Raw genomic sequence first — 72,089 nt, forward strand, 5'->3', positions numbered from 1 at the left:
TAACATGTTTAGTATAGCTTGCGGCGGGGTCCGGGAGCGGCGGTTAAGGGGGTAATACCTTTATTTAGTTGCGGCGGTGTAGGGGGGGCAGATTAGGGGTGTTTAGACTCAGGGTACATGTTAGGGTGTTAGGTGCAGACAGCTCCCATAGGAATCAATGGGATATCGAGCAGCAGCGAACATGAACTTTCGCTATGGTCAGACTCCCATTGATTCCTATGGGATCCGCCGCCTCCAGGGCGGCGGTTTGAAAACCAGGTACGCTGGGCCGGAAAAGTGCTGAGCGTACCTGCTAGTTTTTTGATAACTAGCAAAAGTAGTCAGATTGTGCCGAACATCTGGAGTGACGTAAGAATCGATCTGTGTCGGACTGAGTCCGGCGGATCGAAGCTTACGTCACTAAATTCTACTTTTGCCGGTATCTAGGGCTTGATAACTTAGGCAAATCAGCCTCGCCACAAATACGCTGGGGAATTCAGTTTTACAATTCAGTTTTACAAACTTTGCCTCCTATGGCAAACTTTGCCTCCTTTGACTCCTAAGTTTGTGCTTAGATTCTATGTTGACATTTTGAAGCCCGATTCCTCTCAGAGTACAGTGAATGTCAGAGGGTTGTGAAGGGAGTATCACCTATTAAATGCAATGGTTTTCCTCACGGGAGATCTATTTCATAGGTTCTCTGTTATCGATCGTAGAGATTCATCTCCTACCTCCCTTATTCAGATCGACAATATACTCTCCTATTCCATTACCTCTACTGATAACTGTTTCAGTACTGGTTTGGCTATCTGCTATATGTGGATGGGTGTCTTTTGGTATGTTTTCATTACTTAAGACACTCTCAGCTATGGTTTGGCACTTTATGTATTAATATAAAGTTCTAAATATATGTAAAACAAGAAAAGAAAGTTTTTTGTTAGTGCTGCAGTGCGATAGAATGCTCAATTTCATATATCAAGCTTATTTGTATGGAAGGGGGAATCAAGCAATCACAGTCTATATTCCAGCTTTTATAAGCAAATGTTCACAGTCAGCCTTAACATGGAGGCAAGAGAGCAATAGACAAAAGGCAAAATAGCAAATAGATTACAAGCGGCAGTCAAAAACAGAGGATGCCGGTCTAAAACGGGATGCTCATACTCACTCCTTCCCGGGTCGCTATTTGGTTCAGCTTACCCTCCGTGGTAATGCCCGTTTATTAGCCAGTAGACCTCTGAAAGATTTGTACTGCCTTTAGTGTCGCCCTCCGATCCTCCACTCCACAATCGCGGAACACGCTGTAGCCAAGTGTGATGCTCCTGCTGTGAAGACTTGTTTTCCACACGTGCAGCCGTTGAAGCGTGACGTTGCGCTCCCCCTTCCCCGTCCCGGGTCAATGATGTCACTGTGTGCGCCGGTTCCAAGGAAGAAGTACCCCAACTCCTCGATAATATGCAAAAAATAAAGAAATGAATCCAGGCGTCTCCATGTCCGTTAAAACATCGAAGTTTATTCACAAGCTTCAAAAAGTAGGTATTGAAGACAGAGCTCCATCAGGTAAAAGGAATTAACACTAAGTCTTACATGTTTCAGCCTCCACGGCCGTAATCATAGACATACTCCCTTGGTATATGGGAGGTTTTCTTATAGGGCTTTCATCCGCCCATTAAAATCAACACTCCTTAACCCTTTAATTACCAGCTGTTAGTAATTATACAACAAAGATAAATTTTATAGCTATGACAATTTGTTAAATTCTATTGGCTAAACATATTATTCTATTTTATTTATTTACATTGTTACATTTCATCAGATAAGGACCATAGAAAAAGGAATTTTCAGATTAAATGCATATTAGGAATACATTAAAGTGGATTTGGCAACAAATAATTAATTCATTACTGAGTGCATGTACCATTGTACTTTATCAGATATAGAACCATATCAAACATTCCTTGCCAGGCCCTAGTCAATTTTTGATGTATTTGTTTGTCTTTACATTTCTTCACATAGCATTAAATTCTAGATATTGAAGAAATGAAGATAAAATGAAGAAAAATCAAGAAAAGATCAATGAAAAATAAAATATAAAAGAAGCAAATAACAATACAACATCAAACTAATCTAACATATGCACCAAGCTTAATGTTAGTCTCTTGATTTTTTTATATATGCTTCTTTATATATTAATATTTTGCCTCATCATTTGACCTCATTCTAACTACATTCTGTAAAGATTAACAGGACTATAGATCTGATCCACAAGCTTACTCCCAGTAGTTAATCACATCAAATTGTGAGTTAAATCCTCCTGGGACCAAAGTTTTCAGCTTGTGGATCCAGTAGATCTCCTGTTTCTCCAAAATCTTTAATTTACTACCACCTCTGCGAGGCACACTTATACTCTCAATAGCATTCCATCTAAAGTGCTGTACTTGTTTATCATGCACCTGAATAAAGTACCTTGACAATGCTGAGCACTTCACTTCATTAGATATATAGCCCAGATGCTCTTTTATCCGGGAACATATATCCCTAGTAGTTAAACCAATGTATTGTTTTTTGTGCTGAGTGCATTCCACTAGGTAAATCACATAGGTGGAAGTACACTTAACACAGCCTCTAGTTGAAAAGGTTTCATTTGTAACAAAGGATGTGAAATTATTACCCTGTTTTATGTATGTACAGGACTTACAGCGTGGAACACCACATTTGTAAGTTCCTCCAACTTCTAACCAGGAGCTGCGTGCTTCTGTGATGGGCAACATGCTTGGTGAAAGCATGTTGCCCATCGTTAAATTTTTAGAGTAAACAAAGTCACATCCCTGTTGAACTATGCTTTTCAAATCATCATCCCCATACAGAATAGGCAGATACTTTTTGATAATATTACACACTCCAGAGAATTGATTTGAAAATATTGTAACAAATCTTAGATTTTTTCTTTCACATCCCTGTTTTCTATTTTTGAGTAATACTTTTCTATCCATAGTTTCTACCTCCCTATACACTGAGTCAATCATCCCCACATTGAAACCTCTCTCAATGAACCTTTGTCTCAGGTCAACTGACTCTTTGACAAAGTCAGAGTGCAGGGTACAGTTACGCCTCACGCGCAAAAATTGTCCTTTGACAATTCCTTTATACACATGTTGAGGATGTCCACTTTGCGCGTGAAGCAAACTGTTACCTGCAATTTCTTTATGATGTAGGGTCGTGATAACCTCTTTTGATGAGGGCGTTGCTTTCAACACTAAATCAAGGAACACTATCTCGGACTTGTGCCAGCAATGGGTGAACTCCAAACCTTTGTCATTGGAGTTCAAATAGTCCATAAACCCATTTATGGTCTGTTCATCCCCATGCCAGACAAGTAAGAGATCATCGATGAATCTCCTGTAAAATTGGATGTGTTTAATGAAGGGATTTCCATCCGCAAAGACGTGGAACAGCTCCCACCAACCCATGAACAGGTTGGCATAGGAGGGGGCAAACTTGGCCCCCATAGCTGTTCCACGTCTTTGCAGATAGAAATCACCCTCAAACATGAAAAATTATGGCTCAAAAGGAATTCAACCACACGGATAATGTATGATTTAAAGTTTTCATTCAAATCTGTATAGGTGTTAAGAAAATAGGAAATCGCTTCAAGACCCTTACAATGCGGTATTGCTGAGTAAAGCGACACAACATCTATAGTTAGCCATACAAAGCCAGGCTGCCATTTCAAATCCTCAGTTAATCTCAAAACATGTGAGGTATCCCTGATGTAACTGGGAAGTTTATTTACAAGCGGCTGCAAATACATATCAAGCCATTCACAGATAGGCTCATAGCCAATACCCGCCACAATCGGACGGCCTTTGACATCCTGCAAACCTTTGTGCACCTTTGGAAGATGGTGGAAGATAGGCAAAACAGGGTCACTAATACTCAGGCCCATAGCAGTTTTTCTACTAATGATGCCCATCTCCACACCATCGTCCAAAAGCGACATTAACTCTCTCTGAAACCTAGCAGTTGGATTATTGCTGAGGCAGGTATACACATTTGGATCATCCAATTGACGACATGCTTCAGATATATAGGAGCTCCTATCCATAACCACTATACTCCCACCTTTATCTGAATTGTGTATTACAATTTGTTTATTTGTTTGAAGAGATTTAATAGCCTGTTTTTCTTTACGTGAAAGATTAGATTTCACGTCTGATTCCTCATGTGAGAGTGCATTCAAATCCTCAAGCACCCTCTTATGAAAAAGCTCTAGTTGTTTACACCTAGACTGAATAGGATAAAAGTTAGATTTACTTTTAATGGTTAAACTTCCTGAGCAATTATACGGAATATCAGGAGCTCCTTCATTATTCAATGATCTTAAAGTGAGCAAACCGCAGGTATCCTCAAAATTAAGCAGATCAATCTCTCCCAGACCACCCTCTCGTGTTTGTTTATCCAATTGATCAGATGAATCTTTATAGAATTTTTTGAGAGTAAGTATCCTTACAAACTTATTGACATCAAGAATGGTCTGGAAGAGATTGAAATCCCTGCTCGGACAAAAATTTAAACCCTAATCTCAAGACTTTGTACTCAGCTTCACTTAACTGATAGGATGAGATATTAATGACACCCTGATTATTTACTTTTGTGTTACTATGTTCCTCAATATATATTTTCCCTTTCCCCTTAGGGGTAGGGTTGCTTTCATCCCCCCCCCCTTCTCCTTTATTCATATCCCTGTGAAAATCCTGCTGCTTTACTTCATGTGTATGCTGGGTATCTGTTTGTTGTATGTTCACTAGAATAGGTTTTATAGAACTTTGCTGTTTATTCTTTTGAATACTTGGTGTTTTTAATCTAGCTCTAAAAATTGTTCACTATGGGTTTGATTTTCTATTGCCAATACCTGTTGATTAGGGACAACCTCTGATCTTTCATTCTGTTCAAAATTGATCTCTAGGTCTGAATCCCCACTTTCCTCATATGAGCTAGAAAAAGCAGATAATGATCCATCATCATCTTATATTTGCCATGAGTAAGGTTTATGTATATTTCCTTTTGCACACTGTCAGTTTCATATTTGGGAAAAGCATATTTAGGAAAATATTTTTTCTTACCTGGGGTATAGTCTTTTTTCTATTAACTGTTTTCTCTTTAAATTTCACGGGCAAAATTAGGCTCGCAAGGGCGCAAAATGCCGAAGTTTATTGCGTCATTCTTGGCGCGAGAATTTTTTGGCTCGAAGTTACGTCCAATGAAGCAAATTCATCATTTCCGGTGTCTTAGTTGACGCTGAGTTTCTTGCTCAAGGTTGTGCCATCAATGACGTGAGTGTGTAATTTCCGGATGCTGTTAGTGCCAAATAAATTTCAGTTACATTGTGCGTCATACTTGGCGCCAAATAATTTCATTATTTAAAACCCCTTTCCTATGTGCCTCTTGCCTTTTTCTATGTTAGAGGGCTATGCTGTTTGCATTTTTTTTTCCCCATTCCTAAAACTGCCATATAAGGAAATTGATCATTTTGCTTTATATGTTGTTTTTTCTCTTACATTTGCAAGATGTCTCAATCTGATCCTGTCTCAGAAACTACTGTTGGAACCCTGCTGCCTGATAACAGTTCTACCAAAGCTAAGTGCATCTGTTGTAAATTTGTGGAGATTTTGGCCTCTAGTTTTCAAGGTCTGTCGGACCTGATCCGACAGTGCGGATCAGGTCCGACAGACCTCGCTGAATACGACGAGCTATACGCTTGCCGTATTCAGCATTGCACCAGCAGCTCACAAGAGCTGCTGGAGCAACGCCGCCCCCTGCTGACTCACGGCCAATGGGCCACCAGCAGGGAGGTGTCAATCAACCCGATCATACTCGATCGGGTGGATTTCCGGTGATGTCTGTCCGCCTGCTCAGAGCAGGCGGACAGGTTATGGAGCAGTGGTCTTTGTGACCGCTGCTTCATAACTGCTGTTTCTGGCGAGCCTTAGGGCTCGCCAGAAAAACGGGGCATCAAGCTCCATCCGGAGCTTGATACATATGCCCCTATATCTCCAGCTGGGGTATGTAATAGTTGTCATGATAAGCTTTTACATGCAGAGAATGTGTCCATCAGTAATAGTACTATGCCTGTTGTTCCTTCAACATCTAATGTACAAGATATACCTGTGAATATAAAAGATTTTGTTACTGATGTGATTCAAAAGGCTTTGTCTGCCATTCCACCTTCTAATAAACATAAAAGGTCTTTTAAAACTTCTCATAAAGTTGATGAAATTTCTAATGACCGACAACATACTGAATTATCCTCATCTGACGAGGAGCTAGCTGATATTGACACTGACAAATCTACTTATTTATTTAAAATGGAGTATATTCATTCCTTTTTAAAAGAAGTGTTGATTACATTGGATATTGAGGAAACTAGTCCTCTTGATATTAAAACTAGTAAATGTTAAAATTCTGTTTATAAACCTCCTGTGGTTACTCCAGAGTTTTTTCCAGTTCCTGATGCTATTTCTGATTTGATTTCTAAGGAATGGAATAGGCCTGGTACTTATTTTATTCCTTCTTCAAGGTTTAAAAAATCGAATCCTTTGCCAGCAGTTAGATTGGAGTTTTGGGAAAAGATCCCCAAAGTTGATGGGGCTATTTCTACTCTTGCTAAACATACTACTATTCCTATGGAAGATAGTGCTTCTTTTAAAGACCCTTTAGATAGGAAACTTGAATCTTATCTAAGGAAAGCTTATTTATATTCTGGTCATCTCCTCAGGCCTGCCATTTCTATGGCAGATGTTGCAGGTGCATCAACTTTTTGGTTGAAAAGTTTAGCGCAACAGGAAACGGATCCTGATTTGTCTAGCATTGTTTGCTTGCTTCAACATGCTAATCATTTTATTTGTGATGCCATTTTTGATATCATCAAAATTGATGTTAAATCTATGTCTTTAGCTATTTTAGCTATAAGAGCTTTGTGGCTTAAATATTGGAATGCTGACATGGTATCTAAGTCTAGATTACTATCTCTTTCTTTCCAAGGTGATAAATGATTTGGTACTCAGTTGGATTCAATTATTTCAACTGTCACTGGGGGGAAGGGAGTTTTTTTGCCTCAGGATAAAAGACCTAAGGGTAAATATAAAGCTTCTAAATGCTTTCGTTCCTTTAAAAAAAAGATAACAGAAACCTAATCCTTCCCCCAAAGTATCTGGTTCCAATTGGAAACCTTCTTCAAGTTGGAGTAAATCCAAACCATTTAAGAAACCAAAGCCAGCCCCCAAGTCTGTATGAAGGTGCGGCCCTCATTCCAGCTCAGCTGGTAGGGGGCAGATTAAGATTCTTCCAAAACATTTGGGCAGATTCTGTCCAAAATCATTTGGATTCAGAATATTGTCTCTCAGGGGTACCAAATAGGATTCAGAGTAAGACCTCCTGTGAGAAGGTTTTTTATCTCACACATCCCAGTAAATCCAGTAAAGCCTCAAGCTTTTCTGAATGTGTTTCAGACCTGGAGCTTTCAGGGGTAATCATACCAGTTCCATTTCAGCAACAGGGTCTGGGGTTTTATTCAAATATATTCATTGTCCCAAAAAAGAAAATTCTTTCAGGCCAGTTCTGGATCTGAACATTTCGAATTGTTATGTAATATTGAAAACTTTCAAAATGGTGACTATAAGAACTATTCTGCCTTTTGTTCAGCAAGGTCATTATATGTCCACAATAGACTTACAGGATGCTAATCTTCATATTCCGATTCATCCAGACCATTATAAGTTTCTGAGATTCTCTTTTCTAGACAAGCATTACCAATTTGTTGCTCTTCCGTTTGGCCTACCGACAGCTCCAATAATCTTTTCAAAGGTTCTCTGTGCCCTACTCTCTGTAATCAGAGAATGGGGTATTTCGGTATTTCCTTATTTGCATGATATCTTAGTACTGGCTCAGTCTTTACATTCTGCAGAATCTCACATGAATCAACTAGTGTTGTTTCTTCAAAGACATGGTTGGAGGATCAATATACCAAAAAGTTATTTGATTCCTCAGACAAGGGTCACCTTTTTAGGTTTCCAGATAGATTCAGTGTCCATGACTCTAACAGACAAGAGACAATTACAATTGGTTTCAGCTTGTCGGAACCTTCAGTCTCAGTCATTCCCTTCAGTGGCTATGTGCATGGAAGTTTTAGGTCTCATGACTGCAGCATCGGACGCGATCCCCTTTGCTCGTTTTCATATGAGACCTCTTCAGCTTTGTATGCAGAACCAATGGTGCAGGGATTATACAAAGGTATCACAATTAATATCCTTTCATCCCTATGTTTGACTCTCTCTGACTTGGTGGTTAGATCACCATCGTATAGTTCAAGGGCCCTTTTTTGTTCATCCAACCTGGACTGTGATCACAACAGATGCAAGTCTTTCAGGTTGGGGAGCTGTCTGGGGATCTCTGACAGCACAAGGGTTTGGAAACCTCAAGAGGCGAGGTTACCAATCAATATTTTAGAACTCCGTGCTATCTTCAGGGCTCTTCAGGTGTGGCCTTTGTTGTAGAGAGAACCGTTAATTTTTTTTTCAGACAGACAATATCACAACTGTGGCATATGTCAATCATAAGGGTGGGACTCACAGTCCCCCAAGCCATGAAAGAAGTATCTTGGATACTTGCTTGGGCGGAATCCAGCTCCTGTCTAATTTCTGCAGTTCATATCCCAGGTATAGACAATTGGGAAGTGGATTATCTCAGTAGTCAGACTTTACAACCGGGGGAGTGGTCGCTCCATCCAGATGTGTTTTCTCAGATTGTTCAGATGTGGGGTCTTCCAGAAATAGATCTGATGGCTTCCCATCTAAACAAGAAACTTCCCAGGTACCTGTCCATGTCCAAGGATCCTCAGGCGGAAGTAGTGGATGTGTTAGCAGTTCCTTGGTGTTACCAACCTGCTTATATCTTCCCGCCTCTAGTTCTTCTTCTAAAAGTGATTTCCAAAATCATCATGGAGCAATCGTTTGTGTTGCTGGTAGCTCCAGCATGGCCTCACAGGTTTTGGTATGCGGATCTTGTTCGGATGTCCAGCTGCCAACCTTGGCCACTTCCATTAAGGCTAGACCTTCTGTCTCAAGGTCCGTTTTTCCATCAGGATCTCAAATCATTAAATTTGAAGGAATGGAAATTGAACACCTAGTGCTTAGTCATAGAGGTTTCTTTGAATCAGTGATTAATACTATGTTACAGGCTCGTAAATCTGTTTCTAGGAAGATTTATTATCGAGTTTGGAAGACTTATATTTCATGGTGTTCTTCTCATAAATTCTCCTGGCATTCTTTTAGAATTCCTAGAATTTTACAGTTTCTTCAGGATGGTTTTGATAAAGGTCTGCAAGTTCCTTAAAGGGACAAATCTCTTTGTTTTGTACAGGCTTTGGTCCTTATCAAGCCTGTCATTAAATCAATCTCTCCTCCTTGGAGTCTTAATTTGGTTTTGAAGCAAAAAAAGGGGGTTAAATAAACTAGCGCTTAAGAGTTAATATCCCTTGCCTTATTCTCCTACTATCTACTTCCCAGATAGAAAGGTGTATAAAGTGAAAAAGTTATGGAGATTAGGCGCTTAATCTGCAAAAGGGAATTATCTGCTCTTTCTTCTGAATCTCCTTTCTGATTTTCCATCAGGATAAAGCAGTTTTGCAAACTTCATTTGAATTCTTACTTAAGGTTGTGAATTCTAACAACATTAATAGAAATTGTTGTCCCTTCTTTGTGTCCTAATCCTAAGAATTCTTTGGAGAGATCCTTGCATTCTTTGGATGTGGTAAGAGCTTTGGAATATTATGTTGAAGCCACTAAAGATTTCAGGAAGACTTCTAGTCTATTTGTTATCTTTTCTGGTTCTATGAAAGGTCAGAAGGCTTCTGCCATTTCCTTGGCATCTTGGTTAAAGCTTTTGATTCATCAGGCTTATTTGGAGTCGGGTCAGGTCCCACCTCAGAGAATTACAGCTCATTCTACTAGATCAGTCTCCACGTCGTGGGCTTTTAAGAATGAAGCTTCAGTTGATCAGATTTGCAAAGTAGCAACTTGGTCTTCTTTGCATACATTTACTAAATTCTATCGTTTTGATGTATTTGCTTCTTCGGAAGCTGTTTTTGGTAGAAAAGTTCTTCAGGCAGCTGTTTCAGATTCCTCTGCTTATGTTTTAATGAGAAAAATTTTATTTTTTTTGTTGTGTATTTAATTTTCTCAGCGGAAAATGGCTGTTATTATTACTATCTCTACTATCTCTTTCTTTCCAAGGTGATAAATGATTTGGTACTCAGTTGGATTCAATTATTTCAACTGTCACTGGGGGGAAGGGAGTTTTTTTGCCTCAGGATAAAAGACCTAAGGGTAAATATAAAGCTTCTAAATGCTTTCGTTCTTTAAAAAAAAGATAACAGAAACCTAATCCTTCCCCCAAAGTATCTGGTTCCAATGGAAACCTTCTTCAAGTTGGAGTAAATCCAAACCATTTAAGAAACCAAAGCCAGCCCCCAAGTCTGTATGAAGGTGCGGCCCTCATTCCAGCTCAGCTGGTAGGGGGCAGATTAAGATTCTTCCAAAACATTTGGGCAGATTCTGTCCAAAATCATTTGGATTCAGAATATTGTCTCTCAGGGGTACCAAATAGGATTCAGAGTAAGACCTCCTGTGAGAAGGTTTTTTATCTCACACATCCCAGTAAATCCAGTAAAGCCTCAAGCTTTTCTGAAATGTGTTTCAGGACCTGGAGCTTTCAGGGGTAATCATACCAGTTCCATTTCAGCAACAGGGTCTGGGGTTTTATTCAAATATATTCATTGTCCCAAAAAAGAAAATTCTTTCAGGCCAGTTCTGGATCTGAACATTTCGAATTGTTATGTAATATTGAAAACTTTCAAAATGGTGACTATAAGAACTATTCTGCCTTTTGTTCAGCAAGGTCATTATATGTCCACAATAGACTTACAGGATGCTAATCTTCATATTCCGATTCATCCAGACCATTATAAGTTTCTGAGATTCTCTTTTCTAGACAAGCATTACCAATTTGTTGCTCTTTCCGTTTGGCCTACCGACAGCTCCAATAATCTTTTCAAAGGTTCTCTGTGCCCTACTCTCTGTAATCAGAGAATGGGGTATTTCGGTATTTCCTTATTTGCATGATATCTTAGTACTGGCTCAGTCTTTACATTCTGCAGAATCTCACATGAATCAACTAGTGTTGTTTCTTCAAAGACATGGTTGGAGGATCAATATACCAAAAAGTTATTTGATTCCTCAGACAAGGGTCACCTTTTTAGGTTTCCAGATAGATTCAGTGTCCATGACTCTAACAGACAAGAGACAATTACAATTGGTTTCAGCTTGTCGGAACCTTCAGTCTCAGTCATTCCCTTCAGTGGCTATGTGCATGGAAGTTTTAGGTCTCATGACTGCAGCATCGGACGCGATCCCCTTTGCTCGTTTTCATATGAGACCTCTTCAGCTTTGTATGCAGAACCAATGGTGCAGGGATTATACAAAGGTATCACAATTAATATCCTTTCATCCCTATGTTTGACTCTCTCTGACTTGGTGGTTAGATCACCATCGTATAGTTCAAGGGCCCTTTTTTGTTCATCCAACCTGGACTGTGATCACAACAGATGCAAGTCTTTCAGGTTGGGGAGCTGTCTGGGGATCTCTGACAGCACAAGGGTTTGGAAACCTCAAGAGGCGAGGTTACCAATCAATATTTTAGAACTCCGTGCTATCTTCAGGGCTCTTCAGGTGTGGCCTTTGTTGTAGAGAGAACCGTTAATTTTTTTTTCAGACAGACAATATCACAACTGTGGCATATGTCAATCATAAGGGTGGGACTCACAGTCCCCAAGCCATGAAAGAAGTATCTTGGATACTTGCTTGGGCGGAATCCAGCTCCTGTCTAATTTCTGCAGTTCATATCCCAGGTATAGACAATTGGGAAGTGGATTATCTCAGTAGTCAGACTTTACAACCGGGGGAGTGGTCGCTCCATCCAGATGTGTTTTCTCAGATTGTTCAGATGTGGGGTCTTCCAGAAATAGATCTGATGGCTTCCCATCTAAACAAGAAACTTCCCAGGTACCTGTCCATGTCCAAGGATCCTCAGGCGGAAGTAGTGGATGTGTTAGCAGTTCCTTGGTGTTACCAACCTGCTTATATCTTCCCGCCTCTAGTTCTTCTTCTAAAAGTGATTTCCAAAATCATCATGGAGCAATCGTTTGTGTTGCTGGTAGCTCCAGCATGGCCTCACAGGTTTTGGTATGCGGATCTTGTTCGGATGTCCAGCTGCCAACCTTGGCCACTTCCATTAAGGCTAGACCTTCTGTCTCAAGGTCCGTTTTTCCATCAGATTCTCAAATCATTAAATTTGAAGGAATGGAAATTGAACACCTAGTGCTTAGTCATAGAGGTTTCTTTGAATCAGTGATTAATACTATGTTACAGGCTCGTAAATCTGTTTCTAGGAAGATTTATTATCGAGTTTGGAAGACTTATATTTCATGGTGTTCTTCTCATAAATTCTCCTGGCATTCTTTTAGAATTCCTAGAATTTTACAGTTTCTTCAGGATGGTTTTGATAAAGGTCTGCAAGTTCCTTAAAGGGACAAATCTCTTTGTTTTGTACAGGCTTTGGTCCTTATCAAGCCTGTCATTAAATCAATCTCTCCTCCTTGGAGTCTTAATTTGGTTTTGAAGCAAAAAAAGGGGGTTAAATAAACTAGCGCTTAAGAGTTAATATCCCTTGCCTTATTCTCCTACTATCTACTTCCCAGATAGAAAGGTGTATAAAGTGAAAAAGTTATGGAGATTAGGCGCTTAATCTGCAAAAGGGAATTATCTGCTCTTTCTTCTGAATCTCCTTTTCTGATTTTCCATCAGGATAAAGCAGTTTTGCAAACTTCATTTGAATTCTTACTTAAGGTTGTGAATTCTAACAACATTAATAGAAATTGTTGTCCCTTCTTTGTGTCCTAATCCTAAGAATCTTTGGAGAGATCCTTGCATTCTTTGGATGTGGTAAGAGCTTTGGAATATTATGTTGAAGCCACTAAAGATTTTCAGGAAGACTTCTAGTCTATTTGTTATCTTTTCTGGTTCTATGAAAGGTCAGAAGGCTTCTGCCATTTCCTTGGCATCTTGGTTAAAGCTTTTGATTCATCAGGCTTATTTGGAGTCGGGTCAGGTCCCACCTCAGAGAATTACAGCTCATTCTACTAGATCAGTCTCCACGTCGTGGGCTTTTAAGAATGAAGCTTCAGTTGATCAGATTTGCAAAGTAGCAACTTGGTCTTCTTTGCATACATTTACTAAATTCTATCGTTTTGATGTATTTGCTTCTTCGGAAGCTGTTTTTGGTAGAAAAGTTCTTCAGGCAGCTGTTTCAGATTCCTCTGCTTATGTTTTAATGAGAAAAATTTTATTTTTTTTGTTGTGTATTTAATTTTCTCAGCGGAAAATGGCTGTTATTATTACTATCTCTACTATCTCTTTCTTTCCAAGGTGATAATGATTTGGTACTCAGTTGGATTCAATTATTTCAACTGTCACTGGGGGGAAGGGGAGTTTTTTTTGCCTCAGGATAAAAGACCTAAGGGTAAATATAAAGCTTCTAAATGCTTTCGTTCCTTTAAAAAAAAGATAACAGAAACCTAATCCTTCCCCCAAAGTATCTGGTTCCAATTGGAAACCTTCTTCAAGTTGGAGTAAATCCAAACCATTTAAGAAACCAAAGCCAGCCCCCAAGTCTGTATGAAGGTGCGGCCCTCATTCCAGCTCAGCTGGTAGGGGGCAGATTAAGATTCTTCCAAAACATTTGGGCAGATTCTGTCCAAAATCATTTGGATTCAGAATATTGTCTCTCAGGGGTACCAAATAGGATTCAGAGTAAGACCTCCTGTGAGAAGGTTTTTTTATCTCACACATCCCAGTAAATCCAGTAAAGCCTCAAGCTTTTCTGAAATGTGTTTCAGACCTGGAGCTTTCAGGGGTAATCATACCAGTTCCATTTCAGCAACAGGGTCTGGGGTTTTATTCAAATATATTCATTGTCCCAAAAAAGAAAATTCTTTCAGGCCAGTTCTGGATCTTAACATTTCGAATTGTTATGTAATATTGAAAAACTTTCAAAATGGTGACTATAAGAACTATTCTGCCTTTTGTTCAGCAAGGTCATTATATGTCCACAATAGACTTACAGGATGCTAATCTTCATATTCCGATTCATCCAGACCATTATAAGTTTCTGAGATTCTCTTTTCTAGACAAGCATTACCAATTTGTTGCTCTTCCGTTTGGCCTACCGACAGCTCCAATAATCTTTTCAAAGGTTCTCTGTGCCCTACTCTCTGTAATCAGAGAATGGGGTATTTCGGTATTTCCTTATTTGCATGATATCTTAGTACTGGCTCAGTCTTTACATTCTGCAGAATCTCACATGAATCAACTAGTGTTGTTTCTTCAAAGACATGGTTGGAGGATCAATATACCAAAAAGTTATTTGATTCCTCAGACAAGGGTCACCTTTTTAGGTTTCCAGATAGATTCAGTGTCCATGACTCTAACAGACAAGAGACAATTACAATTGGTTTCAGCTTGTCGGAACCTTCAGTCTCAGTCATTCCCTTCAGTGGCTATGTGCATGGAAGTTTTAGGTCTCATGACTGCAGCATCGGACCGCGATCCCCTTTGCTCGTTTTCATATGAGACCTCTTCAGCTTTGTATGCAGAACCAATGGTGCAGGGATTATACAAAGGTATCACAATTAATATCCTTTCATCCCTATGTTTGACTCTCTCTGACTTGGTGGTTAGATCACCATTGTATAGTTCAAGGGCCCTTTTTTGTTCATCCAACCTGGACTGTGATCACAACAGATGCAAGTCTTTCAGGTTGGGGAGCTGTCTGGGGATCTCTGACAGCACAAGGGTTTGGAAACCTCAAGAGGCGAGGTTACCAATCAATATTTTAGAACTCCGTGCTATCTTCAGGGCTCTTCAGGTGTGGCCTTTGTTGTAGAGAGAACCGTTAATTTTTTTTCAGACAGACAATATCACAACTGTGGCATATGTCAATCATAAGGGTGGGACTCACAGTCCCCAAGCCATGAAAGAAGTATCTTGGATACTTGCTTGGGCGGAATCCAGCTCCTGTCTAATTTCTGCAGTTCATATCCCAGGTATAGACAATTGGGAAGTGGATTATCTCAGTAGTCAGACTTTACAACCGGGGGAGTGGTCGCTCCATCCAGATGTGTTTTCTCAGATTGTTCAGATGTGGGGTCTTCCAGAAATAGATCTGATGGCTTCCCATCTAAACAAGAAACTTCCCAGGTACCTGTCCATGTCCAAGGATCCTCAGGCGGAAGTAGTGGATGTGTTAGCAGTTCCTTGGTGTTACCAACCTGCTTATATCTTCCCGCCTCTAGTTCTTCTTCTAAAAGTGATTTCCAAAATCATCATGGAGCAATCGTTTGTGTTGCTGGTAGCTCCAGCATGGCCTCACAGGTTTTGGTATGCGGATCTTGTTCGGATGTCCAGCTGCCAACCTTGGCCACTTCCATTAAGGCTAGACCTTCTGTCTCAAGGTCCGTTTTTCCATCAGGATCTCAAATCATTAAATTTGAAGGAATGGAAATTGAACACCTAGTGCTTAGTCATAGAGGTTTCTTTGAATCAGTGATTAATACTATGTTACAGGCTCGTAAATCTGTTTCTAGGAAGATTTATTATCGAGTTTGGAAGACTTATATTTCATGGTGTTCTTCTCATAAATTCTCCTGGCATTCTTTTAGAATTCCTAGAATTTTACAGTTTCTTCAGGATGGTTTTGATAAAGGTCTGCAAGTTCCTTAAAGGGACAAATCTCTTTGTTTTGTACAGGCTTTGGTCCTTATCAAGCCTGTCATTAAATCAATCTCTCCTCCTTGGAGTCTTAATTTGGTTTTGAAGCAAAAAAAGGGGGTTAAATAAACTAGCGCTTAAGAGTTAATATCCCTTGCCTTATTCTCCTACTATCTACTTCCCAGATAGAAAGGTGTATAAAGTGAAAAAGTTATGGAGATTAGGCGCTTAATCTGCAAAAGGGAATTATCTGCTCTTTCTTCTGAATCTCCTTTTCTGATTTTCCATCAGGATAAAGCAGTTTTGCAAACTTCATTTGAATTCTTACTTAAGGTTGTGAATTCTAACAACATTAATAGAAATTGTTGTCCCTTCTTTGTGTCCTAATCCTAAGAATTCTTTGGAGAGATCCTTGCATTCTTTGGATGTGGTAAGAGCTTTGGAATATTATGTTGAAGCCACTAAAGATTTCAGGAAGACTTCTAGTCTATTTGTTATCTTTTCTGGTTCTATGAAAGGTCAGAAGGCTTCTGCCATTTCCTTGGCATCTTGGTTAAAGCTTTTGATTCATCAGGCTTATTTGGAGTCGGGTCAGGTCCCACCTCAGAGAATTACAGCTCATTCTACTAGATCAGTCTCCACGTCGTGGGCTTTTAAGAATGAAGCTTCAGTTGATCAGATTTGCAAAGTAGCAACTTGGTCTTCTTTGCATACATTTACTAAATTCTATCGTTTTGATGTATTTGCTTCTTCGGAAGCTGTTTTTGGTAGAAAAGTTCTTCAGGCAGCTGTTTCAGATTCCTCTGCTTATGTTTTAATGAGAAAAATTTTATTTTTTTTGTTGTGTATTTAATTTTCTCAGCGGAAAATGGCTGTTATTATTACTATCTCTACTATCTCTTTCTTTCCAAGGTGATAAATGATTTGGTACTCAGTTGGATTCAATTATTTCAACTGTCACTGGGGGGAAGGGAGTTTTTTTGCCTCAGGATAAAAGACCTAAGGGTAAATATAAAGCTTCTAAATGCTTTCGTTCCTTTAAAAAAAAGATAACAGAAACCTAATCCTTCCCCCAAAGTATCTGGTTCCAATTGGAAACCTTCTTCAAGTTGGAGTAAATCCAAACCATTTAAGAAACCAAAGCCAGCCCCCAAGTCTGTATGAAGGTGCGGCCCTCATTCCAGCTCAGCTGGTAGGGGGCAGATTAAGATTCTTCCAAAACATTTGGGCAGATTCTGTCCAAAATCATTTGGATTCAGAATATTGTCTCTCAGGGGTACCAAATAGGATTCAGAGTAAGACCTCCTGTGAGAAGGTTTTTTATCTCACACATCCCAGTAAATCCAGTAAAGCCTCAAGCTTTTCTGAAATGTGTTTCAGACCTGGAGCTTTCAGGGGTAATCATACCAGTTCCATTTCAGCAACAGGGTCTGGGGTTTTATTCAAATATATTCATTGTCCCAAAAAAGAAAATTCTTTCAGGCCAGTTCTGGATCTGAACATTTCGAATTGTTATGTAATATTGAAAACTTTCAAAATGGTGACTATAAGAACTATTCTGCCTTTTGTTCAGCAAGGTCATTATATGTCCACAATAGACTTACAGGATGCTAATCTTCATATTCCGATTCATCCAGACCATTATAAGTTTCTGAGATTCTCTTTTCTAGACAAGCATTACCAATTTGTTGCTCTTCCGTTTGGCCTACCGACAGCTCCAATAATCTTTTCAAAGGTTCTCTGTGCCCTACTCTCTGTAATCAGAGAATGGGGTATTTCGGTATTTCCTTATTTGCATGATATCTTAGTACTGGCTCAGTCTTTACATTCTGCAGAATCTCACATGAATCAACTAGTGTTGTTTCTTCAAAGACATGGTTGGAGGATCAATATACCAAAAAGTTATTTGATTCCTCAGACAAGGGTCACCTTTTTAGGTTTCCAGATAGATTCAGTGTCCATGACTCTAACAGACAAGAGACAATTACAATTGGTTTCAGCTTGTCGGAACCTTCAGTCTCAGTCATTCCCTTCAGTGGCTATGTGCATGGAAGTTTTAGGTCTCATGACTGCAGCATCGGACGCGATCCCCTTTGCTCGTTTTCATATGAGACCTCTTCAGCTTTGTATGCAGAACCAATGGTGCAGGGATTATACAAAGGTATCACAATTAATATCCTTTCATCCCTATGTTTGACTCTCTCTGACTTGGTGGTTAGATCACCATCGTATAGTTCAAGGGCCCTTTTTTGTTCATCCAACCTGGACTGTGATCACAACAGATGCAAGTCTTTCAGGTTGGGGAGCTGTCTGGGGATCTCTGACAGCACAAGGGTTTGGAAACCTCAAGAGGCGAGGTTACCAATCAATATTTTAGAACTCCGTGCTATCTTCAGGGCTCTTCAGGTGTGGCCTTTGTTGTAGAGAGAACCGTTAATTTTTTTTTCAGACAGACAATATCACAACTGTGGCATATGTCAATCATAAGGGTGGGACTCACAGTCCCCAAGCCATGAAAGAAGTATCTTGGATACTTGCTTGGGCGGAATCCAGCTCCTGTCTAATTTCTGCAGTTCATATCCCAGGTATAGACAATTGGGAAGTGGATTATCTCAGTAGTCAGACTTTACAACCGGGGGAGTGGTCGCTCCATCCAGATGTGTTTTCTCAGATTGTTCAGATGTGGGGTCTTCCAGAAATAGATCTGATGGCTTCCCATCTAAACAAGAAACTTCCCAGGTACCTGTCCATGTCCAAGGATCCTCAGGCGGAAGTAGTGGATGTGTTAGCAGTTCCTTGGTGTTACCAACCTGCTTATATCTTCCCGCCTCTAGTTCTTCTTCTAAAAGTGATTTCCAAAATCATCATGGAGCAATCGTTTGTGTTGCTGGTAGCTCCAGCATGGCCTCACAGGTTTTGGTATGCGGATCTTGTTCGGATGTCCAGCTGCCAACCTTGGCCACTTCCATTAAGGCTAGACCTTCTGTCTCAAGGTCCGTTTTTCCATCAGGATCTCAAATCATTAAATTTGAAGGAATGGAAATTGAACACCTAGTGCTTAGTCATAGAGGTTTCTTTGAATCAGTGATTAATACTATGTTACAGGCTCGTAAATCTGTTTCTAGGAAGATTTATTATCGAGTTTGGAAGACTTATATTTCATGGTGTTCTTCTCATAAATTCTCCTGGCATTCTTTTAGAATTCCTAGAATTTTACAGTTTCTTCAGGATGGTTTTGATAAAGGTCTGCAAGTTCCTTAAAGGGACAAATCTCTTTGTTTTGTACAGGCTTTGGTCCTTATCAAGCCTGTCATTAAATCAATCTCTCCTCCTTGGAGTCTTAATTTGGTTTTGAAGCAAAAAAAGGGGGTTAAATAAACTAGCGCTTAAGAGTTAATATCCCTTGCCTTATTCTCCTACTATCTACTTCCCAGATAGAAAGGTGTATAAAGTGAAAAAGTTATGGAGATTAGGCGCTTAATCTGCAAAAGGGAATTATCTGCTCTTTCTTCTGAATCTCCTTTTCTGATTTTCCATCAGGATAAAGCAGTTTTGCAAACTTCATTTGAATTCTTACTTAAGGTTGTGAATTCTAACAACATTAATAGAAATTGTTGTCCCTTCTTTGTGTCCTAATCCTAAGAATTCTTTGGAGAGATCCTTGCATTCTTTGGATGTGGTAAGAGCTTTGGAATATTATGTTGAAGCCACTAAAGATTTCAGGAAGACTTCTAGTCTATTTGTTATCTTTTCTGGTTCTATGAAAGGTCAGAAGGCTTCTGCCATTTCCTTGGCATCTTGGTTAAAGCTTTTGATTCATCAGGCTTATTTGGAGTCGGGTCAGGTCCCACCTCAGAGAATTACAGCTCATTCTACTAGATCAGTCTCCACATCGTGGGCTTTTAAGAATGAAGCTTCAGTTGATCAGATTTGCAAAGTAGCAACTTGGTCTTCTTTGCATACATTTACTAAATTCTATCGTTTTGATGTATTTGCTTCTTCGGAAGCTGTTTTTGGTAGAAAAGTTCTTCAGGCAGCTGTTTCAGATTCCTCTGCTTATGTTTTAATGAGAAAAATTTTATTTTTTTTGTTGTGTATTTAATTTTCTCAGCGGAAAATGGCTGTTATTATTACTATCTCTACTATCTCTTTCTTTCCAAGGTGATAAATGATTTGGTACTCAGTTGGATTCAATTATTTCAACTGTCACTGGGGGGAAGGGAGTTTTTTTTGCCTCAGGATAAAAGACCTAAGGGTAAATATAAAGCTTCTAAATGCTTTCGTTCCTTTAAAAAAAAGATAACAGAAACCTAATCCTTCCCCCAAAGTATCTGGTTCCAATTGGAAACCTTCTTCAAGTTGGAGTAAATCCAAACCATTTAAGAAACCAAAGCCAGCCCCCAAGTCTGTATGAAGGTGCGGCCCTCATTCCAGCTCAGCTGGTAGGGGGCAGATTAAGATTCTTCCAAAACATTTGGGCAGATTCTGTCCAAAATCATTTGGATTCAGAATATTGTCTCTCAGGGGTACCAAATAGGATTCAGAGTAAGACCTCCTGTGAGAAGGTTTTTTATCTCACACATCCCAGTAAATCCAGTAAAGCCTCAAGCTTTTCTGAAATGTGTTTCAGACCTGGAGCTTTCAGGGGTAATCATACCAGTTCCATTTCAGCAACAGTGTCTGGGGTTTTATTCAAATATATTCATTGTCCCAAAAAAGAAAATTCTTTCAGGCCAGTTCTGGATCTGAACATTTCGAATTGTTATGTAATATTGAAAACTTTCAAAATGGTGACTATAAGAACTATTCTGCCTTTTGTTCAGCAAGGTCATTATATGTCCACAATAGACTTACAGGATGCTAATCTTCATATTCCGATTCATCCAGACCATTATAAGTTTCTGAGATTCTCTTTTCTAGACAAGCATTACCAATTTGTTGCTCTTCCGTTTGGCCTACCGACAGCTCCAATAATCTTTTCAAAGGTTCTCTGTGCCCTACTCTCTGTAATCAGAGAATGGGGTATTTCGGTATTTCCTTATTTGCATGATATCTTAGTACTGGCTCAGTCTTTACATTCTGCAGAATCTCACATGAATCAACTAGTGTTGTTTCTTCAAAGACATGGTTGGAGGATCAATATACCAAAAAGTTATTTGATTCCTCAGATAAGGGTCACCTTTTTAGGTTTCCAGATAGATTCAGTGTCCATGACTCTAACAGACAAGAGACAATTACAATTGGTTTCAGCTTGTCGGAACCTTCAGTCTCAGTCATTCCCTTCAGTGGCTATGTGCATGGAAGTTTTAGGTCTCATGACTGCAGCATCGGACGCGATCCCCTTTGCTCGTTTTCATATGAGACCTCTTCAGCTTTGTATGCAGAACCAATGGTGCAGGGATTATACAAAGGTATCACAATTAATATCCTTTCATCCCTATGTTTGACTCTCTCTGACTTGGTGGTTAGATCACCATTGTATAGTTCAAGGGCCCTTTTTTGTTCATCCAACCTGGACTGTGATCACAACAGATGCAAGTCTTTCAGGTTGGGGAGCTGTCTGGGGATCTCTGACAGCACAAGGGTTTGGAAACCTCAAGAGGCGAGGTTACCAATCAATATTTTAGAACTCCGTGCTATCTTCAGGGCTCTTCAGGTGTGGCCTTTGTTGTAGAGAGAACCGTTAATTTTTTTTTCAGACAGACAATATCACAACTGTGGCATATGTCAATCATAAGGGTGGGACTCACAGTCCCCAAGCCATGAAAGAAGTATCTTGGATACTTGCTTGGGCGGAATCCAGCTCCTGTCTAATTTCTGCAGTTCATATCCCAGGTATAGACAATTGGGAAGTGGATTATCTCAGTAGTCAGACTTTACAACCGGGGGAGTGGTCGCTCCATCCAGATGTGTTTTCTCAGATTGTTCAGATGTGGGGTCTTCCAGAAATAGATCTGATGGCTTCCCATCTAAACAAGAAACTTCCCAGGTACCTGTCCATGTCCAAGGATCCTCAGGCGGAAGTAGTGGATGTGTTAGCAGTTCCTTGGTGTTACCAACCTGCTTATATCTTCCCGCCTCTAGTTCTTCTTCTAAAAGTGATTTCCAAAATCATCATGGAGCAATCGTTTGTGTTGCTGGTAGCTCCAGCATGGCCTCACAGGTTTTGGTATGCGGATCTTGTTCGGATGTCCAGCTGCCAACCTTGGCCACTTCCATTAAGGCTAGACCTTCTGTCTCAAGGTCCGTTTTTCCATCAGGATCTCAAATCATTAAATTTGAAGGAATGGAAATTGAACACCTAGTGCTTAGTCATAGAGGTTTCTTTGAATCAGTGATTAATACTATGTTACAGGCTCGTAAATCTGTTTCTAGGAAGATTTATTATCGAGTTTGGAAGACTTATATTTCATGGTGTTCTTCTCATAAATTCTCCTGGCATTCTTTTAGAATTCCTAGAATTTTACAGTTTCTTCAGGATGGTTTTGATAAAGGTCTGCAAGTTCCTTAAAGGGACAAATCTCTTTGTTTTGTACAGGCTTTGGTCCTTATCAAGCCTGTCATTAAATCAATCTCTCCTCCTTGGAGTCTTAATTTGGTTTTGAAGCAAAAAAAGGGGGTTAAATAAACTAGCGCTTAAGAGTTAATATCCCTTGCCTTATTCTCCTACTATCTACTTCCCAGATAGAAAGGTGTATAAAGTGAAAAAGTTATGGAGATTAGGCGCTTAATCTGCAAAAGGGAATTATCTGCTCTTTCTTCTGAATCTCCTTTTCTGATTTTCCATCAGGATAAAGCAGTTTTGCAAACTTCATTTGAATTCTTACTTAAGGTTGTGAATTCTAACAACATTAATAGAAATTGTTGTCCCTTCTTTGTGTCCTAATCCTAAGAATTCTTTGGAGAGATACTTGCATTCTTTGGATGTGGTAAGAGCTTTGGAATATTATGTTGAAGCCACTAAAGATTTCAGGAAGACTTCTAGTCTATTTGTTATCTTTTCTGGTTCTATGAAAGGTCAGAAGGCTTCTGCCATTTCCTTGGCATCTTGGTTAAAGCTTTTGATTCATCAGGCTTATTTGGAGTCGGGTCAGGTCCCACCTCAGAGAATTACAGCTCATTCTACTAGATCAGTCTCCACGTCGTGGGCTTTTAAGAATGAAGCTTCAGTTGATCAGATTTGCAAAGTAGCAACTTGGTCTTCTTTGCATACATTTACTAAATTCTATCGTTTTGATGTATTTGCTTCTTCGGAAGCTGTTTTTGGTAGAAAAGTTCTTCAGGCAGCTGTTTCAGATTCCTCTGCTTATGTTTTAATGAGAAAAATTTTATTTTTTTTGTTGTGTATTTAATTTTCTCAGCGGAAAATGGCTGTTATTATTTTATCCCTCCCTCTCTAGTGACTCTTGTGTGGAGTTCCACATATTGGGTATTTTTATCCCATATGTCACTAGCTCATGGACTCTTGCCAATTACATGAAAGAAAACATATTTTATGTAAGAAATTACCTGATAAATTCATTTCTTTCATATTGGCAAGAGTCCATGAGACCCACCATTTTTATGATGGTTATGATTTTTTTGTATAAAGCACAATTATTTCCAAATTCCTTTGTTGATGCTTTTCACTCCTTTCTTTTTCACTCCACTACTTGGCTATTCGTTAAATTGAATTGTGTTTGTGGTGAGGGGTGTATTTATAGGCATTTTGAGGTTTGGGAAACTTTGTCCCTCCTGGTAGGATTGTATATCCCATTCATCACTAGCTCATGGACTCTTGCCAGTATAAAAAAAATGAATTTATCAGGTAAGTTCTTACATAAATTATGTTATTACACTTAGTAATCTGTTACAATTTATATAATCTTTTATAATCACAACATTTATGTTCTAAAGATGCTATAGCAATACTATTTCAGGCCAATTGTTTAAAAAGTGATTTTCCAAAATATAATAAATAATTATGAAAAACATAATTTATGTAAGAACTTACCTGATAAATTCATTTCTTTCATATTAGCAAGAGTCCATGAGCTAGTGACGTATGGGATATACATTCCTACCAGGAGGGGCAAAGTTTCCCAAACCTCAAAATGCCTATAAATACACCCCTCACCACACCCACAAATCAGTTTAACGAATAGCCAAGAAGTGGGGTGATAAGAAAAAAGTGCGAAAGCATAAAAAATAAGGAATTGGAATAATTGTGCTTTATACAAAAAAATCATAACCACCACAAAAAAGGGTGGGCCTCATGGACTCTTGCTAATATGAAAGAAATGAATTTATCAGGTAAGTTCTTACATAAATTATGTTTTCTTTCATGTAATTAGCAAGAGTCCATGAGCTAGTGACGTATGGGATAATGACTACCCAAGATGTGGATCTTCCACGCAAGAGTCACTAGAGAGGGAGGGATAAAATAAAGACAGCCAATTCCGCTGAAAAATAATCCACACCCAAAATAAAGTTTAAATTATAAGCAGAAGATTCAAACTGAAACAGCTGCCTGAAGTACTTTTCTACCAAAAACAGCTTCAGAAGAAGAAAACACATCTAAATGGTAGAATTTAGTAAAAGTATGCAAAGAAGACCAAGTTGCTGCTTTGCAAATCTGATCAACCGAAGCTTCATTCCTAAACGCCCAGGAAGTAGAAACTGACCTAATAGAATGAGCTGTAATCCTTTGAGGCGGAGTTTTACCCGACTCGACATAAGCATGATGAATCAAAGATTTCAACCAAGATGCCAAAGAAATGGCAGAAGCCTTCTGACCTTTTCTAGAACCGGAAAAGATAACAAATAGACTAGAAGTCTTTCGGAAATTCTTAGTAGCTTCAACATAATATTTCAAAGCTCTAACTACATCCAAAGAATGCAATGATTTCTCCTTAGAATTCTTAGGATTAGGACATAATGAAGGAACTACAATTTCTCTACTAATGTTGTTAGAATTCACAACCTTAGGTAAAAATTTAAAAGACGTTCGCAACACCGCCTTATCCTGATGAAAAATCAGAAAAGGAGACTCACAAGAAAGAGCAGATAACTCAGAAACTCTTCTGGCAGAAGAGATGGCCAAAAGGAACAAAACTTTCCAAGAAAGTAATTTAATGTCCAAAGAATGCATAGGTTCAAACGGAGGAGCTTGAAGAGCCCCCAGAACCAAATTCAAACTCCAAGGAGGAGAAATTGACTTAATGACAGGTTTTATACGAACCAAAGCTTGTACAAAACAATGAATATCAGGAAGATTAGCAATCTTTCTGTGAAAAAGAACAGAAAGAGCAGAGATTTGTCCTTTCAAGGAACTTGCAGACAAACCTTTATCCAAACCATCCTGAAGAAACTGTAAAATTCTCGGAATTCTAAAAGAATGCCAGGAAAAATGATGAGAAAGACACCAAGAAATATAAGTCTTCCAGACTCTATAATATATCTCCCTAGATACGGATTTACGAGCCTGTAACATAGTATTAATCACAGAGTCAGAGAAACCTCTTTGACTAAGAATCAAGCGTTCAATCTCCATACCTTTAAATTTAAGGATTTGAGATCCTGATGGAAAAAGGGGCCTTGTGACAGAAGGTCTGGTCTTAACGGAAGAGTCCATGGTTGGCAAGAGGCCATCCGGACAAGATCCGCATACCAAAACCTGTGAGGCCATGCTGGAGCCACCAGCAGAACAAACGAGCATTCCTTCAGAATCTTGGAGATTACTCTTGGAAGAAGAACTAGAGGCGGAAAGATATAGGCAGGATGATACTTCCAAGGAAGTGACAACGTATCCACTGCTTCCGCTTGAGGATCCCTGGATCTGGACAGATACCTGGGAAGATTCTTGTTTAGATGAGAAGCCATCAGATCTATTTCTGGAAGACCCCACATTTGAACAATCTGAAGAAATACCTCTGGGTGAAGAGACCATTCGCCTGGATGTAATGTTTGGCGGCTGAGATAATCCGCTTCCCAATTGTCTATACCTGGGATATGAACTGCAGAAACTAGACAGGAGCTGGATTCCGCCCATACCAGAATTCGAGATACTTCTTTCATAGCCAGAGGACTGTGAGTCCCTCCTTGATGATTGATGTATGCCACAGTTGTGACATTGTCTGTCTGAAAACAAATGAACGATTCTCTCTTTAGAAGAGGCCAAGACTGAAGAGCTCTGAAAATTGCACGGAGTTCCAAAATATTGATCGGTAATCTCACCTCCTGAGATTCCCAAACCCCTTGTGCTGTCAGAGACCCCCAAACAGCTCCCCAACCTGTCAGACTTGCATCTGTTGAAATTACAGTCCAGGTCAGAAGAACAAAAGAAGCCCCCTGAACTAAACGATGGTGATCTGTCCACCACATCAGAGAGTGTCGTACAATTGGTGTTAAAGATATTAATTGAGATATCTTTGTGTAATCCCTGCACCACTGGTTCAGCATACAGAGCTGAAGAGGTCGCATGTGAATACGAGCAAAGGGGATCGCGTCCGATGCTGCAGTCATAAGACCTAGAATTTCCATGATTAAAGCTACCGAAAGGAATGATTGTGACTGAAGGTTTCGACCAGCTGATATCAACTTTAGACGTCTCTTGTCTGTCAAAGACAGAGTCATGGACACTGAATCTATCTGGAAACCTAAAAAGGTTACCCTTGTCTGAGGAATCAATGAACTTTTTGGTAAATTGATCCTCCAACCATGATCTTGAAGAAACAACACAAGTCGATTCGTATGAGATTCTGCTAAATGTGAAGACTGAGCAAGTACCAAGATATCGTCCAAATAAGGAAATAACACAATACCCTGTTCTCTGATTACAGACAGAAGGGCACCGAGAACCTTTGTAAAAATTCTTGGAGCTGTAGCTAGGCCAAACGGTAGAGCCACAAACTGGTAATGCTTGTCTAGGAAAGAGAATCTCAGAAACTGATAGTGATCTGGATGAATCGGAATATGCAGATATGCATCCTGTAAATCTATTGTGGACATATAATGCTCTTGCTGAACAAAAGGCAGGATAGTCCTTACAGTTACCATTTTGAATGTTGGTATCCTTACATAACGATTCAATATTTTTAGATCCAGAACTGGTCTGAAGGAATTCTCCTTCTTTGGTACAATGAAGAGATTTGAATAAAACCCCAGCCCCTGTTCCAGAACTGGAACTGGCATAATTACTCCAGCCAACTCTAGATCTGAAACACATTTCAGAAATGCTTGAGCCTTCGCTAGGTTTACTGGGACACGGGAAAGAAAAAATCTCTTTGCAGGAGGCCTTATCTTGAAGCCAATTCTGTACCCTTCTGAAACAATGTTCTGAATCCAGAGATTGTGAACGGAATTGAACCAAATTTCTTTGAAAAAACGTAATCTGCCCCCTACCAGCTGAGCTGGAATGAGGGCCGCACCTTCATGTGGACTTGGGAGCTGGCTTTGGTTTTCTAAAAGGCTTGGATTTATTCCAGACTGGAGATGGTTTCCAAACTGATACCGCTCCTGAGGATGAAGGATCAGGCTTTTGTTCCTTGTTGTGACGAAAGGAACGAAAACGATTATTAGACCTAAATTTACCTTTAGATTTTTTATCCTGTGGTAAAAAAGTTCCTTTCCCTCCAGTAACAATTGAGATAATAGAATCCAACTGAGAAACAAATAATTTATTACCCTGGAAAGAAAGGGAAAGCAGAGTAGACTTAGAAGACATATCAGCATTCCAAGTTGTAAGCCATAAAGCTTTTCTAGCTAAAATAGCTAAAGACATATACCTGACATCAACTCTAATGATATCAAAGATGGCATCACAAATAAAATTATTAGCATGTTGTAGAAGAATAATAATGCTATGAGAATTATGATCTGTTACTTGTTGCGCTAAAGCTTCTAACCAAAAGGTTGAAGCTGCAGCAACATCCGCTAAAGATATAGCAGGTCTAAGAAGATTACCTGAACACAAGTAAGCTTTTCTTAGAAAGGATTCAATTTTCCTATCTAAAGGATCCTTAAAGGAAGTACCATCTGTCGTAGGAATAGTAGTACGCTTAGCAAGAGTAGAGATAGCCCCATCAACCTTAGGGATTTTGTCCCAAAATTCTAATCTGTCAGATGGCACAGGATATAATTGCTTAAAACGTTTAGGAGTAAAAGAATTACCCAAATTATTCAATTCCCTGAATTACTTCAGAAATAGCACCAGGGACAGGAAAAACTTCTGGAATAACTACAGGAGATTTAAAAACCTTATCTAAACGTTTAGATTTAGTATCAAGAGGACTAGAATCCTCAATTTCTAATGCAATTAGGACTTCTTTAAGTAAAGAACAAATAAATTCCATTTTAAATAAATATGAAGATTTATCAGCATCAACCTCTGAGACAGAATCCTCTGAATCAGAAGAAACAATATCAGTATCAGAATGATGATGTTCATTTAAAAATTCATCTGAAAAATGAGAAGTTTAAAAAGACTTTTTACGTTTACTAGAAGGAGGAATAACAGACATAGCCTTCTTAATGGATTTAGAAACAAAATCTCTTATGTTATCAGGAACACTCTGAGTATTAGATGTTGACGGAACAGCAACAGGTAATGTAACAGTACTAAAGGAAATATTATCTGCATTAGCAAGTTTGTCATGACAAACAGTACAAACAACAGCTGGAGGAACAGATACCAAAAGTTTACAGCAGATACACTTAGCTTTGGTAGCTCCAGCACCAGGCAGGGATATTCCAGAAGTATCTTCTGACTCAGCTTCAACGTGGGACATCTTGCAATATGTAATAGAAAAAACAACATATAAAGCAAAATTGATCAAATTCCTTAAATGACAGTTTCAGGAATGGGAAAAAAATGCCATAGAACAAGCTTCTAGCAACCAGAAGCACAAAATAATGAGACTTAAATAATGTGGAGACAATAGTGACGCCCATATTTTTTTAAGCGCCAAAAAAGACGCCCACATTATTTGGCGCCTAAATGCTTTTGGCGCCAAAATGACTCCACATCCGGAACGCCGACACTTTTGGCGCAAAAAACTGTAAAAAATAACGCAACTTCCGGCGACACGTATGACGCCGGAAACAGAAAAAAAAATTGCGCCAAAAAAGTCAGCGCCAAGAATGACGCAATAAAATGAAGCATTTTCAGCCCCAGTGAGCCTAACAGCCCACAGGGAAAAGTCAAATTGATAAGGTAAGAAAAAATGATTTATTCATATGCATTATCCCAAATATGAAACTGACTGTCTGAAATAAGGAATGTTGAACATCCTGAGTCAAGGCAAATAAATGTTTGAATACATATATTTAGAACTTTATATAAAAGTGCCCAACCATAGCTTAGAGTGTCACAGAAAATAAGACTTACTTACCCCAGGACACTCATCTACATGTAGTAGAAAGCCAAACCAGTACTGAAACGAGAATCAGTAGAGGAAATGGTATATATAAGAGTATATTGTCGATCTGAAAAGGGAGGTAAGAGATGAATCTCTACGACTGATAACAGAGAACCTATGAAATAGACCCCGTAGAAGGAGATCACTGCATTCAAATAGGCAATACTCTCCTCACATCCCTCTGACATTCACTGCACGCTGAGAGGAAAACCGGGCTCCAACCTGCTGCGGAGCGCATATCAACGTAGAATCTAGCACAAACTTACTTCACCACCTCCATAGGAAGCAAAGTTTGTAAAACTGATTTGTGGGTGTGGTGAGGGGTGTATTTATAGGCATTTTGAGGTTTGGGAAACTTTGCCCCTCCTGGTAGGAATGTATATCCCATACGTCACTAGCTCATGGACTCTTGCTAATTACATGAAAGAAACTATATTTTTCACAGTATGATATAACAATACTGCAAATAATAATCAAACTTTGAAATGTTAATATCCCCAATACCCTAATCATATAATAATTAACATACTGTACATGTTAACAATTTTAAAATGTTTAACTTCATATGCACCAACTTCAAGGCATCTGCTCCTAGTTTATGTATTGCTCATGTGCTGGAAAAAAATACAAATGTAAATTATTTCACAATCACATAAATACACAAATTCATGGATTTAAAGGGATAGTAAAGTCAGTTTAAACTTTTATGATTTAGATAGAAAAAATAATTTTTGAAATAACAACTTTCCAATTTACTTCTGTTTTCAAATTTGCTTTGTTCTGTTGATATCCTTTGTGGAAAAGTTTGAGCAGGAGCTGCAATGCACTATTGGATGCTAGCTGAACACATCTGATGAGCCAATGACAATAAACATATAAGTGCAGCCACCAATCTTCAGATAGCTTGCAGTAAGGAATTGCTGTTCCTGAATCTACCTAGGTATTTCCTTCAGCAAAGGATACCAATAGAACAAAGCAAAACTCATAATAGCAATAAATTGGAAAGTTGATTAAAATTGCATGCTCTACCTAATCATGAATGTTTCATTTTGATATTACTGTGTCTTCAATGAAAAATATCTCAGAAGTGCTGTTCACATTAATTGGCTCTATATCCCCTCTATCTGCCCAAATTGACTCCACATTTGGTGCTTCATTACAGTTAGATAAGTAATAACAGACAGAAATACTATGGTACAGAAGCTTCAGCAATGTTCCTTGAATATGAAATAACATACCAATAATCCAGTTAACCAGTTTAACATTAACAACCTCCACCACTAGAGCTTGCATTACAATAACATGCTCCTCTACACGACTCTGGTAAGACACTCCCAAATTAAAGGGATATTAAACAGTCTGTTTCATTGTTGTAGAAAAAGTGCGCTAAGCTGTGGCCTGTGGGGTATATTTAAAGGGACAGTGAACTCAGTGTGCAATTTTAAACAGATTTCTATTGTACTTCTATCATCAATTTTGCTTAGATCTCTTGGTATACTTTGTTAAACAGTAACCCTAGGTGATTTCAGAAGTTTGCACATGTCCTTAGCCATCTGGTAGCAGTGTTGCAACAATGTTTCTAGCAATGCTATACATAGTTACAACTATTGCTGCCATAGAATACTGCGCACACTCTATGGCAGCAAAGTTTGCATTTATATATAACATTGATATAAACTTTGTTGCAAACACTGCTGCCACTTGGCTAAAGACACCAGAGCTCACCTAGGGTTACTCTTAGAACTAAGCAAAATTGCTAAAAGAAGTATATTTGAAAGCTGTTTAAAATTGTATGTTCTACCTAAATCGTGATCATATTAATTTGGATTTTACTGTCCCTTTAATAGAAATTATTGCAATATGTATTATTCCTCATTTTAAAAGTATATTTACCTCTTATTCCTTTTTTTTAACTTAATTTGTGAAGGGTCCATTACTTCCTGTCACAATAGGCTGGGGGTCTCTACAGGAAGGCAAAGCAGCAGCTTTTCCTTTAAAGTTTTGCTAGGAGACATCTGCTCTAGCAGCAGTCAGTTTATTGGCCATGCTCAGTAGAGGAATTTATATGCAAAAAACATGTGACAGTAGAACTTCAGTAATGTCAGCTCTCTTATCTCAGTAAAAGCAGCGCTACACTGAGAAGGACTTATTTAGCAACAAAACAAGTAAGTTTGCTGTTTAGTTGTTTTTTTTAACACAACCTGTTTTTTTATGTTTACTTTGATTTAACTTATTTATTTTTACTAAACGAGCACTGTTTCATATCCCTTTAACATCACTCTCTGCCACACCTACAAAAGGTACACAAATAGCTCTTTACAAAAGTTAAATCTCCAAACTAGGCAAGTCACCTCCACTGCTGTGACTAGTACCAGCTGCCATCATATAAGTAATGAGGTAGCAGCCGTCACCTCAACTTCCAGATCCTGCAACAGAAGCAAATACGCTACTACCTATATTACTTCTCCTAAACCCAGCCTCCTGACCTAGTTGTAACCCCATGCACTGGCCTAAGAATTTCTATTCACTCTCATCACCTTTTGTGGAAGATTTCACTGTAAGTGTTTAATGGGACATTTTGTATTGTTTGCTTGTATAACTTGTCATTTTATCTCTAGTGCTGCTTGTACCTTAATGTATATAATGTACCTTTATATAGTGCTGCTTTAATTTTGGCCCTTTATAAATAAACGTTAATAGTTTCACAAGAACTGCTAGTGTAATGACAAATGCCGACAGCATATGCTAGGATTACTTTGTATCATGTCCGCTCGCACATTGATAAATATGCCCTATAGTCTTTTTTTTGAAGACTTTTCTAGAAGACTTTTGAACCAATATACTTAAATTTTTCCAATTTTTTTTTGAGATTACTAATTACTACTAATATGCAAAATATCAGACAAAATTGGTCTTTGCATTGAAGCTGATATTTTTTGAAAGTTAAAAATGTAATTTATATATTTAGTGTGTATATTATAGTGTATATATAACGCTAGATTACAAGTGAGCCGCAAATGGTTTTGCGCTAGCGATATCGTCTTTTTGCAAGCAGTTTTAATTGCGCTGATATTACAAGTTGAGGGAAATCGTGATTGCGCTTCAATCCTTACCGCAATCTCAGAGCTGTGGTTAACTGTTTTCCAAAACAAAAAAGTGTCACGAAACACATTACAAATTTTTCTTTCTTTCCATTGACCTCTATGGGGGAATGCGAAAACACGATCACGATTTTTGATTGTCGACTTTAAGCGCGATTTGGGTTATATTATATATTTAGTGTGTATATTATAGTGTATATATAACGCTAGATTACAAGTGAGCCGCAAATGGTTTTGCGCTAGCGATATCATCTTTTCGCAAGCAGTTTTAATTGCGCTGATATTACAAGTTGAGGGAAATCGCGATTGCGCTTGAATCCTTACCGCAATCTCAGAGCTGTGGTTAACTGTTTTCCAAAACAAAAAAGTGTCACAAAACACATTACAAATTTTTCTTTCTTTCCATTGACTTCTATGGGGGAATGCGAAAACACGATCACGATTTTTGATTGTCGACTTTAAGCGCGATTTGGGTTACCGCTATCGCAAAATACATTTTTTTTAAACTTGTAATATGAATGCAACCAGACTAGTGTAAAAAGCTTAACTCAAGTGGAGTTTTTCGCAATTGCACAAAATAAATATACCGCACCACTTGTAATCTGGCCTATAGTGTATACACATCTGCTGAAGAGTTCCCTTTGTTGAGGTCCACAAGACCAATTTAAAAAAGAGGGAGCTTTCATAAAGCCTGATGGGGGAGAGCTATGGCGGGCCTGTGCCAAAATGTCTTTCTATGAGTTTAAATGATTGATTTTCTTTTAAGTACTTTTCATTTTCTGGCTTGAGACACACAAAGATTAGGCAATTATAGATTGTTTCAATGTCAGACTGGCTGAGAAATGTAATCGTCAAAGCAAAGAACCAAATAAATAAATGAGTGAGTTATAAATATTGCAGTAATGAACAGCCAGATGTTTTCTATCTGACAGTTAGGAATGTGCTTGGAAGATTTAGACGGCATTAAGACAAAGAGATAAAGTTTTTATTACACATAGTGGGAATCCCAGATAATATATTAGCAAGAAGACAGATATTTGTATTTATAGTCAATATCACGAGCATAGCTTGTAATAATTATAGAACAGGTTAGTTCTTTTGAATGTGATTAATAGAATGATTTAAATGTTAAAAAAACATGTTGATGAATGACGAAACTATAAAACTGGAGATCTGAAGTCTAGAAAATGTTAATGTTATCTGCACTGCAAGAATACTCCTTTTTCTTCAGTGACATAGTTTGCTTAGATATTGGCTTGACTCTAAAGGTAGAGAAAAATCAAAATTGAAAAGGGCATGGCTGCATTTCAACATTAAATAGAAGCAGTTTTGCAATAAACTTCCATTAGTAAAAATGCTTCTAATAAAAGTTATTACTGTTTTTCAGTGGCATATGCACATATGCGGAGAGGGCCTGTGCACCAGCATTCAAGCAAAGAGCTGGCAGTAGCGTTTATTGTGTCTGTGAAGACTTCATTTGTGTCATAAAAGTCACTGCTGACTCTCTGATGTGTTTGAATATGTGTGCATGGGCCCTCACAGCATATGTGTGTATGCCACTGAAAAAAAAGTAATAACTTTTACTAAAAGGAAATGCATGTTTTTTGAAAAGCTAGTATATGCACGTCCATCTTATTTCTTTACATTAAACTCCCTCCTTGAGCCACTGCAATCTGGATTTGTCCCCCAGCACTCCACAAAGACAGCAACAACCTACTTACAGCAAAATCCAAAGGCCACTTCTCCCTGCTTATCCTCCTAGATCTGTCTGCAGCCTTTGATACTGTCGACCACCCTCTTTTGCTCCAAAACCTCCATTCCTTCGGCATCTGCGACACAGCTATCTCGTGGTTTGCTTCCTATCTGTCTAACCGAACTGTTAGTGTAGCCTTCTCTGGGGCATCCTCTGCCTCATTACCTCTTTCTGCTGGGGTACCGCAAGACTCTGTCCTCGGACCCTTCCTCTTCTTAATCTACATATCCTCATTAGGTTCCTTAATAAAGTCCCACGGGTTTCATTATCATTTGTATGCTGAAGACACCCAAATCTACCTGTCTGCACCAGAACTATCTCCTTGCTAACCCGTGTCACTAACTGATTCTCTCATATCTCATCTTGGATGTCCTCTCACTACCTCAAGCTAAATCTCTTCAAAACTGAGCTCCCATTTCCCCCCTTCTTCCAAAATCTCCACACCCCATTTCTCTATAACTATTGATAACTCCATCATTAACCCAACCCCACATGCCTGAGATCTTGGGGTCACACTTGCCTCAGATCTATCTTTCACTCCTCACATTCAGTCCTTGGCTAAAGCCTGCTGCTTCCACCTTAAAACAACTCTAAAATTAGACATTCCCTTACACAAGACACAACTAAGATTTTAATCCACTCTCTCATCCTTCCCTGCCTCGACTACTGCAACTCCATCCTCTCTGGTCCCCTAGCTGCCATCTAGCTCCTTTACAATCCATAATGAACGCCTCTGCCAGGCTCATCTTCCTCCTTACACATCGCTCTTCATCTGCTGCACCTCTCTGCCAATCCCTTCACTGGCTTCCTCTTGTCTCCATATTAAATACAAAATTCTCAGTCTGACACACAAAGCCCTCAACTGCACTGCTCCACCCTACATCTCAAACCTTGTCTCCAGATACTCTCCCTCCCATCCCCTTTGCTCCACTCATGACCTCCTACTCCCCTCCTCTCTTGTTACCTCCTCACATTCCCGTTTACAAGATTTTTCCAGACTGGCTCCCATCTTAGGAAACCTTTTGCCTGGCTTCACAGGACTCTCCCCTAGTTTTGAAAGCTTCAAGCACTCACTGAAGTCTCTACTATTCAGGGATGCATACAACCTACACTAACCTTCCTATCTCCACTGCTATCCCCTAAAACCCCATAGCATGTAAGACTACAAGCCCAGCTGTTTGTAGTTCACATTCATAAGAGCTGACTACAACAGTGCAACTCTCGGCAGGGTCCTGTACTAACTTGACCCCTGTAAATGTTATTTTGTATACCACCTATGTTCATAGCGCTGCAGAATCTGTTGGCGTTCTTCGAATAACTGATAATAATAATAATAATAATAATAATGCATGCACATTTCCATTTTGAACTTTCTATCCCTTTAATGTTATCATCAAGTTGTTTACTGGTCGTACAAAATACCTTTTTACTTTTTTATAAGCTACTTGTTAAAGGAACATACAGCTGAAATGAGAAAATGCTCTACATTGTTATTGCTTGCCTATACCTAGATGTTAATTTTCTTTCAGATTTCTGTATTCTAAAATTAGCTTTGTATTTTGGTTTTGTATCATCTGCATACAATTGCTTAATTAGCAGATAATGGAAACATGCTGAAAATGCAAACTACACATCCTAATGGGAAGCTTACATCCAAAATAAACAATGCATAAAGAACTATTAAATACAGTATAATTGCATAATTAACCATTGCATTATAAAAAGACAATGCAAAAACAATTACTAAATTGTAATTTCAAATAAGCAGTAGATTTTTTTCTGACAAATGAAGTTTGCCGGCCCCCTGTATCATGTGACAGCTATCATCCAATGAACATGTGCACAAGCTCAGTAATAGCTGGTGTATCAGAAAGTGTGCATATAAAAAGACTGTGCAAAAATTGATAATGGAAGTAAATTGGAAAGCAACTGAATTCTACATGCTCTATCTGAATCATGGAAGTTTTGTTTTGACTTTAGTGTCCCTTTAAATGGTTATTATCACTCAAGCATTACTTAGAAACCTCAAGAGTTCCCATTTGCCGCACAGTATTTTGGATGATCCTACTTTGGTTGCTGTGTCTTGGTTGCCCAGTCATGGACCTTCCAGTTAAAATGTTGGAACTGAAAACTATTTTTTATTAGTCTGAAGAGCATGAGCAACTTCTCTGTTATGTTTGCCATTATATAGGTTCTGTAAAAAAATAAAAATAGCATGCAATAATTATACTGACCAGTATCTCACTGCTGGGCTTATAGATTAAACCCCAATCTGGTGCTCTTTTTGCTGGTACCATGATTGAGCTCTTCAGTTCTAAACATTGGGAGACTCAAGGAAAAAAATCTCATAAATGACAACTCTTGATATATGGAGAAAATTGCAGCCTAGAAATTAGATGACTATACCTTTAGCTCCTGGAATGATTATTTGGGACTCTCCGCTCTCATTATCAGGGTCTTGAAGGTGTCGGAGCCCCGGGAGGATGACAAGATGCTGCCAGTGTCTCTTTTTTTTTTTTTTAACTTTTATTTATAAGTAATCAACAGCGTATGTCAAACAAAAAACAAATCAAATTGCAATTCTTTGCACCACGCAGGGTGAAAATCAACAAGAATAACATAACGAAGCAGAGCTGAAAGAAAAAAAAAAAAATAAACACAGAACGAAATAATTGCTTCATTATATAAATTGACCATCATTACCTAATACCCATAGCAAGTTTTATCGCTAGTAACATACACTGCTGTACTTTTTAACCCTTTAAGGACACAGCTTTCAGTTTGCTCAATTGTTTTATGACGGAAAAATTCCGTCATATGTCCTTAAGAGGTTAAAGGGTTTTTACACAACATTATATACAGATTCAACAAATAACCAAATCATATTAATATACACATATTATGGAAAAAGAAAAATAATAATAAAAACAAAACAAAAAACAAAAAAAAAAAAAAACCAGAACACAACCAACAACAGACAAGTGACACACTGTGACACTGTGCCAACAATACAAAGGCTAGACACGACAAGAACATAACAAAAAAAACAAAACAAAAAAACCCAATCCTCTCCTCCTCCCCCCCCCCTCCAACTATCCCTCCATATCGACCCTTCCAGGCTGCTTAATCCAATTATGTGGAAAGACATTTAATAGGGTCAATTCTGCAAAACTTACTGATGATAGAAAGGGGGAGAGAATAATTTTTTGGATAACACTTGGATAGGTTAAGATAACCGGTGACCATCTCCATAAGAACTTCTTAATTCTTTTCTCGGAGGCATCATGGAGATGGAAAGATTCAAAGACAATCTGCTCTTGAAATATTTTAAACACCTCGGCTAGTCCTAATAAACGCTTACTTTTCCAACTTTTAAGGATACAGTATCTAACTGATAATATAACTGTATTTAGGCTTTCTATAGTGTTCCTATTAATATAGAAACATAGAAACATAGATATTGACGGCAGATAAGAGCCATAGGCCCAGCAAGTCTGCCCGACCTTACCTAACAGTATAAACTTATCTAGTTCGTAGGATAGCCCTATGCTTGTCCCATGCATTTTTAAAGTCCCCCACAGTGTTTGTTGCTACTACCTCTTGAGGAAGTTTATTCCATAAATCAATCACTCTTTCTGTAAAGAAGTGCTTCCTCAAATTACTTCTGAATCTACTACCCTTTAGCTTGAGCTCATGACCCCTTGTTCTTGAATTTTCCATTTTATGTAAAATACCCACAGCCTCAGTTTTACTAAACCCTTTAATGTACTTGAAAGTTGCTATCATATCACCTCTTTCCCTTCTCTCCTCTAAGCTATACATATTTAGGTCATTGAGCCTATCCTGGTAAGTTTTATTTTTTAGACCATGTGCCATTTTGGTAGCCCTCCTTTGCACAGATTCAAGTTTGTTAATATCCTTCTGAAGATATGGTCTCCAGAACTGCACACAATACTCAAGATGAGGCCTAACTAATGATCTATAAAGTGGCATAAGAACCTTACTATTTCTGCTGCAAATACCTCTACCAATACATCCAAGCATTCTGCTAGCCTTACTTGCTGCATTACTACATTGTTTACTAAGTTTTAAATCATCTGAAATAATAATTCCCAAGTCCTGTTCCTCGTCTGTAACAGTCAGTAAAGTGTCATTGAGTCTGTAATTAACATTTGGATTTTTCTTCCCTAAATGCATTATTTTACACTTTGCTGTGTTAAACTTTAGACCCCAGTCATTTGTCCAATCCTCCAATTGTTGTATATCACTTCTCATTTTGTCTACCCCCCCTGGAACATCCACTCTGTTGCAAATTTTTGTATCATCTGCAAAGAGACATACTTTCCCCTGTAGCCCTTTGCTGATATCGCAGATACATATGTTAAACAAAACAGGCCCCAGAACTGACCCCTGAGGAACACCACTAGTAACAGCCCCCTCTGCTGAATGAACTCCATTTACTAAGACACTTTGGCCTAGATTTAGAGTTCGGCGGTAAAAGGGCTGTTAACGCTCCGCGGGTTTTTTTCTGGCCGCACCATAAATTTAACTCTGGTATCGAGAGTTCAAACAAATGCTGCGTTAGGCTCCAAAAAAGGAGCGTAGAGCATTTTTACCGCAAATGCAACTCTCGATACCAGAGTTGCTTACGGACGCGGCCGGCCTCAAAAACGTGCTCGTGCACGATTCTCCCATAGGAAACAATGGGGCTGTTTGAGCTGAAAAAAAACCTAACACCTGCAAAAAAGCAGCGTTCAGCTCCTAACGCAGCCCCATTGTTTGCTATGCGGTAACCCTTCCTACGTCTGCACCTAACACTCTAACATGTACCCCGAGTCTAAACACCCCTAACCTTACACTTATTAACCCCTATTCTGTTAAACGATAAAAGTGTATATCCTGCGCAGATAACAGAAGGGAAAGGGGATATGAAATACCTCTGGCTCTCCTCAGCGGGTCCCTAGTGTACCCAATATGAAAGTAGAAAATAGATGGGGGTGGAGGTGAGCGCCAAAAAAGGCTGAGGTAGGGAATGGGGACACCTGTTAGACTGATAGAGCGGTGTCCACAATGTAGGTTCTCTTGTTGACGTTGGTGGAATCGATGTACAAATAGTATAATAACTATAAATTAGTTGTAAACTTTAAGAATGTATATCAATGTTTAATCCACACAAAAATGTTAAAATATCTCAGATCTACTTAAAAACATACACAGTCCTAAAAATAGAAATAAAAATAACAATCATATAAAATCATGGATCCATGTTACAATAAAATAAATGCAAAAAATGGGAATGCACAATAAAAACCTTTTTGCAATAATTGATCTTATAGACCAAGTATCCTAATTAGGCCACGTGTCCTAATTGGAGTAGTTTATTTAGAAACAGTCCAGATGGTGGTAAATGTTCTTATGGTTATATTTGTCCAATTAAATCACAATATGGCAAAAAAAAAAAAAAAAATTAGTGTCTCTGTCCGTGACCAATTCTGAAATAATTCCAAAGCAGTGTGTGTCCTGTGCCTGAAATGGTGAGAAAATGGAAAATCCAAAAATGTGTGATCACTTAATGTGAAAAAAAGGGGAAAAAAAGTATTATGCTTACTCAAATCAGTCGACGCGTTTCGGCCATGTACTCCTGGCCTTTATCAAGAGTCTTGATAAAGGCCAGGAGTACATGGCCGAAACGCGTCGACTGATTTGAGTAAGCATAATACTGATATACCCACTTAACAGTTTGTATATATTATAGTATTGTTTGTTTTCTTTACAGGTTTTTGCACAATGTTATTTGGTTTTTGATTGGATCATACTGAGCTACAACTTCATTGCACAGAAATCACTATATCACATTGGACACTTTTTTAATCACATTGAATACTCACTTTTTGCCACATAAACTGGAGGATTCTCACATTTTTTGCAAGGTTACACATTTTTTCTACATTTTTCTACATTTTTTCTACATTTTTTCTACATTTTTTTCCCCTTTTTTTCACATTAAGTGATCACACATTTTTGGATTTTCCATTTTCTCACCATTTCAGGCACAGGACACACACTGCTTTGGAATTATTTCAGAATTGGTCACGGACAGAGACACTAATTTTTTTTTTTTTGCCATATTGTGATTTAATTGGACAAATATAACCATAAGAACATTTACCACCATCTGGACTGTTTCTAAATAAACTACTCCAATTAGGACACGTGGCCTAATTAGGATACTTGGTCTATAAGATCAATTATTGCAAAAAGGTTTTTATTGTGCATTCCCATTTTTTGCATTTATTTTATTGTAACATGGATCCATGATTTTATATGATTGTTATTTTTATTTCTATTTTTAGGACTGTGTATGTTTTTAAGTAGATCTGAGATATTTTAACATTTTTGTGTGGATTAAACATTGATATACATTCTTAAAGTTTACAACTAATTTATAGTTATTATACTATTTGTACATCGATTCCACCAACGTCAACAAGAGAACCTACATTGTGGACACCGCTCTATCAGTCTAACAGGTGTCCCCATTCCCTACCTCAGCCTTTTTTGGCGCTCACCTCCACCCCCATCTATTAACCCCTATTCTGCCGCCCCCGCTATCGCTGACCCCTGCATTACACTTTTAACCCCTAATCTGCCGCTCCGTAAACCGCCGCCACCTACGTTATCCTTATGTACCCCTAATCTGCTGCCCTAACATCGCCGACCCCTATGTTATATTTATTAACCCCTAATCTGCCCCCCACAACGTCGCCGACACCTACCTACACTTATTAACCCCTAATCTGCCGACCGGACCTGAGCGCTACTATAATAAAGTTATTAACCCCTAATCCGCCTCACTAACCCTATCATAAATAGTATTAACCCCTAATCTGCCCTCCCTAACATCGCCGACACCTACCTTCAATTATTAACCCCTAATCTGCCGACCGGAGCTCACCGCTATTCTAATAAATGTATTAACCCCTAAAGCTAAGTCTAACCCTAACACTAACACCCCCCTAAGTTAAATATAATTTTTATCTAACGAAATAAATTAACTCTTATTAAATAAATGATTCCTATTTAAAGCTAAATACTTACCTGTAAAATAAATCATAATATAGCTACAATATAAATTACATTTATATTATAGCTATTTTAGGATTAATATTTATTTTACAGGTAACTTTGTATTTATTTTAACCAGGTACAATAGCTATTAAATAGTTAAGAACTATTTAATAGTTACCTAGTTAAAATAATTACAAATTTACCTGTAAAATAAATCCTAACCTAAGATATAATTAAACCTAACACTACCCTATCAATAAAATAATTAAATAAACTACCTACAATTACCTACAATTAACCTAACACTACACTATCAATAAATTAATTAAACACAATTGCTACAAATAAATACAATTAAATAAACTATCTAAAGTACAAAAAATAAAAAAGAACTAAGTTACAGAAAATAAAAAAATATTTACAAACATAAGAAAAATATTACAACAATTTTAAACTAATTACACCTACTCTAAGCCCCCTAATAAAATAACAAAGACCCCCAAAATAAAAAATTCCTTACCCTATTCTAAATTTAAAAAGTTACAAGCTCTTTTACCTTACCAGCCCTGAACAGGGCCCTTTGCGGGGCATGCCCCAAGAATTTCAGCTCTTTTGCCTGTAAAAAAAAACATACAATACCCCCCCCCCAACATTACAACCCACCACCCACATACCCCTAATCTAACCCAAACCCCCCTTAAATAAACCTAACACTAAGCCCCTGATGATCTTCCTACCTTGTCTTCACCATGCCAGGTTCACCGATCCGTCCTGGCTCCAAGATCTTCATCCAACCCAAGCAGGGGCTAGACATCCACTGAAGAAGTCCAGAAGAGGGTCCAAAGTCTTCCTCCTATCCGGCAAGAAGAGGACATCCGGACCGGCAAACATCTTCTCCAAGCGGCATCTTCTATGTTCTTCCATCCGATGACGACCGGCTCCATCTTGAAGACCTCCAGCGCGGATCCATCCTCTTCTTCCGACGACTAGACGACGAATGACGGTTCCTTTAAGGGACGTCATCCAAGATGGCGTCCCTCGAATTCCGATTGGCTGATAGGATTCTATCAGCCAATCGGAATTAAGGTAGGAATTTTCTGATTGGCTGATGGAATCAGCCAATCAGAATCAAGATCAATCCGATTGGCTGATCCAATCAGCCAATCAGATTGAGCTCGCATTCTATTGGCTGATCGGAACAGCCAATAGAATGCGAGCTCAATCTGATTGGCTGATTGGATCAGCCAATCGGATTGATCTTGATTCTGATTGGCTGATTCCATCAGCCAATCAGAAAATTCCTACCTTAATTCCGATTGGCTGATAGAATCCTATCAGCCAATCGGAATTCGAGGGACGCCATCTTGGATGACGTCCCTTAAAGGAACCGTCATTCGTCGTCTAGTCGTCGGAAGAAGAGGATGGATCCGCGCTGGAGGTCTTCAAGATGGAGCCGGTCGTCATCGGATGGAAGAACATAGAAGATGCCGCTTGGAGAAGATGTTTGCCGGTCCGGATGTCCTCTTCTTGCCGGATAGGAGGAAGACTTTGGACCCTCTTCTGGACTTCTTCAGTGGATGTCTAGCCCCTGCTTGGGTTGGATGAAGATGTTGGAGCCAGGACGGATCGGTGAACCTGGCATGGTGAAGACAAGGTAGGAAGATCATCAGGGGCTTAGTGTTAGGTTTATGTAAGGGGGGTTTGGGTTAGATTAGGGGTATGTGGGTGGTGGGTTGTAATGTTGGGGGGGGGGTATTGTATGTTTTTTTTTACAGGCAAAAGAGCTGAAATTCTTGGGGCATGCCCCGCAAAGGGCCCTGTTCAGGGCTGGTAAGGTAAAAGAGCTTGTAACTTTTTAAATTTAGAATAGGGTAAGGAATTTTTTATTTTGGGGGTCTTTGTTATTTTATTAGGGGGCTTAGAGTAGGTGTAATTAGTTTAAAATTGTTGTAATATTTTTCTTATGTTTGTAAATATTTTTTTATTTTCTGTAACTTAGTTCTTTTTTATTTTTTGTACTTTAGATAGTTTATTTAATTGTATTTATTTGTAGCAATTGTGTTTAATTAATTTATTGATAGTGTAGTGTTAGGTTAATTGTAGGTAATTGTAGGTAGTTTATTTAATTATTTTATTGATAGGGTAGTGTTAGGTTTAATTATATCTTAGGTTAGGATTTATTTTACAGGTAAATTTGTAATTATTTTAACTAGGTAACTATTAAATAGTTCTTAACTATTTAATAGCTATTGTACCTGGTTAAAATAAATACAAAGTTACCTGTAAAATAAATATTAATCCTAAAATAGCTATAATATAAATGTAATTTATATTGTAGCTATATTATGATTTATTTTACAGGTAAGTATTTAGCTTTAAATAGGAATCATTTATTTAATAAGAGTTAATTTATTTCGTTAGATAAAAATTATATTTAACTTAGGGGGGTGTTAGTGTTAGGGTTAGACTTAGCTTTAGGGGTTAATACATTTATTAGAATAGCGGTGAGCTCCGGTCGGCAGATTAGGGGTTAATAATTGAAGGGAGGTGTCGGCGATGTTAGGGAGGGCAGATTAGGGGTTAATACTATTTATGATAGGGTTAGTGAGGCGGATTAGGGGTTAATAACTTTATTATAGTAGCGCTCAGGTCCGCTCGGCAGATTAGGGGTTAATAAGTGTAGGCAGGTGTCGGCGACGTTGTGGGGGGCAGATTAGGGGTTAATAAATATAACATAGGGGTCGGCGATGTTAGGGGCAGAAGATTAGGGGTACATAGGGATAACGTAGGTGGCGGCGATTTGCGGTCGGAAGATTAGGGGTTAATTATTTTAAGTAGCTTGCGGCGACGTTGTGTGGGGCAAGTTAGGGGTTAATAAATATAATATAGGGGTCGGCGGGGTTAGGGGCAGCAGATTAGGGGTACATAAGTATAACGTAGGTGGCGGTCGGCAGATTAGGGGTTAAAAATTTTAATCGAGTGGCGGCGATGTGGGGGGAGCTCGGTTTAGGGGTACATAGGTAGTTTATGGGTGTTAGTGTAGTTTAGGGTACAGTAGTTAAGAGCTTTATAAACCGGCGTTAGCCAGAAAGCTCTTAACTCCTGCTTTTTTCAGGCGGCTGGAATCTTGTCGTTAGAGCTCTAACGCTCACTGCAGAAACGACTCTAAATACCAGCGTTAGAAAGATCCCATTGAAAAGATAGGCTACGCAAATGGCGTAGGGGGATCTGCGGTATGGAAAAGTCGCGGCTGTAAAGTGAGCGTTAGACCCTTTAATCACTGACTCCAAATACCAGGGGGCGGCCAAAACCAGCGTTAGGAGCCTCTAACGCTGGTTTTGACGGCTACCGCCGAACTCTAAATCTAGGCCTTTGTTTTCTGTCCTTAAGCCAGCATTCCACCCAGTTCACAATTTTTGAATCTAGACCAAGGAGATATAGTTTGTGAATAAGTTTATTGTGTGGGACGGTGTCAAATGCTTTGCTGAAATCTAGATATGCTACATCAACTGCTCCTCCCTTGTCTAATATTTTTGTTACATAATCAAAGAAGTCAATTAGATTAGTCTGACATGATCTCCCTGAAGTAAAACCATGCTGATTTTGGTCCTCTAAATTGTTTGTCTTTATGTAAGTCATAATTCTTTCTTTTAAGAGGCTTTCCATTAATTTCCCTACTACTGAAGTTAAACTAACTGGCCTGTAGTTGCCAGATTCTTCTCTACTGCCCTTTTTATGAAGGGGTATTACATTTGCTATTCTCCAATCATCTGGGACAGCTCCTGTTAATAGTGACTGATTAAACAGATCAGTTAATGGGACAGTTAGCACTGATCGAAGTTCTTTTAAAACCCTTGGATGAATATTATCAGGACCCACTGCCTTTGTAACATTTATTTTTGATAATACTAACAAAACCTCATCCTCTGTAAAAAGATTACTGTTAAGCTTGTTTCTATTTTGCGTTGCATCCCTTAATGTAGACATTGTATCTTCACAATCTTTAGTGAAAACAGAACAGAAGTAATCATTGAGACAGTCTGCAATCTGCTTATCTCCTTCTATTATTCTACCATCAACTGATTTCAATTTTACTATTCCTACCTTATTTTTTCTTCTTTCACTGATATATCTAAAGAATGTTTTGTCCCCATGTTTTACTGACTGTGCTATCTTCTCTTCTGCATGAGCTTTAACCTTCCTAATTAACTGCTTAGTCTTTTTTTGTTGGAGTCTCCATATTTTCATATCATCATCTGCTTGTGTGTGTCTGTAATTTTTATAAGCTATCTTTTTTGTCTTTACAGCATGTGCTACTTCTTTGGAAAACCAAATTGGTTTCCGCTTTCTTTTACTTTTACAGACATGTCTAATACAGTGTGCGGTTGCATCTAAAATGGCACCTTTCACAAATTCCCACTGTTCTTGAACCCCTGTAATAAGAGTTTTCCCCTTTAAATAGTTCTTTAGGTATTCTCCCATTAATGAAAAATCTGCCGTCCTAAAGTCTAAAACTTTTGTTTTAGTCTGGGTGGACAGTTCCTGAACATGAATACTAAACCAAACAGATTGATGATCACTGGATCCTAAGTTCTCACCTACAGACACATCTGAAACTGTATCACTGTTTGTAAGTATTAGATCTAATATAGCTTCCTTACGAGTTGGTTCCTTGACTAATTGTTCAAGTGATTCCCCTAGAAGAGATTCAAGAATATACCTGCTTCTAGCCGATCTGGCAGAAGGAATCTTCCAGTCTATATCTGGCAAATTAAAGTCCCCCAGTACTATAACCTTACCCTTCATGGTCATTTTGGTTATTTCATCTAATAACAGATTGTCCAGTTTTTCATCCTGCAATGGAGGCCTATATACAACCCCTATTCTAAAAACATTTTTATCTCCAATTTCCAAAGTCACCCAAATACTTTCCACCTCATCATTTGTTCCTACAATTTCAGTAACCTTTATATTTTCATTTACATACAAAGCAACTCCTCCACCTTTCTTTCCTACTCTGTTCTTTTTAAATATATCATTGAAAGGATATAAAAAGAAAATATCCTCTACTGCTAACAATATTGTAACTTTGTATAATTTATTAAACCAGTAAATTATCTTCAGCCATAATTGTCTGACCATAGGGCATGACCAAAACATATGGAGTGTATCTGCCTTATGATATGCACAACGTGGGCAGATATTAACCGATAAAGGATAAAACTTATTTATCTTCCATGGTGAAATATAGAAGTCGTTAATCAACTTCATATGTGATTCGTTCCAGGCCATTGGTACGTTGTATTTCTGCAGCAAATTAAAGCTTTGAGAGATATTTTCAAAATCTATCACAGGAATTCTTGCAGACCAAAATTTACATAAATTATCCCTGATGAGCAGACTCTGCTTATTCAACATAATGTCATACATCAGGGAGATCGAAGCATCGCCTGTGGTGAATTTTTGTATACAAAGTTTAATATCGGCCCAAGCTATTGTGGATGTGAACCGCCACTTCTGATCTAAAATAAAATGACGGATTTGGAAATACGCAAATAAATTGGATCTAGGTACACCGTACTTACGGAAAATATCTTCAGCAGATACTATTTGATAATTTTCGTCAAAAAATTGTTTCACGTAAAGTAGCCCTTTTTCTGCCCAATCTTTAAATACTTTTTGATATATCCCTGGAAGAAAACTCGGGTTACTTAAAATAGGTAAGAACTCGGAAAAAGAGTAGTCCAGATCTAGAATTGAGCAGGACTTTTGCCATGCATATACTACATTCTTTATAGAGATAAGGCAGCTAACATTCTGCGGCAATTTCTGTACTTTGCAATGCAAAATCGCTTTTAATGAGAATGGTGCAATTACAAATGATTCTATCTCTTCGGAAGAAATGATATTAGAACCGGCAATCCAATCTATTGCTATTTTGACCAGCGCCGCCAAATTGTAAAGTTTAAGATTAGGTAACGCTAAACCAGCCGCTCCAGAGGTTTGCATAAGTCTCCCCAAAGCTATTCGTGATTTTTTATTATTCCAGATAAATTTAGAAAATAAAGAGTTAATTAGCTTTAGATCCTTATTTAAAATAAACAACGGTAGGTTCTGAAGCGGGTATAACAAACGTGGAAAGATGATAGATTTGATTAACCTAACGCGCGCTGTCAGAGACAGTGGAAATGCTACCCAAATTTGTAGATCAGCAGCAATCTTTTGAAACAATGGCTCAAAATTGGCTTTATACCAAAAACTGGGATTCCTGTGTAAAACCAGCCCTAGATATTTAATAGCATCAACCTGTTTAAAATGGATACTGGGTGTTACTATCAGTCTGTTATTAAAACACAATAATTCACTCTTTTCTAAGTTTATCTTATACCCAGAAAACGAACTGAAAAGTTTCAGAGTTTGTAAAACTAGTAAGATAGACTGCTGGACATTGGCTAGAAATAATAACACATCATCCGCATATAACAAGATTTTCAGGGAATGTATACCAAACTGACATCCTATTAACACTTCCCTGAACCAAATTGCTAGGGGTTCTAGTGCAATATTAAAAAGCAAAGGGGACAACGGACACCCCTGCCTAGTGCCCCTTTGTAAAGTTATTTTGGATGAAAGGGTCCCATTAATAAGTAAAAAGGATATTGGGTTATGATATATTCTGTGAATAAAGTGTAGAAATTCTCCTTTAAAACCAAATTGCTCTAATGTTCTAAATAAATATTCCCAGATAATTGAATCAAATGCTTTAATAGCATCCAGGGAAAGAATAGCTGCATCTTGCCATAGCGGTTTCTTCCTACCCTGGTCTACATTCCACGCGTAATCCAGAAGATTAATTACTTTACGTATATTTTTTGTTGGATTTCTGGCTATCATAAATCCAGTTTGATCTGGATGAATAATATTATGTAAACACTTGGAGACTCTTGCCGCAATAATTGCCATTAATATTTTATAGTCTATATTTAAGACAGAAATTGGCCTGTAGGAAGCCGGCTCTTCCGGGTTTTTACCTTTCTTTAGAATGAGAGAAATATTCGCCGCAGAGAAATATTTTAATATAGGATTCATTGTACAAAAATAAGAATTGAAAAGTTTTTCTAGTATCAATGATACCTCTTCACTCATATATTTATAGAATTCAGCGGGGAATCCATCAGGACCCGCTGCTTTGTTCATTTTTAAATTATCTATAGCCTTTCTGATTTCTTGTATTGAAATCGGGGCATTAATCACTAACAAATCCTCATTAGATATTTTAGGGACCTTTATCATATCCCAAAAATTGTTATGATTAACATTGTTTATTGCAATTTCAGAGTAGAGCTGTTGATAATAAGTATAAAAAATTTCTAAGATCTCCTTAGTTTCTGTAACTCTACCTTTATCCGTTTGGATTGCCAATATAAGATTTTTCTTTTTTCTACTTTTAGTAAGTTTGGCCAAATATTTGGCCGAACACCCATGTACACCTTTAAAGTGAAGACTTATTTTGGCTTCTTCCTCTACTAATTTTTGTTTTAAAAAAGGTCTCTTTCCTTTCTCTTATCTCTATATTTCCCCCAATTCCCCACTGTAGGATTTGCACAATATATTGTGAAAGCATTCCTAACCTGATTTAGAATTTGAGTTTCTCTTAATCTGCTCTTCTTCTTACCTATACTTACATATACCTGAATTTCACCTCGTAATACAGCTTTAAATGCTTCCCAGCAAATTTCGATCTTGTTAAAATAACTTGAATTTTCAGCATAATAACGCTGCCAAGAGGCTTTCATGTAATTAACAAATTTAGGATTATTACATAGATAGCGAGGAAAAATAAATCTAAGTGTTTTAATCCTTTCTTTGTTACCTGCTATAAGAGATAATGAGACAATGGCATGATCTGATATGCTAATTTCTCCTATCTCAGCCTCTATTTCTTGTATGGCTAATGATTCTGAAATTAAAAAGAAGTCTATTCTTGAAAATGTTCCATGTGCTTTAGACTCACAAGAATATAGCAACTTGTCAGGATTTTTTAAACGCCAGATATCTACTAATTTTAACCTTGAGCACAATTGTTTTAAGAATGTCGCATATCTATTATGAACTGCAATATTTTTTTTTTAAAATCTATCCAGAATAGGACAAAGGGTTGCATTAAAATCTCCCCCTAGAATTAAGTTCTCAGAGGTAAAAGGATATAGTTTCAGCTTTATATTTTCCCAGAATTCTCTGGAAAAGTTATTTGGGGCATATATATAACAAATCACCAGTTTGACGTTTTTTAGTTGGATTTGAAGAAGGATATACCTAGCCGCTTCATCTACTTCTACTTTAGTTATCTTATAATCATGATCCTTATGTAGAAGAATAGCTAACCCACATTTTCTAGCTCGACTAGCTGTAGAGATAACTTCTCCTACCCACTTTATTTTCAATTTTGCTGCTTCTTGCTGATTAAGATGTGTCTCCTGTAGGAGAACTATATCCGTTTTATGAGTAGCTAATTTTTTAATAACTAATTTACGCTTAATGGGGGAAGTTATTCCCCCTATATTCCAAGAAAGTACTTTGAGTCCCTCACCCATCCAACATCAGTCTATCAAGGAAAAAAAACTGCCCGGAGCGGCCATATAAAATACCTTAAAAATGATGCATAAAAACAAAAGGGGAGGGCAAGGAGGAAGGGAGAGAAAGCAGGAGAAGGAAGAGAGAGAAAAAAAAAAAAAAAAAGAAACAAACAACACCAAATACATCTCTACTACATAGAGAAGCACACAAAATATACATATAGCAATTATGCTAACCTTATGTATGATCAACACCAAATTTGCTTTGTCATTATAACTCCTAACATAATTTGAGCCTGTCTCTCATTTACGGACCAAACCACATCTACCGTCTATTTACAACGTTTCTATATATTTTTTGACCTCTGAGACCTCCTCGAATGAGCGTCTAACACCACGATCTTCTACTATAATTTGAGCTGGATAGATCATCCGTGCTTTTATTCCTTTGTTTGAGTTGTGTACAGTGCGGGGCCATAGCTCTTCTCCTCGAGGAAGTCTCAGAGGAAAAATCCTGAAACATTAATATTCTATTATTTCCAAATAGCAGCGGTTCTGACATTTTAAAAAGTCTCATAAGTTCGATCTTGTCTTGGTATTTTAGAAGTTTGAATATACAAACTCTATTTCTTGTAGCTCCATCTAAGGAGTCTTTCTTAGGGCCCAGTCTATGGGCTCGTTCAATAGTAAGTGGTACTGCTTGGGGGGCATCCCCAGGGCCAAGGGGAGTGTAGTAGAAGTACATTTTAACAAATCTTCGAACTCTAATGTCTCTGGTAGGCCGACTAATCTAATATTATTACGCCGGGAGCGATCCTCTAGATCCTCCAGACAAAGCTGCATATTTCTAATTTTAGTGTCTTGTTTATGGATAGTCTCTGCAGATATATGGGTCTGATCTTCCAAATCAGAGATTCTAGACTCAGCCTCTGTTAATCTAGTTGAAAAAAGTCTCACTTCAGATGATAGATTAGCTATTTCAGTAGAGACCCTAATTCCTTTTTAATCACTTCAAATTGGGGAGAAAACACTTCTAAAAGTTTAGCTGTAAGCTCTTGCATATCAAATACACTCTTACTAGAATCCATAGGGCAATCTAAACTGGTATCAGCTGTTTTATTTATTTTTTATCTTTCACTTTCGCAGGCATTATGGGTGAAACAGTTTTCACCTGAGTGATATATCTTTCCATTCAAAATAGTGCATATATTGCATAGTGAACTTTACAAATCCAGGCACCTGCCTGGCAAACCAAAACGTGATTATGTAGATCCTGCCAGTGTCTCCTACATGGAGCTGTTTCCTCTCCGCCCCCTTGGAGCCCGAGCAGCCTGCGGTGAGCTAGGGGAAGTAGGGCTGTGTATTCTGCAAAAATAACCGCAAATCTCCCGCATTCTATAGTACACGCCACCTGAAATGACTGGATGATCAAGTCCAGTGTCCGGTGCTGCGAGGATATACCTGTCCTCAGTGCGGAACCAGTGGTGATCATGCTCATATCGTGCAATACTGCCCCCAGCGGATGCTAATGGCCAATACACGGACTGCCCTATTCCATGCTGGGAAATGTTGCGGCTAAACTCATTCATCATCCTCATCTGTCTGAAGAGCTAACGGGAAACTGTCTGTGCTCCAACTCGTTTAGCAATATCCATGCAGAGAAGCCCACGGTTCCTTCTGGCACAAGTACATTTTATTGGAACTTTGGCTCAGTTTTTGAAACTGCATCATTTATCCACCTATAAATTATAATCCACTGATCAGGATCAGAATGCTACAATGTAACCACTGCACTTTTTTTTTTAAATTAAGCTTTTTCACTGCTTCGCTTTTTCAAATTTATGCTTTTTGCACAATGTATCAGATGAAAATGGAATTTAAGGGACAATGCACATGAATTTATTTTGGATTTCCAATACCCTGATCTATAGGGTAATCTGAAGGTGTTAAATATCCACTAAGAACTGCTATCACCCAATATGAAATACACGTCTGTCTTTTCTGACAAATGTTATTCACTGTTTAAGTGTTTTGCATTTCACTGATGTTTATCTGTTAATCACAAATTTAGTTTAAAGGGCCATAATACCCAAATGTTTAAACACTTGAAAGTGATGCAGCATAGCTGTAAAAAGCTGACTAGAAAATATCTCCTGAACATCTCTATGTAAAAAAGAAAGATATTTTACCTCAAAAGTTCCTCAGTAGCCACATCCCATTGTAAAGGATTTCTAAGCAGCATTTTAGTGTGTCTGTCCTAGGACAGCTGAAAGGATGAGCCTCGTGAACTCTCATATTATTTCACCAATCAGGTAAAGGAAGCTTACTATGAAATCTCATGAGAGTTAAGTCAAATCTCATGAGATCACAGTAAAAGAGTTCATGACCTCAGCACTGCTGATGCTGATTGGCTGCTGTTCATTTCTTCATTTTTTTAAAATTTTTACCTGCAACTGGGAGCAGGTGAAGTATAATTTTTTACACAGAACTTACTCTGCTGAGCTGAGGAGATTGTGAGGTAAAATATCTTCCTTTTTTACATAGAGATGCTCAGGTGATATTTTCCTGTCAGCTTTTTACAGTTATACTGCATCAGTTTCAAGTGATTTAGCATATGAGTATTATGTCCTTTTAATCTTGTTTTGAAACTAGCTGCTTGTTGAATGGCACTTACCTCTACACTACTGACGCTGATTTTATTATTAAAGCTACACTGAACCCAAATTTATTCTTTCGTGATTCAGATAGAGCATGCAATTTTAAGCAGCTCTCTAATTTACTCCTATTATCAACTTTTCTTTGTTCTCTTGCTATCTTTATTTGAAAAGGAAGGCATCTAAGCTATTTGTTTGGTTCAGTTCTGGACAGCACTTGTTCATTGGTGGATTAATTTATCCACCAATTAGCAAGAACAACCCAGGTTGTTCACCAAAAATGGGCCGACATCTAAACTTACATTCTTGCATTTCAAATAAAAATACCAAGAGAATGAAGAAAATTTGATAATAGGAGTAAATTAGAAAATTGCTTAAAATTGCATGCTCTATCTGAATCACGAAAGAAAAAAATGTGGGTTCAGTGTCCCTTTAAATGCACCAATAGATTTCTTAACTCACTATGCTTTATCATTTTTCACTCTGTATGTAAGTATAGCTTGTAGCATAGAAACTCATGAATGTCTAGCAGCTAATGGTTTAACTACAGATCAGTTTTGCCTTGTTTTTGATTTTTAAAGGTTTTAATAAAATGAATTGTTTCTTAAAAAAAAAAAGACAATAGGAATTAGATTATAGTGGTTAAAACATGTGATACATACTTCAACAACTAAGGACAGCTTTTCGAAACCCGTGGGGCTTCCATAGAAATTAGGGAGGATTATGGGTAGCACAATGTCTTGAGACAAACCAGAAGGAAAATTATTCTTGTATTCACAGTGGCATAAAGCTTTGGTACTTTATGATCTAATAATAATGATAGTAGCACTAATATTTGCAAACATAAGTGTTTATAGAGCTAAGAATCCTACCAATGCTTTCAGCTTCAGCGCCAAATAAAAGAAGATGCCTACTTATGAAAAGAAAATATTATAGCCATGCCAAAAAATCTATACTCAGTTTAAAAGGACAGTACAGTAAACACTTTGAGATTGTAATAAAAAATGGTTAAAGGGACTTGAAACCCACATTTATTCTCTCATGATTCAGAGTTAGGGGCCTATTTACTATGGTACGAGCGGACATGATCCGATATAGCGGATCATGTCCGCTACACATCGATAAATGCCGACACCATACGCTGTTTTCATTTATTATTGCATCATCAGTTCTTGGGAACTGCTGCTGCAATGCTGCCCCCTGCAGATTAGCGGCCAATCGGCTGCTAGCAGGGGGTGTCAATCAACCCGATCATATTCGATTGGGTTGATTTCTGTCCGCCGCCTCAGAGCAGGCGGACAGGTTATGGAGCAGTGGTCTTTAGACCTCTGCTTCATAACTTTTGTTTCCGGCGAGCCTTCATGGGGCAACAAGCTCCGTACGGAGCTTGATAAATTGACCCCAGAGTGTGCACTGTTAACAAATTTTCAATTTACTCAATGGGGCATATTTATCAAGCTTGATGCCCCGTGTTCCTGGCGAGCCTGCAGGCTCACCAGAAACAGCAGTTATGAAGCAGCGGTCACAAAGACCGCTGCTTCATAACCTGTCCGCCTGCTCTGAGCAGGCAGACAGACATTGCCGGAAATCAACCCGATCGAGTACGATTGGGTTGATTGACACCCCCCTGCTGGCGGCCTATTGGCCGCGAGTCTGCAGGGGGCAGCGTTGCCCCAGCAGCTCTTGTGAGCTGCTGGTGCAATGCTGAATACGGCGAGCGTATTGCTCGCCGTATTCAGCGAGGTCTGTCGGACCTGATCCTCACTGTCGGATCAGGTCCGACAGACCTTGATAAATAGAAGCCTTTGTTTCCTTTGTTAAAAAAATATCTAGATAGGCTCAGGAACTGCTGATGGTGGATGCACATATATGCCTCATGTTATTAGCTCACCCATGTGATACCAAGAGAATGAAGCAAATTAGATAATAGAATTACAGTAAATTGGAAAGTTGTTTAAAATTGTATTCTTTTTCTGAACAATGAAAGACAAATTTGGGGTTTCCTGACCCTTTACCTATGTAGCAACACAACTTTGAAATATACTTGTATATGTTGCCTCAGTCTGGAAATTGAGGATTTTCCACCCCTGAAAATGTAAAGAGCACGTGGCAAATTTCACAAGGCCAACCTTGTCACATATCACTCCCTGATCAGCAAGTTTCTTATCTAATCTTTTCTGCTGACGCCAAAAAAAAGGAGATTTTGTTAACACAATGACGGTGGCAAGCACTGTCATTTTCAGACTCAAGTCCAGTTTGGTTTCTTCAAATAAAGAAAGTGGTGGGTGGAATTAGATCACAGAAAAACAGTTGCAGCAAACAAGGTTTTAATCTGTTCTATTAATGTTCAGACCCTGTGGATATGTTAATTTATTTGAAGACTGCAGAAACAATGTTGTAATAGCATGTGGTGCTTATTGTCCAATCTGACCATCATTTATTATTAAAAACAGATTGGCAATGACCAGACAATGCAGAGGTGACTGTGAGCTCTGCTGTTAAGACAATACAATAAGCAAGGGGTTTCTTTGCTATAGTATGCAACACTTTTTTTAGCTTGTTTAGGTTCATTAATGCCTATCAGAGGAGTGCTCACGTTCTTTTCTGCCCTAGGCACAGGAAGACGTCATGTTTCACTTAGAATAGTATGAATTATCATGTCTCGCTGCTTAAAAGCTGACAAAGTTGTCTCGTTTTTTTTTTATTTCTTCAACATTTTTCAAGTTTTCTTTTGTGCATATGTTAGATATGTTAGAGTGCACTGTTTTAAAGAGGGAGATTTTTCTTTATGTTAATTTGTGTACTTAGTAATTAATTAAAGGCATTTTTGCGACACCAGTATGCATTGAGAAGTTAAAGGGACATGAAACCCCAAATTTTTCTTTCGTGATTTAGATTGACTTTTATTGTCATTTTTGCTTAATTCTCTTGGGAGCTAGCTGAACACATCTGTAAGCCAATGACAAGAGGTGTATATATGTGCAGCCACCAATTAGCAGCAAGTTTTATGCATTGACATATTAGTTTCCTCAATGAGTTCTATTGTTTATAAGGCCCTGATTCTAAATTTTTTCCAGTCAAGACGTGATTTTCCAGGCCATCACTTGCAGGGGCAGTCATCCTGGAATTCTATAAAAAAAAGGGGCTGTTCCTGCGAGTGGCGAAATATCTCCCATCCAAATAATGAGAGCTCACTGCTAGGTAAAAGTCTGCAATTGAGGAAAAGGGGGAAACCAGCGTGTTTTAAAACATGAATATTACACTTAATATAAATCAAATGACGCTGTTTTCAGTGCACTCACTGTACCTTAAATTTGCTGTAATTTTCATATGCATATGTTTTCCTTTCAGAATAATTAGTGTTTTAAGTATTTTGGTAAAAATGTGCCACTTTTTAACTTGCGAGAAAAAATTGTAAAACTATAGTGCAAAAATGTTTATAGAATTACAATAGGATTTGAGAAAAAACTTCATATACGCCCATGTTCAGCCCATTTTATGAAAAAAACAACAATTACACTTTGTATTTTGTACTTAAAGGGGCAGTAAACCTAAACAATAATGTTATATAATTCTGCACATAAGGGGATATTTATCAGTGTCAACTATGTTGCATTCGCGGGCGTCAATACGCTCGCCAAACATTGCGGCTGTGGATCTGATTACAATCTCCTTATTTATTAAAAAAGCCGTCAAAAACACGCGCGTCAAGTACGGTGGGAAAAGCATTGGACTGGTATTAACTAACAGTCATCGATGTCGCGGCTATTCAGGTTTGTCCCAACTTTATTTATAACATTTCATTACTGTCCACGAACAAGCACATTTATCTTTAGCACATTATTGTATATAGTGTAAATGTATTCTTTTTTCTGAGCAGTACTTATTGCAAATATAGCAAGTAGCGACGTATTTGGTGCAAAGTGGAGAGTGAATTATTAGAATTCTTTTTAAGATTGGACATACATATTTTAGTATGTATATACACACACATACACACACATATATATATATATATATATATATATATATATGTGTGTGTGTGTGTGTGTGTGTGTGTTATGTCTGAAATCTTTTGCAAACATATTAACATGTCCCTAAGGTCTTTTTTTGGTTCTAAACAATGTTGGCTGTCATATATCTGTTTATTTATACCACTATATGTATTTATTGTAAATGTATTATTATTCTGAGCAGGAATAATTGCAAATATAACATGTAATCAGGATATCATATGTATTTATTTGAAATCTATGGATATTTTAAAGGGATAGGAAAGTAAAAATTTAAGTTGCACTACTGGCAGCTAGCTGCTAATTGGTACCTGCACACATTTGTCTCTTGTGATTGGCTAACTAGATGTGTTCTGCTAGCTGCCAGTAGTGCAATGCTGTTCCTTCAGCAAAGGATAACAAGAGAAGCAAACTTGATAATAGAAGTAAATTGGAAAGTTGTTTAAAATTGTATGTTCTATCCAAATCATGAAAGAATATTTTGGGGTTTCCTGCCCCTTTAAGAGCTGGGCCAGGTTTCTCTCTGCACCCGTCTAACCACTCCTGATTGCAATCTATTTTTAAAAAAAACACCCTTCATAGGTGTTATAAAATGGGCTGGCATATAAGATAACATTTCTTACTGAAAAAGAAATTCAAGAGAAGGAAGAAATACACTGAAAATAGCATGACAGTAAAGAGGTGATTTTAATTTCTGCTGTATGTGATTCATGACAGTTTAATGTTAGGTGGGCTATCCCTTTGAGCTATCAGCTTAAGATTCTATTAAATCAAACATCAGTTCAAATTTTAAAATCCTTGTCTAAAATATTACACTGTGTGTCCTAATGTCAGCATCAATGTTTATCTTTAATACTAATTTCACATATACATACTTTCAAAGTATAATACACAATGTAACAAATGGCACTTACAAGTTCTGATGAGTGATCAGTGACAGAAGTATCAAACAATTTGATTAGTTAGTGATAGTTTATAATGTGTATTTGAATCAGATTGGCTGATGTCATAAATCATGTGATTATGCATATTCCAATCAAAAGTGGTTGAAAAATTCACTAGTGTGTGGGTTGTTTAGGAGTTGGCATCATAATTGGTGCGAAAGGTGTTGCGTCAAATATGTCGCGAAGTGGAGAGTGGGACTTGAATTACATGGCTTAAACATGGTGCACAGATTTTTTCAAACAAATAAAAAGGAAGTTAGCTATATTATGTTGTGTATTTAATTTTTATCGCTATATCTACTAGTGCAACAAGTTTGGGGCAAAACTTTGCACCAAATATGTAGAAACAATATTGTCCCCTTGATTTGTAATGAGAGACAAAGTTGTAGCATTATCCATAAGTAATAATGTATTTTTCATTTTGATCCCTATATCTACTAGTGCACCAAATGTGGAGCAATAATATTGTTTGATTTAGAAAGGGTATACAATTTTAATACAATTTGTTTGATTTAGAAAGGGTATACAATTTTAATAAAGTTTCTAATTTACTTTTAGTATGTAATATACTTCATTCTCTTGCAGCATTGAACATAAGCTTTCTGTGTTTTCAGGCTCCCATTGAGTTCTATGGCATCCACGACCTGAAGGGTGGCGGATTGAAAACCAGGTACGCTGAGTCGGAAAAGATGCAAGCGTAACTGTAGAATTTTTGATAACTTCGTGAGAGCTTCAAATAGTGTCAAATAGGAGTGCGAATGAACACGATTCTGCTCGAATTCCACGGGTTTTCAACTTGCATCGATCTGCGTCGGATTGAGATCGCAGGATCGTATGTTACGTCACAAATTACAACATTTGACGATCTTGAGGCTTTGATAACTACGGCGGATCAATCTTGCGACAATTATGATGCGGAATTCAAGCGTATTTTTGGTTGACGCTTTGACAAATATCCCCCATAGTGCAGAATTATATAACATTAATTTAGTGCCAACTTTATACTTTAAAGTATTTGAAATATTTTTAATGCCAAAGTTGAAATTTGTAAAATGCCGCTCCTGGCTCTACTGAGCGGGTCTGGTCTTTTCAGAAGCGCATCGCCGCCCACTGTCTAGTCACAGCCGGTCCGATCGCGCCATTAAACTCACTGTAGCCTTCTCCCCCTCTGGTCTGGTAGCGGGAGTGAGCTACAGTGAGTTTAATGAGTAAAAGTAAGTTGGGGGTAAATGAAAGGAGAATAACAGGATGGCTGGAGAACGGAGACGTGTGAGCAGAGTTACCTTGAGGAAAGTTGTGAATAAAAAGGAATAAAGGGATAGAGTCAATTTAAGGCACATTAAATCTACTTCTATTATCAAATGGTCTTTGTTCTTTTCATATCCTTTGTTGAAAAGCATGTCACCAATATTGCACTATTGGGAGCTAGCTAGTGATTGGTCGTTGCACACATTTGTCTCTTGTTATTGGTTCACCAGATGTTTTCAGCTAGCTCTCGGAAGTACATTGCTGCCAACAAATGTCCATTGGTACAAAAGATAAAAGTACAACAATATTTTTAAGACACGGGACAAAATGTATCAAACAAATACAGGAGGAATTGAGGGCCCTATTTCCTTGGGAAATTACGATATACTGTATACTGTATACATACATATACATGTCAAAATATGTGTATGTATGTATATGTATATGTATGTGTGTGTGTATATATACATGTGCATTTATATGTGCATATATGTACAGTATATACATACATATATACACATAGTAACACTTATATACACTTTGCAGCCCCCAAATTCCTGAAAACATGAAATATATATTTTATTCAGTATCAATATTTAATAAAGTATTTTAGGGCATGATATTCAAACCTCCCCGGCATTTAGAGAAATCACACAAAATCTTTGGGATGTTTTTTTAGACCTTGTATTGTAATGTAGGAATCACTGTTTCACATAAAGAGCACTACATAGCAACATAAACATTTCTTAAGATAAAATTCATGTTTCTAATTTTTTCTTGCAGTACTGACAAGACATTTTAGAAGAGCGTATATACTGTAAATATTTTACATTCCAATGTTCTTCACATAGGGGAAAGTATTTTTAAATATATATTATATATTATATATCTATACCTGTATATATACATATATATTTATACTCACAGATATATATTTTACAAAGACTCAATTAATGAAGAACATTGGAATGTAAGATATTAATAACTCACAATAGGTGTTGGGATTTTTTAAAGTCTTTGGGGCTAAGAAGTTAGAGCGGTTGCTATATCAGAATTTCTGAAGTTAGTGAGCGTTTGCTTTCGCTAGTGCTCTAACCATTTACTTTCAACTTCTAATAAGCGCGCTAACTGGTGAATGTTAAACGTTTACACCTGCCGGTGTTTGCATGTGTGCAAAGAAGCTAAATAGCACGCCACTTGTAATCTAGCCCTATGTGTTATATCCCTTTGCACACAATAGTTCTGTAATACAATGCTTTCAAGCATTTTATTTTTGCACTTTTATGTGCTTTTTAAGGAGCATTAACTTGACCCATCAGGATCTACTGAGTCAAACTTTGGACTTCAAACCCTGGATCTTCTTAGCAACTGGGGCAGAATAAAAAACAGCTCAAAAATAGAATCCAATGGCTAATCTGCAGCACAGAAAAAAAAATAGGGCCCTTATGCACATACACATACTGTACCTACCAATGGTCCTACAAAATTGTCATGGAATAAGAGCTTTGGTGATACCAGCTGCAGCCCCTTGGTATCCTGGTAAAAAGGGACTGACTGAGTCACACCAAGAAAGCCCGTATATTATTTGGAAATGCCCATGTCACACCCTCCAACCATGACCCCTCCCCTCATTCGAGTGGCGCCACCCACAAAATACTTATGGGCTAGTGTCTACAAGCATTTGAACCTCAAGCATCCAGGATAGTATTCATAAAAGAGGGGAGCTATCCAAAATAAAAATAAAAAATATTCTCATTGATAACTTGACTTTTTTTTACTATCAATCACCTAGATTACGAGTTATTCGCACTATAGGGAAATTAACGAACGCAGCAAAAGTTGTGCAGCCATTACACGTTTTCAAACAGCCGGCTTGTGCGTGCGATATGGTTGCTTTGAGCTCCATACCACACACAATCCAATCGCTGTTTTGACGTGCTTGTGCACGCTTTCCCCATAGACATCAATGGGGAGAGCGGGCAAAAAAACAGCCTAACACCTGCGATCGCAGAATGAAAATCTCCGTAATGCAGCCCCATTGATGTCTATGGGGAAAAAAAGTTATGTTTAACCCTAACACCCTAACATAAACCCAAAGTCTAAACACCCCTAATCTGCTGCCCCCGACATTGCCGGCACCTATATAATGTTATTAACCCCTAATCTGCCGCTCCCGATATCGCCGCCACCGAAATAAAGCTATTAACCCCTAATATGCCGCCCCCAACATCGCCGCCACTATACTAAAGTTATTAACTCCTATTCCCCTGCACCACAACATCGCCCACACTATAATAAATCTATTAACCCATTTTCCGTCGCTCCCCGACATCGCCGCCACTAAATAAAGTTATTAACCCATAAACCTCTGGCCTCCCACATCACTACCACTAAATAAAGCTATTAACCCCTAAACCGCCAGCTCCCCACATCACAACAACCTAAATTAAACTATATATTAACCCCTAAAACCTAACCCTAATCCTAACGTAACCCTAAACCTAACCCTAATCCTATCGTAACCCTAAACCTAACCCTAACACCTCCTAACTTTAACATAATTAATATAGACCTAAATTAAACTTACAATTATTAACTAAATAATTCCTATTTAAAACTAAATACTTACCTGTGAAATAAAACCTAAGCTAGCTACAACATTACTAATAGTTATATTGTAGCTAGCTTAGCTTTTATTTTTATTTCACAGGTACGTTTGTATTTATTTTAACTAGGTAGACTAGTTAGTAAATAGTTATTAACTATTTACTAACTACCTAGTTAAAATAAATACAAACTTACCTGTGAAATAAAACCTAACCTGCCTTACACTAAAACCTAACATTACAAAAAATAAAAAAACACCATTTCAAAAAATAACAAACACTAACATTACTAAAAATTAAAAAACCTACCATTACAAAAAATAACAAACGAAATAATTACAAAACAATAAAAATTATTCCTAATCTAATACCCTTTAAAAAAAAACATCCCAAAATAAAAAATCCTAATCTAGAATAAACTACCAAGGGACCTCAAAAGGGCCTTTTGTAGGGCATTGCCCTAAAGTTAACAGCTCTTTTGCTACAAAACAAAACAAACACACCCTAACAGTATACAAACCCCCACCCCCCAAACCCACAAAGAAAAAAAATAAAGTAAAACCTAATCTACCCATTGCCCTGCAAAGGGCATTTGTATGGGCATTGCCCTTAAAAGGGCATTTAGCTCTTTTTCCTGCCCTTAAAAGGGCATTCAGCTCTTTTATGAAATGCCCAGCCCTAATCAAAAATAAAAACTCACCCCAAAAAGAAAAAAATACATTACACAAAATAACAAACAAATTATCAAAAATAATAAACAGTATTCCTATTCTAATACACTTTTAAAAAAAAACACCCCAAAATAAAAAAAACCTAATCTAGAACAAACTATCAATAGCCCTTAAAAGGGCCTTTTGTAGGGCATTGCCCTAAGTTAAACAGCTCTTTTACCTGAAAAAAAATACAAACACCCACTAACATTACAAACCCCCACCCCCCCAAATCCACAAAATAAAAAACCTATCTAAAAAAATCTAAGCTAACCATAGCCCTGAAAAGGGCATTTGTATGGGCATTGCCCTTAAAAGGGCATTTAGCTCTTTTGCTTTGCCCTGAAAAGGGCATTTAGCTCTTTTTTGATAGTCCAAAACCTAAACTAAAAAAAACCCCACTCAAAAAAAACCTAAAAAACCTATCACTAACCCGCGAAGATCCACTTACAGTTTTTGAAGTCCCGCTTGAACGATCTTCATCCAGGCGGCAAAGTCCTCATCCAGGTGGCGAGAAGTCTTCATCCAGGTGACCTCTTCTATCTTCATCCAGGCAGCGAAGTCCTCATCCAGGCAGCGAGAAGTCATTATCCAGACGGCCTCTTCTATCTTCATCCAGGCGGCCTCTTCTATCTTCATCCAGGCGGCATATTCTATCTTCATTCTGGCGGCGCGGAGCAGGTCCATCCTGAAGTATCTCTCATCCTATTGGCTGATTTGAATTTCAAAAATGAAATCAGCCAATAGGAATGCAAGGGACGCCATCTTGAATCGCATACCTTGCATTGAAGATTCAGTGTACGGTGGCAACTGTATGAAGAGGATGCTCTTCAGGATGGACCCGCTCCGCACGGATGAAGATAGAAGATGCCGCCTGGATAAAGATAGAAGAGGCAGCCTGGATGAAGACTTCTCGCCACCTGGATGCGGACTTCTCGCCGCCTGGATGAGGACTTCTCCGCCTGGATGAAGATCGTTCAAGCGGGACTTCAAAAACTGTAAGTGGATCTTCGGGGGCTAGTGATAGTTTTTTTTAAAGGTTTTTATGGGTGTTTTTATTTTTAGTTTAGTGTTTGGGCTATCGTAAAAGAGCTAAATTGCCCTTTTCAGGGCAAAGCAAAAAAGCTAAATGCCCTTTTAAGGGCAATGCCCATACAAATACAATGGGTAGATTAAGTTTTTGTTAGAGTTTAGTTTTTTATTTTAGGGGGTTGGTTGGGTGGTAGGTTTTACTGTTTTTTTTACAGGTAAAAGAGCTGTTTAACTTAGGGCAATGCCCTACAAAAGGCCCTTTTAAGGGATATTGGTAGTTTATTGTAGGCTAGGTTTTTTTTATTTTGGCTGGGCTTTTTTTATTTTGATTGGGCTATTAGATTACGTGTAATTCTTTTTTATTTTGTATAATTTCATCCGCTATTTTTTCGAAATTTAGTATTTTTTATTTTTAGTAATTAGTTGGTAGTTAGTTTAATTTTAGTTTAATAATTATATTAGTTTAATTTTAGTTTAAACTTAGTTTTTTTAATTTGACAGGTAAGTTTTAATTTAATTTAAAATAGGCAAATTAAAATTTTAATCTAAAGTTAGGGGGCATTAGGTTTAGCAGCTACTAGTTTAAATTAGTTTATTGCGATGGGGGCTTTCGGTTTAGGGGTTAATAGAGTAATTAAGTATATTTCATTGTGGGGGCTTGCGTTTTAGGGATTAATAGGTTTATTATAGTCGCAGCGGTGTAGGGCTTAATAACTTTAGTATAGTGGAGGCGATGTGGGTGGATAGCATATTAGGGGTTAATAATATTTAAATAGTGTTTGCGGTGCGGGAGGGCGGCGGTTTAGGGGTTAATAACTTTATTATAGTTGTGACGATGTTGGGGAGCGGCGGAAAAGGGGTTAATAAATTTTATTAGTGGTGGCGATGTCGGGAGCGGCAGATTAGGGGTTAATAACTTTAACATAATATTTGCGATGCGGGAGGGCCTTGGTTTAGGGGTTAATAGGTAGTTTATGGGTGTTTAGAGTACTTTGTAGCAGTTTAGCGTTTTATGTAACAGTTTTGTAGCGTAAAACTCATAAGTACTGCTCTCAGATGGCGGTACGTATCATCACAGTATAGGGCATAACGCAAGCTTTTTAGCCTCACCGCAAAGCTCGTAATGGCTGCGCTATGGAAGTCCCATTAAAAAAGTCATTTTTTCGAATGCGGGACTGACGTTGTGTTACAGGCTTAAAGGCTTGCAGTACAGCTATACCGACAAGACTTGTAATGTCTGTGGTGCTGTTTTAACACTGAAATTACAATTTTTTCAGCGTTAAAACACGAACGCACAACTCGTAATCTAGGTGTAAGGTAGTAGTAGTAACAACTAAACCAATAAAAAGAATGAAATTTGTCAGTTTATGCAGATTGCCTTTTAGAAATAATTGTTGCATGGTATGTGTTAAAGATTATTTTTAAAACAACATTTTAAATTTTATCCTAAAAATATACATTGTTTTGTTTTAAAACATAGATATTTATAATTTAAGATTGAAATAGTTTATGACACCTGGCAGTTACAGAACTGAACACGTTTGCAGAAGTGCACTAATAGTAAGGGAGTGTAACCACAACTCATATGTTTATTGGGAGAAGAAAAAGCTCAGGTACTATGTCCATTCTTTTCTTCTAAAGCCCTTGACCAGGTGAGAAACGTTCATATACTATAAGTTTATTCTTTGTTCATACACTTCTGCCCTTCACTTAGCCAAGCAAACCTAATTCTCTTTCCTCATATCTACTTTTTCCTCAAACCCTAAACAACTCTTCACCACCTTTAACTCTCTCCTCTACCCACCTGCTCCCCCCCCCCATCTGTCTTTAGTGCTCAAGACCTGGAAGACTACTTTTTAAACAAAACAATTTCTTTACGAAGCAACATCCCAACACCAACCTGCAATATTCCATCAACAGGCCCAGTTACTCCCTCTGCCACACTCTGCATCTTCCATCCAGCTAATGAGAACAAAGTTTCTTCCTTACTATCTTCTTCACGCCTCACTACCTGCCCGCTGGACCCTATCCCTTCCCATCTAAACCCCTCCCTATCTTCCACCCTCACTCCTGCTCTTACCCACATCTTCAACCTATCTCTCTCTACTGGCTTATTTCCATCTTCTTTCAAACACGCAAAAGTCACTCCCATACTCATAAAACCCTCCCTCGACCCTAATTCTCCTGAAAGCTATAGGCCCATATCGCTGCTTCCACTAACATCAAAACTCCTTGAAAAACTAGTTTACAATCATCTAACCCACTTCCTGTCTGCCAACTCCTTGCTTGACCTCATGCAATCCAGATTCTGCTCCAAACACTCAACTGAGACTGTCCTTACCAAGGTTACTAACAATCTTCTCTCTGCTAAAAATATTGGCCACTACTCTATACTCATCTTACTTGACCTCTCAGCTGCCTTTGACACAGTTGACCACCCCCTCCTCCTACAGACACTTAGCTCTTTTGGCCTTTGTGACACTGCTCTTTCCTGGATTCACTTCTATCTTTCTCACAGGTCTTTTTCTGTGTCATTTGCCGGTGACTCCTCTTCTCCAATGCCTCTGTCTGTTGGAGTACCTCAAGTATCTGTTCTGGGTCCTCTACCATTCTTCATTTATACTTCTTCATTGGGTAAACTTATCAACAGTTATGGCTTCAAATATTACCTCTATGCTGATGACACCCAGATCTACCTCTCCACCCTGCTCTCTCTCCCTCTGTCCTTTCTCATGTCAGCGACTGCTTATCTGGTATTTCTTCCTAGATGGCCTCTCACCACCTAAAGATTAGCATGTCCAAGACTGAGCTCCTTCTTATCCCCCTTCAAGCTCTATGCCAACTTGTGACTTCTCTATCCCTGTTGACGGCATCACAATTTCCCCATTGCCCTAAGTCCGCTGCCTCAAAGTTACACTTGACTCAAATCTAACTTTCATCCTCATATCCAATTGCTTTCTACATCCTGCCGCAACCATTCACCCAATATTTCCAAGATTCAACCTTTTCTGTGCACTAACACCTCAAAGCAAATAATCCACTCCCTTGTTATTTCCCGACTTGGCTACTGCAATAACCTACTTACTGGCCTTCCTCTTTCCCACCTCTCCCCCCTTCAATCCATCCTAAATGCCTCTGCCAGGCTGATCCACATTTCCCATCACTCTGTATCTGCTGCATCTCTCTGTGAGTCCCTTCATTGGCTCCCCATTCACAGCAGAATTAAATTCAAAATGATCACCCTTGCATACAAAGCGCTCACCAACACCGCTCCCCTCTACCTATCCTCTCTAATGAACAAGTATACTCCAGCCTGCCCACTAAGATCCAACACTTACCTGCTCCTTGCATCTGCAACTATCACCTCTTCTCATGCTAGACTGCAGGACTTCTGTCCTGCAGCACCTACCCTCTGGAACACTCTCCCTCAGGCTGTCAGGCTTTGCCCTAATCTTTCTTCCTTTAAATGCTCTCTGAAGACTTTTCTGTTCAGAGAAGCCTACCAACCAACTCAATAATAAATTAATTTCACTTACCTAACAACATTTCCCTCATCTAACTCTGCATTAACATCTTCCTCAATCGTGCAGTCTTCACCTCCTGTTTCTCAACCTCCTACTCTTCAAGATTGTAAGTTCCCACAGGAATAGGGCCCTCAATTCCTCTTGTAATTATTTTATTTCAATGAATTGTATCCATGGACAGTGCTGCCGAATATGTTGGCACTTCATAAATAAAGTATAATAATAATAATAATAATTAAAAAAAAACCTAATTCTAGGGAACCTTCAAACTATCTTTATGCATATTCCAGATTTTCTTAAACACCCTTGTTGTATTTACAGTTCCAGATTGGTTTATCGGGATACCGGGACTCTTCCAGGCTGGCCGTTTCGCCATAGGGCATCATCCTTTGTCTGGTAGGTCCCGGAGCGAGCCTTGTGTGCATGCATAGTTTGTTTCTTAAAGGAGGGTACGGGGGCCTGAAGTGGCAAAAAAAGGTCCTAGGCAAGGTATGGAGTGTGAATGTGAGGTTGGACGGCTGGGGCGGGGGGTGGAGGCTGGGCCGGGGGGGGGGGGGGGTTCTGGGGTCTTCAAACATTTCCATGGTCAGTCTGATTTCCCAGTCTGGCCCTGTGTATTTGATTTTATTATTGCTTTAGTATAGAAAACAATTATATATATATATATATATATATATATATATATATATATATATATATATATATATATATATATATATATATATAATTTTGATCCTTCTTCCCTCCAACTTCATTTCATGATCTATTAATTTTGAAAAAAATAAATAAAGAAAAATAAAAAAATAAAAAGCTTCACTTTTGAGATGTATTATTCTTAACAGATCTAAACGTTTATATCATACCATCCCTTTCTCTTCTCTCCCCCAAGCTATAAAAGCTAAGACCAAGTTGAGATATGGGCACTTTTAAGATTAATGATATAATTTAATGTAGTATCAATAAGAGGAGAGAAGATATATTAGCTTCAATATAGCATTACTTAAATTGCTGCTAAGCATCATTTAAAAGCTATATTGCAGTACAAATATATTCACTTGATGCAGACTCTCGCTGTAAATTAGGTCAAATGGTTCTGCCATATATACAGTACCTGTCATTTTAATATATGTAAGTATCAAAACTCTGTTTTTTGTATGCATATACAATTACCATTAATTAAAGGGAAAGAAGCACCAAATAATAATTGTACTATAATCATTAAAAACTCACAAACAAAAACAGATGATTTTTTTGTCATTAATACATCTTATCAGGATGCCAAGTAACAGATTTAAAATAAAAATAAAATAAAAACTATTTGTCTCATTTACAATAAAAAAATCTTACATTCTGCAGTCAATGTATGGGAAACAAATGCATAGAAAATACATAAATACATTATATAAAAGAATTTAAAACTGCAATTCTATGAGCAAATTTGCATTGTTTGGCAATCCAGGGACATACCCATTGACAAGCTTCTTAGGTTTGTTATATTTTTTCCATTTACTGTGGCCTATGAGTTCTAGACCTAAATATATGCCTGTGAGATAAGGATTTATGTAAATCAATGATGCAACATATAGCATTATACTGCTTTAGTTTCATACATTCTGCTTAAAGGGATACTGAACCCAAATTTATATTTTCATGATTCAGATAGAGCATGCTGTTTTAAGCAACTTTCTATTGTACTCCTATTACCAATTTTTCTTCTTTTTTTTGGTTTTTGGTATCTTTATTTGAAAAAGCTGTAACAAACAAATTAGGCAGACCCAGCAAACAAGTACGTGGCTGGTTGGCCAGGTGCACGTAGGATTAGCTAGCGACCACTAGCTCAACATGTGAAGTACAAAAAGTCAGTTCCACAGCACCTTAAATAAAACGTCCTTTATTCATCAACTTTGGACAGCATAATATGCAACGTTTCGGGACCGTAATCCCTTAATCATGCATACCTCACTATACACCTGAACCTTTATTTAAAGGCATATCCAACCAATCACTGGTTACCTCCATATAACTCTTCCCACCTCACAATGTATGTACTTTACAGTGCCCTCTATTTGAAAAAGCAGGAATGTAAAACTTACAAGCCAGCCCATCTTTGGTTCAGCACCTGGGTAGCACTTGTTGATTGGTGGCTAAATGTAGCATGAGTTTCATAAGTGTATATGCTGAGTGGGATAATGGTCTATGTGAATCTGTGATGAAGCACACAGTACTATAAAATTATATTGTTGTGTTTTTAAACTTATACTATGTACTTGAACCAAATCAGCACTGTAGTATGGATGTGAGTTGTACTCATATGAAAAGCTAATTATTCACATTATTTCTTGGTTACACGTATGTGAGAATAGAAATCATTTTAGAGACTCTTCCCTTGCCCTTTTGAACTCCTTCCATTTCTTAGATGCAATTGAGAAAACTAAATTGCCACCACTGAAATTAATTCTCATGGAACTCAAGTCTACGAATGCTCATTACAGTTTACAAAAATCACTCTCATGAACACGTTTGAACTTAGAATACTGGAGGCACATCTCCTATAAAAACCTGGTCGAGATGGTGCGATCAAGAAGATATTATGGGCCAGATTACGAGTGAAGTACAAATGTTTGCATGCAAGTTATAAGGGGTTTATCATGGTTGTTTGCACTTATCAGGCTTACCGCTTGTATTACGAGTCGAAAGTAAACATGATAGATTGAGAGCAATTGCGATTTACTTTAGATTGATTACCCAATCCTCATAGCTTTGGTTAACTGTTTTGAGAAGCTAAAAAATGTCAGAAAACACATCAAAAATACATTCCAAAGTATAGTTACACTCATAGGGGCCTATTTATCAAGCCGTCAACCGCAAATACGCTGGAATTCCGCAGCGTAATTGTGGAGAGCTTGATTTGCCTTAGTTATCAAAGCCTACAGACCGGCAAAAGTAGAATTTTGTGACGTAACATACAATCCGCCAGTCTCAGTCCGACACAGATTGATGCTTACGTCACCACAGATGTTCCGAATGCAAATTCGGCACTATCTGAATACTTTTGCTAGTTATCAAATAACTACCAGGTACGCTCGCCGCTATTCCGGCCCAGCGTACCTTGTTTAAAATTTGCTGCTCTGGAGGCGATGGATGCCATAGGAATCAATGGGAGTCTGAAATCAGGGAAAGCTTATGTTCACTGCTGCCCGATATCCCATTGATTCCTATGGGAGAATAAAAGTTACGTTTACACCTAACACCCTAACATGTACCCCGAGTCTAAGCACCCCTAATCTCCTGCCCCCGACACAGCCGCCACCTAAATAAAAGTTATTAACCCCTATCCCGCCGCTCCCGGACCCCGCCGCAACTAAATAAACTTATTAAACCCTAATTTGCCACTCCCGGAGCCCACCGCCACCTACTTTATACTTATTAACCCCTAATCTGCCACCCCCTATAACGCCGCAACCTACATAAAGTTATTAACCCCTATCCTGCCGCTCCAGGAGCCCACCACAACTGAATAAATGTATTAACCCCTAAACCGCCAGCCCCCCACATTGCCATGAACTAAATTAACCTATTAATTCCTAAACCTAACAACCCATTAACTTTATATTAAATATTAACGCATTCCTATCTTATAATAAATTTAAACTTACCTTTAAAATTAAATTAAACTATATTAAACTAATAATTAACCTATTCTAACTATTATAATAAAATTACATTAAACTATATTAAACTATTAATTAACCTACCCTAACTGTTGTAATAAAATTACATTAAACTATATTAAACTATTAATTAACCTACCCTAACTGTTATAATAAAATTACATTAAACTATATTAAATTAATAATTAATCTAACCAAACTTTTATACTAAAATAACCTAAAACTACAAATTAAAATAACTATATTATATATTTAAACCCCTACCCCTACTCAAATAATTTAATTCTACACTAAAAAATTACAAAGTTACAAAAAACTATTTAAGTTACACAAAAAAATAAACACTAAGTTACAAAAAATAAAAAAGAAATTATCAAAGCTTTAAACTAATTGCACCTAATCTAAGGGCCCTATGAAAATAAAAAAAAACCTAGCCTACCTACAATAAACTATAAATAGCCCTTAAAAGGGCCTTTTGCGGGGCAAAAAAAGAAAATACAAACAACCCCCCCAATAGTAAAACCCACCGCCCACACAACCAACCCCCCAAATAAAAAGCTATCTAAGATAACCTAAGCTCCCCATTGCCCTGAAAAGGGAATTTGTATGGGCATTGCCCTTAAAATGGCATTTAGCTCTTTTGCAGGCCCAAGTCCTAATCTAAAACTAAAACTTACCCAATAAACCCTTAAAAAATTCCTAACACTAACCCCAGAAGATTTACTTACAGTTTTGAAGATCCGACATCCATCCTCCAAGAAGCAGGGAGAAGTCCTCATCGAAGCCGGCAGAAGTCTTCATCCAAGCCCGCAGAAGTCTTCATCCAGACGGCATCTTCTATCTTCATCCATCCGGGGTGGAGCAGCTCCATCTTCAAGACATCCAATTCCAATTGGCTGATAGAATTCTATCAGCCAATCAGAATCTAAGGGACGCCATCTTGGATGACGTCATTTAAAGGAACCTTTATTCATCAGTAGTCGTCGGAAGGAAGAGGATTCTCCGCGTCGGATGTCTTGAAGATGGAGCCGCTCCACGCCGGATGGATGAAGATAGAAGATACTGTCTGGATGAAGACTTCTGCGGGCTTGGATGAAGACTTCGGCCGCTTGGATGAAGACTTCTGCCGGCTTCGATGAGGACTTCTCCCAGCTTCTTGGAGGATGGATGTCGGATCTTCAAAACTGTAAGTAAATCTTCTGGGGTCAGTGTTAGGGATTTTTTAAGGGTTTATTGGGTGGGTTTTAGTTTTAGATTAGGACTTGGGCCAGCAAAAGAGCTAAATGCCCTTTTAAGGTCAATGCCCATCCAAATGCCCTTTTCAAGGCAATGGGGAGCTTAGGTTTTTTAGATAGCTTTTTATTTGGGGGGTTGGTTGTGTGGGTGGTGGGTTTTACTATTGGGGGGTTGTTTGTATTTTTTTTACAGGTAAAAGAGCTGATTTCTTTGGGGCAATGCCCCGCAAAAGGCCCTTTTAAGGGCTATTTGTAGTTTATTGTAGGCTAGGGTTTTTTTTATTTTCATAGCGCCCTTAGATTAGGTGTAATTAGTTTAAAGCTTTGATAATTTCTTTTTTATTTTTGTAACTTAGTGTTTATTTTTTTGTGTAACTTAGTGTTTGTTATTTTTTGTAACTTATTTTTTTTTAACTTTGTAATTTTTTAGTGTAGAATTAAATTATTTGCGTAAGGTTAAGTATTTAAATATATAATATAGTTATTTTAATTTGTAGTTTTATGTTATTTTAGTATAAAAGTTAGGTTAGATTCATTATTAATTTAATATCGTTTAATGTAATTTTATTATAACAGTTATGGTAGGTTAATTAATAGTTTAATATAGTTTAATGTAATTTTATTATAACAGTTTAGGTAGGTTAATTAATAGTTTAATATAGTTTAATGTAATTGTATTATAATAGTTAGAATAGGTTAATTA

This window comes from Bombina bombina, chromosome 6, assembly GCF_027579735.1.
Source record: "Bombina bombina isolate aBomBom1 chromosome 6, aBomBom1.pri, whole genome shotgun sequence".
NCBI lineage: Eukaryota > Metazoa > Chordata > Amphibia > Anura > Bombinatoridae > Bombina > Bombina bombina.